The 72,089-nt window shown below is 30.1% G+C and overlaps 4 protein-coding genes across 4 annotated transcripts in view; 2 read left to right on the top strand and 2 right to left on the bottom strand.

The window, feature by feature from the left end:
- LOC125423842 (zinc finger CCCH domain-containing protein 48) overlaps positions 1 to 212 on the top strand; it is a 1,694-nt gene extending 1,482 nt beyond the window's left edge. Inside the window, exon 1 of the mRNA XM_048479425.2 lies at positions 1 to 212. This exon is cut by the window's left edge and continues 1,482 nt beyond it. Within this exon, the coding sequence (XP_048335382.2) occupies positions 1 to 9 (9 nt within the window). The 3' untranslated portion in view covers positions 10 to 212.
- Positions 213 to 39,927: 39,715 nt separating this feature from the next.
- On the top strand, positions 39,928 to 43,964 carry LOC107425526 (ankyrin repeat-containing protein At5g02620-like). Its single transcript, XM_016035533.4, has 4 exons — positions 39,928 to 40,095; positions 40,279 to 40,988; positions 42,554 to 43,098; positions 43,303 to 43,964. Exons 2-4 carry the CDS (start codon positions 40,319 to 40,321, stop codon positions 43,843 to 43,845), a joined length of 1,758 nt encoding a protein of 585 aa, XP_015891019.3. The 5' UTR covers positions 39,928 to 40,095; positions 40,279 to 40,318; the 3' UTR covers positions 43,846 to 43,964.
- A 13,999-nt stretch (positions 43,965 to 57,963) lies between these two features.
- LOC125423830 (protein BOLA2) lies at positions 57,964 to 62,387 on the bottom strand. Its single transcript, XM_060818921.1, has 3 exons — positions 62,247 to 62,387; positions 58,476 to 58,498; positions 57,964 to 58,359 (listed from the first exon to the last, which is right to left on the bottom strand). Exons 1-3 carry the CDS (start codon positions 62,307 to 62,309, stop codon positions 58,173 to 58,175), a joined length of 273 nt encoding a protein of 90 aa, XP_060674904.1. The 5' UTR covers positions 62,310 to 62,387; the 3' UTR covers positions 57,964 to 58,172.
- On the bottom strand, positions 59,041 to 62,386 carry LOC107425532 (pentatricopeptide repeat-containing protein At3g14730). The gene is made up of 2 exons (XM_048479097.2): positions 62,247 to 62,386; positions 59,041 to 61,102 (listed from the first exon to the last, which is right to left on the bottom strand). Exon 2 carries the CDS (start codon positions 61,065 to 61,067, stop codon positions 59,157 to 59,159), a length of 1,911 nt encoding a protein of 636 aa, XP_048335054.2. The 5' UTR covers positions 61,068 to 61,102; positions 62,247 to 62,386; the 3' UTR covers positions 59,041 to 59,156.
- Positions 62,388 to 72,089: the final 9,702 nt, after the last annotated feature.

Here is a 72,089-nt window from a genome sequence, read left to right as displayed (position 1 = left end):
CACAAGTGACTTAGAGTTTAGATTTTTATTTTTGGTCCTGTATATTTTTTTTGGAGATTTGATTATTTTTGTTTCAAATGACACATGGAAGCAATCTTAGCTTCAAAAGAACTGTAAATTGTTTTGATTCTGACTTGTATAAATCAACATTCATTTGGAAATATAAAACTCATGTCTATGTAAAATTATAGACAATCCCTTTCATAATATAATTCTCTGTTTTATTAATTTTTTAGATTTAGTTTATGGATGTCTAGTTTTAGATTATATTTATATGTCTCAATGATGAATCTGTTATTCACCTGTTCATACACTGCAGATTGAGGAAAGGGGGTTTAAGGAATATACTGTATAATTGTGGACTTTGTATTAGCTGATGAGAAAGAGTAGGGGTAAAAGTTTTCAAATTAAGAGGAAGCTGATTTATGCAGGGGCCACTTGGTGTGCTTGGATATATGGAGGTAATAACTTCTTACACTTCCATTTTGGGATTTTTTATTTTTGTTTACTCCCTCCATCATCGGCTTTTGGATAAATTTCTAATGGTGTTACAGTTTTGTTGCTATGCACTTATTTTCTTTTTTATTTTTTTATTTTATTTTTTATGGTCAATATTTCTGTTGCTATGCTATATTACTTGTTAGGGAATTCAAGAGGACATTGTGACTTCTGGTTGCTGTTTGTAAATCATAAGTTGCTGTACACTGTTTGTAAGCACTTCTGATATGTCTGTAAATCATAATTTGCTACACGCAGTCTGAACTTTATGTTGATTCCACTGTGAAGAAAAATTCTATAAACGTTTAATCTTAACAAGCGTTTTGCATCTCTTACAATGGTCAATCCAGTAATATATTTTTATTTGTTAACAGGAACTCTGACAAAAGGAGGTACAAGTGACCTAACCATTCCATCATAAATCTTATGTAATCTTCATGCCAACGGCAGGAAGCTAGTTTGGAAGATTTTTTTCTTTTTTTCCCCCAAGATAATTTATTTGATTCCTTTTTATCCAAGTTCCTAAGCGATTAACTGGCACCCTTTTCATCCTCTCCGCCAAATTTATTTATAAATTTTGAACACCAAATGAAGTATTATTGTCATATTGGGTTTACTTACATGATTTTTGGTCGTACTAATTTTCAATCCAATAACACAATCATATAAAATTTTCCGTCAACAAATTAGCCATTTAAAACCCGCGGCAACAATCTTTATCCCCGTGGCTGTAACAGTGCTCATGTTTGCCAGAAAACATGCACCTCTTGCAAATAGAACCACGCCAAATTTCCCTATCAGTTTCGTAAAATCACTAGTCCCAGCAATAACAAGTTTAAAAATAGTACGAAATTAGATCCTTCCAAGATTTACAATACTTTCTTCAAATAGCCATTCGACTCTGACTCCTCAATATACAAACTTTACCACCACTTACCACAATATATATTGAGACATGGGCACCAAAACCACCCAATATGTCAGTGTCAACATCAGATAAGTAACTTAATAAGAATTTGTTGTGAACTCACGACAGAATTTCATCCAATGACAAAATAAATGAAGGTGTTGGTCGGACAAGAACATTATTGCTACTCCGTGCCTTGCATAGCAACCATCAAATATTGGGCTTGTGACTGCGTTCATTACACAATTAAATACAGTCTCAGAACCAACAAATTAAATGCACCTTTCTTTTATTAAAAGAAAATGAAACTGAGGGAAGCAGATTTGAATCTGATGTTATATTGAAAAAAGATGGTCAAAAGATGAAGGACTGGTAAACAAAATGAAACTGCTCCTCACAGTACATCGTACAAATATATTCCAAGTCTAGAATCTTTTAAATATTATGTTGACATTAGAAGTTTTACCATATCTAGTTATCCATCAGTTGTGACTTGTGCGGATCTCAAATCATATACAAATCTATTTGCAGTTTGACAAGAAGATGCAATAGTTAAGATGCATCAACAAATTGGTTTCTCAAACTGACTACCATAATTATCCAACCTAAGAAGCTAGGCTCATAGGTCACACACAGGAAGAGTCAAATCCTGACACGCCATATTTTACTACCAACAACAATAACAGCATAACAAGTTTATTAAACTTTCACCATATTGGGAGGAAAATAAATCACAATCTACCAATTCCAAATGCTCCGGCAACAGCAAGAAACAATGCACAAAAGTTTTCTGCCAAAAATCCAAATAGACATGCACGTCATTACCAAAAAAAAAAAAAAAAAAAAAAAAAAAAAAAAAAAAAGACATGCACGTTTTAAGCTTTAAAAATTATAAAACTGGGTGCAGCCAAGTAGATAACATGCCAGAGTGTTTTTCAAACACAATATAATAATGTAAATCATGAATATCACCTAAATCATTTTCTAAAATAGAAAATTCACTTACAGATAATAGCTTAAATCCGAACTACTGCAATACTGCCCCCAACCTTGGTCTCGGTGCCTATAAATAAGTATATTATTTCTTAGACTCTAAAAATTAGACCATATTATTTCTTAGACTCTAAAAATTAGACCAAGGACATTGTACTAGATTATGATTATCAAAATTGGACAACAAGGGGTCCAATTACACTGCAACCTTTAGGATCCGATATCAAAAATTGGAATTTTTCAACCTATGGGCAAATTTATGAAATTCAACATTCTATTAGCTTCTAACACTTACTAGTTCTCTTTGTATTGCTTCAAGTAGCCCAGTTGTCCAAATCAAGCATAATTTTTCTAACCCACTTACACTAAATTGTCTATTTTCTATTTACTTAGTAATTCTCAAATTAATGCTTCAACAAGTTCTTATATACAATTAATGACTTAAATATACCAACATTAGATAAAGAAAACATCTTTACATGATCCAATTTGTTTAAACCCAAAATACCCATATACTTATAATTGGTTTTTCAAAATACTTAACCAAATTATACAATCTATAAATCAAAATGAAGCTTGAGAAATATAGAGCAAGAATCTACCTTTGAATGGAATTAATGGTGGTCTTAGGTTACTCAAAAATTAAGGACAAAGTATCGTTGAAATTTTATTTTGTTGTTAGAAAAAATAGGAACACTTATGACCTTGGAGGATGCCAAAAATGAACTTTGGTGGCCAAAAAACATGTATTCCATCGCCAAAAGTATTCAGATTGCGGAGATTGGAAAATAGAATCCAATGAATTTTCAGCGACATTCCGACAAGATTCTGGTAATTATCTGGTCAGATTTTTGTTTGAAATAGTACTTTGACACATAATCTTTCCAACGCCATAAACACAAAGCAAACAAAGGTCTATATAGTAAGTTATAAGACTTTGAAGTTGCAGGTTTAGAGAAAGATAATGATGGTGGCTGATATTTTGGAATGGAATTAATAGTGGTTGTAGGTTGATTGAAAATTAAGGACAAAGTGTTGTTGAAATTTTATTTTGTTGCCGGAAAAAATGAAATACGTTTGAGCTAATTGGATGATGTAAAAATTGAAATTAGGAGGTCGAAATATGAGGAACTAATCTTTTTTCCATCACCAAAAGTATCCAGATTGTGGAGATTGGAAAACAAAATCCATGAACCTTCTAAAGATATTTTGGCAACTATTCAATTAGATTTTTGTTGGAAAATGTTCCTTGTGACACAAGCTTTTCAATGCCTTACACAGCAAAGCAAACAAAGGTCAGTAGAGTAAGTTATAAGATTCTAAAGTTGTAGATTTAGAGAGAGAATGCTTTAGAGAAAAATAATAATGGTGGTTGATATTTTAGGGGGAGGGAGGGGAGGCGAGAGGAAGAAGATGACCAAATTTAACGTAATTTTTGTGATCCATAATTATAAAATTGCAATTAAATTATATTAATCATAACTTTCAAATCGTAACACTGATTTTGACATTCCATATGTCCACGAACTCATATTAATGAGCTCTATGCATTGTTAAAAGAGTCAACCCTAAATTTCATCCTTTTTATAAGTCAAACTTAGTCCACTTAAAAGTCAAAACTCAATCAAATTTGGTCAATCTTAGTTAAACCACTAAAAAATTCTAATTCTTGGCTTCTTTTTTTTCTAGATGGGATGTTATAGCCTCTCTCTTTCTCTCTCTGTCTCTCTCTCTCTCAGGAGCTAAAAACTCTCTTAGGAGCTAAGAAAAAGATTTCGCTAAATGAAACAAAAGTAGAACAACCATGAATAAGAGAGAGAATGATGAATTACCATTTTTCTGTAATTTTTCTAAAAGTTTAAACTATTAGGAGGTTTTTTAAAATTATGGTCATCTGTTGGACTCCTATCAATCCTTATACACACACACACACACACAAACTTATGTATTTTTTGTATAGATAATCTTATATACCATGTTAAACAATCATTCAACTCCTATTTTGAGTACAAGACATTTTTATCTCTAATTATGATATCATGTTGAAAAACTATTATTTCAAAAAGCTTTTTGTTCCTACTTAATTATGAATTATGTATGAGTCACTTAGACATCAATATTTCCTTTTTTAGGCATATTTAAATTGTATTTGCATCTTAATGTATAAACTTAATTTACACAATGGTTATAGACCAATGTAACTACTAAGTGATCTTAACCTCTTTCTTATCCTGGTTATGAAACAATTCCAGCATGGAGTACTTCTTAACTAGTTGTGTTATTGATACGAAACTAGATTGACTTGCTCTTAAACCCTTATTATATTAGTCCAGATCTTAATTAAGTTTAAGTTCTAATGATCACTTTGATCCCTACTCAACTTGTGAATAAAAACCTTGGTATAAGTTGAAGACGCCACAATAGGTTATGGATTGTCCTATTGATAAGTCAAACTAAAACAATAGTTTTTTAATAGAGTTCTATGTGTTATAAGAAAATAAAGAGAATTCTTTCTCACAAGTAATTTCCTATATGAATAATGATCTGAATATTATTGAGAAAATAAGCCTTTAAATAGGTTTGAGTGACAAAAATAAAACCCTAAAACACTATGTCAAGTTGGCCAACATAGCTTCATAATAGGTAATGGTCCAATTTTCCAAGTCCTTTCCTAAACTAATTTGGATTAATTAATTTCTTAATTTCGAAATAAGAATTAATTAATTTACAATCAAAAATATTAAAATATCAACCTACCTAAATTAATTTGTATAGAAATAATTAAATAAAAACAAAAAAATAAAAGATTATTTCCTAAAACAAAAATCAAATTTCAAATTATGAAAGTAGTTGACCAACTTCCCAAATAAGCTATCTTTGTCCAATCACTAGCTAGTTTAAGCTCCAAATCAGATCCAATATACAATGTAGGATGCTAAATAGGATTAGAATTGATCCCCACACGTTGCCATTGATTGGAATAATCAAAGCTTGCTTGGATGACAGGATAACTCCTTCCCAGTGCCAAAACAGTGCAATTAAGCCAAATTTGAAGTGTGTGGGCAAATGACATGTTTGGACATCCTTGCTTCTACCTTGACATGATTTCATGGCCTCTTGGTAAGATTAATCATGTTCATAAGTTATTAAACCCATCCCCTATTGCTCGGAGTCCTCAAATACCCCAAAATAGCTTTCCTGGTCCATTTCGGCTTTCACAACTTGGATGCTTAGTACGAGCTTTAAATATTTTGATACTAATATGCCTTCCTGAGATTGAATTACACTTTGAATAAAGCTAACCAGATTGTCTTTAAACCTCTTAGCTTGTGTCCGAGTAGTTGGTTCGATCTTCAGTTGCACAAGATCAGCACCCCAGCGAGTTGTTGTTTGCATGGGTACGGATGGATTCTCGTAAGTTATAGCCTTAACCATCAACTACTTATCAACCCCTCCCTCACTGTTCATCAAGTATACTTAGTTATTAGTGTTTCGTTTTTCTTTTTCCGTAGGTATATTGAAAATTGTATTTGGATTTTTATATTTGAACTAACTAAGAGTATGGTTATGGACCAATGCCAATGTGGGGTGGTCTGTTGTCTACTTCACATCCTAGTTCTTCACATCTTGTTTATGGACCAATGCCATCAGAGGGTGCTTCTCTAGTAGTTCTGTTGCCTCCTTGATGAGAATCCGCCCGTGCCTGCACAACCGACAACTCGTTAGGGTGCTGACCCAATATGGATGAAGACCAGGATGATCACTAGAGCTCAAGCCAAGATATTTAAGGATAAACTGGCTGCTTTTATATAGGGAGTAATTAATTCTCAAAAGGGTTTGTCAATACCCAAAGATACAAAGCCTGTTTTAAGCATCCAAATGGTGGAAGCTGTTACGAATCCAGGTAGCTGTTTTAGTACAAATATGAACTCCGGGCAGCACCGAATGGATCCAACACTTCTTGTATTCAAAGGATATCACCAATAGGCCATGGAATCATGTCAAGCTAGAATCAAAAGCATCTAAAATCAGTTTTTATGGATAACATCTCAATTTGGCCAAAAATGTGTTGTTTAGCCTTTGACTTTGACTTTTCTTATTGTTCAAGCAAGTATGACTTATTCCAATTAAGGGGCAACGTTGTGGAATCTTTATTAATAACATTTGGAATCCTAAATGGCATATGGAAGCTGATTTGGAGCTCAAACAAGCTAGACATTGGTAAAAGATACCTTAGTAGTCAAATTAGTCAACTAGTTTCCTAATTTGATTTTAACTTTTTGTTTTAGGAAATTAGTCTTATATTTTGTTTCTATTTATTTATTTGCTGGAAAAATCAACTTAGAAAATTTATTATTTTATTATTTTCACTGTAAATTAATTAATTTCTAATTCAAAATAAAGGAATTAGTTAATCCAAATTAGTTTAGGAAAGTAGGTGAATTTCGGCCAACATGTTTCCTTTTCTTTTTAGTGGCCAGTTTTAACCTAAATTTTTAGTGTTTTATTATTTTGTGACTCTATCCTATTTAAGGGTTTATTTTTGAGAAAGAACACACCTTTAATAATATTCAGAAATTAATTTGTGAGATTCTACTTCTCTTTGTTCTCTTTGAACACCTAAAACACCATTAGAAAGTGAGTGTTTTAGTTATGACTTATCAATAAGGCATCCATAACCTATTGTGGCATCTTCATTATACCAAGATTTTTTATCATAGGTTGGTTAGGGGTTGAGGTCAATCCATTAAAATCTCAACTAAACTGAGATCCGGGATAATATAATACTGGTTTAGGCACGTGTCGACCTAGGTTCATATCATTTAGTATTAGAGCCAAGATTTTGTTCAAGTTTGAGCTATCTTATTTGTTTTATTTATTTTTGTGTTGTTCTACAATTTTAGCATTAAGTTAAGGTTTCTTCTATTATCATACACGTTCTGCAGTTCCAAAAAAAAAAGAAATATTCCTAATTAAATTAGATTTCCTTGTCTTACCGTATTTTTGCTTCCTAGTTTGTTTGTTGTTTTTCATCATTGTTCTTGTTAATTTGGTTTATTGTTGATTTTTCTTTGCTATTTTTTATGTTAATTATTTGTATTCATATATTCAAAAAAAAATTAAAAAAAAGCAAAAAAAAAAAGTGAGTTTACGGCAACAACTACAAAATTCACAAATTTTGCAAACTTTGCATTGAGTGGTCTCGAGTTTGGTAGTTATTTGGTGTTGGAATTGCAATTTAGTTGCTAATTCTTGCTACTGCATTTGAGATTATATTTTGTGACTCAAAAAAAAGAAAAGCAGGAAGAAGAAAAGCCAAATAGAAGAAAAAAAAAATGGGTCGGTTTTGTTGAATTTGGTGTTGAAATTTGTTTGCAGGAAATTTTTTTGAACTTCTGAGTTGTTGACTATTTATTTAATATTTGGAGTTTCTGGAGATTTATTTTTGCTACTGGATATTTGAATTTGGATGGTAAATTAATTGGATTAAAAATTAGTTTAAAGGATTTGATACAAAAACTTGAATTAGAAAGAACAACAACCAAAAAACTATCTTCTATTTTTGTTCAAATTGATTCTTGTTGTGTTTGAATTCTTTCTCTATATTTTATCCCTGAATTATTGGTTCATTCATATTCTGGATAGATTTTATTTCATTCCAAAAATTTTCTTGTTGATTTACCTTATTTTTTCTTAGAAAAGCCGAGAACTAGGTTTTATTAATTCATTCGGTATTGCTTGCTTTTTGTTATTGTTTTGTTGATAAGTTTAATTAAAACATACTTGTGATCTAATTGCTATTTTGTGGGTGTTTTAATTAGAACTTTGAGATAATTCATTGAGTGGAAAAAGGTAAGAGTTTGTGAGCTTAAAAGATGGTCAAAAGCCAAAACTAGTGTGCAAACACGAGTGTTGAGACCATGTTTGAGTGAAACATGTAAGGGAGTGATTTTGGTGAGGTTCTATTTTATTTTTGTGTTATTCATACTAACATGGCAGATTCAAGGGTGAGAAAATGAGATGTACCATTAAAAATTAATGAAGAGGAATCCGTACACTTCAACGATGATTCCCGAGCTTCGAGAAGTGGAAATGAGCACACAAACATGAAGGCCGTCTTGGAGCAATTACAACAGATGAATGCTTGATTTGAACATATAGATTAAAGGATGGACTTCCAAGGTGGACCAAATTTGAGGCAAGAATTCCATGGAGGCTGAGGTTGGGGTCGACGAGGCCTAGAGAGGAATTCGGAGAAGATAATTTTGGATTTAGAGGAGGAATTTTGATGAAATTTTTTCTTACCAAGGAAGGCAAAATCGTGGGAGACCAGCAAGGGAAAAGGATGATGACCTTGGAAATATTAAGGTTAACATACAACCTTTTGTGGGAAAAAATGATCCGGAAGCATACTTAGAGTGGGAGGAGCGTATGGAGATGATCTTCAATTGTTACGACTATTCGAAGGCTAAGAAGGTTAAATTGACAGCAATGGAATTTGGACATTATGCACTCCACTGGTGGACTAATGAACAAAGTACCCGAAGAAGAGTAGAAGATGAATTGATTAATAATTGGTGACAAATGAAAGGAGCCATGAGGAAGCGATTTGTACCAACTCATTACCATAGGTTGCTGCATCAAAGGTTACAATCATTATCACAAAGTAGTAGGTCCGTGGAAGATTATAACAAAGAGATGGAGATGCTCATAATAAGATTGAGCATGAATGAAGATAGAGAAGCAACCATGGCAAGGTTTCTAGGTGGATTGAATCGTGAGATAGCCAATCAATTGAAATTACAACAATATGTCTATCAAACTTGACAATCAATTCAAGAGGAGGGGCACAAGTACACGGTTTGGATGAGTTTCAAATAGTAGGAGGTCAAATCCAAGTGCTTGAAGAAGCAATCCCACCTTTGAAGCAAGACAAAAGTTGAAACTTGGAGAAGAGAGCACCAATCGACCAAAAAGGGAGTCCAAAGCTAAATCTATCCAAGCATCAAAGGATGAAGGTAAATCTAATCCTAAACCTTCTAGAACTCATGATATTGTATGTTTTAAGTGCCAGGGACGGGGACACATCGCTAGCCAATGCCCGAATAGGAGAATTATGGTATTGAAGGGGAAATTGTGAGCTAGAATCCGAAAATGAGGAAAGTGGAGGTGAAACTAAGCAAGAAGAGGAAGAATTTAAAGATGAGACCGAGACTTTAAATTCTTCAAATGCGAAATTGAGTTTGGTGTCTAGGAGAGTCTTGACTGTATACAAAGATGAGGAGCAACTTTAAAGAAAGAATATCTTCCACACTCGATGTGAAATCCAAGGTAAGATTTGTAGAATGATAATTGATAGTAGAAGTCGTGCTAATGTGATTAGTAATGTTATGGTTGATAAATTAGGCTTAGCAATAATTAAACATCCAAAACCATATAGATTACAATGCCTAAATGATAGTGGTAAAATGAAAGTAAATAAACAAGCCAAAGTAAAATTCAGCATTAATAAATATGTGAATGTTCTATTATGTGATGTTGTTCCTTTGCATGCAGGTCATATTTTATCGGGTAGACCATGGCAATTTGATAAGGATGCCATACGTATGGGATAGAGAATTCCATTGTATTTAAATTCAAAGGGAAAAAGTTTAAGTTGGAACCATTAACTCTAAAAGAAGTATTTAGAGATTAACTTCAAATGCAAAAACTGAAGGAGGTCGAAAAGCTTAAAGAAAAGGCTAGTATGGCACCCACGGCTTCAATAACTATTCAAGGGAACAAGGCCACGCAAGAACAACTAGGTAAGTGTCCTAAACTCAATGGTGAGGGGAAAAACAATGATAAAGCCAAGAGTGAAAGAAAACAAATGGAACCCATGAGTGTGAAAGAGAAAGAGAGGAAAGAAAAGAAAAAGAAATTTTTTTTATCTTAGCTTAGGTGAGCTTAAAAAGGCATTTGTGAGTAATAAAACTATGCTGGTTATGATTTATAAAGATGCTTATTTTAAGATTTTTTTGTTATATAGAACTTTATCTGTATTGTTGATAGTTTTACTTAGTGGAAATTTGAAAATTTGGGAGAGATTATTTGATAACTTTAGAAAGTGTGATTTCTGTAAAGATAAATTGGTATTTCTAGGATTCGTTGTTAAAGCATTTGACCCATGATATTTTGTTTGATTGCACTTAAGGAAGGAGAGGTTTCTGAACAAAAGAAGTCCAAGCTTATATTGCGTGGAAGTGGATCCTTTCAAGTTTTGGAGTGGATTAAAGAAAATTCTTACAAACTTTATTTTGATTTGAGGGCAAATCCTTTTCAAAAGGAGGGGAATAATGAGAATCTGCCCGTGTACCACAACTGACAACCCGCTGGGGTGCTAACCCGATACGGATGAAGACTAGACCGATCATTAGAGCTCAAGCCAAGAGATTTAAGGACAACCTGGTTGCTTTTATACAAAGAGTAATTAATTCTCAAAAGGGCTTGTCAATACACAAAGATACAAAGTCTATTTTAAGCATCCAAGTGGTGAAAGCCATTACAGACCTGGATAGCTGTTTTGGTGCAAATATGGACTCCGAGCAGCAACGAATAAATCCAACATTTCTTGGATTCAATAGATTTCACCAAGAGGCCATGGAATCATGTCAAGCCAGAATTAAAAGCATCTAAAACCATCTTGTACGGACAACATCTCAATTTGGCCAAAAATGTGCTGTTTAGCCCCTGACTTTGATTTTTCTTCTTATTCAAGCAAGTTTGACTTATTCCAATTAAGGGGAAACATGTGCGAATCATTATTGATAATATTTGGCATCCTACATGGCATATGGAAGCTGATTTGGAGATCAAAAAAGTTGGACATTGGTCAAAGATATCTTAGTAGTCAAACTAGTTAACTAGCTTCCTAATTTGATTTTGACTTTTTGTTTTAGAAAATTAGTCTCATATTTGGTTTCTATTTATTTATTTGCTGGAAAAATCAACTTAGAAAAGCTATTATTTTATTATTTTCATTGTAAATTAATCAATTCCTAATTCAAAATAAAAGAATTAATTAATCTAAATTAGTTTAGGAAAAGTAGGTGAATTTCGGCCAACATGTTTCCTTTTCTCTTTGGTGACCGGTTTTAATCTAAATTTTTAGGGTTTTATTGTTTTGTGACTCTAGCCTACTTAAGGGCTTACTTTTAAGAAAGAACACACCTTTAATAATATTCAGAAATTAATTTGTGGGATTGAATTTTTCTTTATTCTCTTTGACCACCTAAAACACCATTAGAGAGTGAGTGTTTTAGTTATGACTTATCAATAGAGCATCCATAACTTATTGTAGCATCTTCACTATACCAAGATCTTTAATCACAGATTGGTTAGGGGTTGAGGTCAATCCATTAAAATCTAAACTTAATTAGGATCCGGACTAATATAATACGGGTTTAGGTGCGTGTGGACCTTGGTTCATATCACTCATTTTCTAGTATATTGATATATATGGTGATTTACAAGACTTCAACATGCCTAATGGAGGACACTAACTCAGTGCCTACCAATTGACACATGGTGCAACAGTAAACTAATTTTGCTTTATTTGTGCTTTATTACATATTGGTGGTCTTTATTTGATGAACTATTTCTTAAAAAGATAATTTATATATATATATATATATACAAGAATTCCTTAGTTAGGAAATCTTAACTTTGTTAAATCAGAGATTTTCACATGGTAAATGTTAAGTGTTGGATCATTTAATGTAGATTTTTAAGTTTAAATTTAAATAACTTTTGATAATGTAATCAAACAATAAGCATTTGCCTCATAAATATCCTGTTTTTAACTAAATCAAAGATTCTCTAATAAAAGACTTATTCTCTCTTTGGGTTTTTGGAGATCATGGAGCTTGCGTTCCTTGGTTCTCTTTTTTCGGTCATTTTTACTATCGGTAATCTATTCTTCCCCAACTTTTATGATGGATGGTTTTCATAGAGCTAATTTACAAAGTTTTTCCTTTTGAAATCAAGGTTTTACTCCTATTAACAAAACGCATGTGGCTTGGGCTGATTTGGTTGAGTCTGAGCCTCCTCAAAATGAAACTCATTAGTTGATTACAACATTTGGCATCTACTAATTCTTTCAAAGATTTTCTTCCCCCTTTTTGTGTTTTTGAGAAGGTTTCTAAGCCTCATGTTGAGGATGTCACTAAGAAAACTTATGCCTAATTGAGAAAGAGTGCTCCTGCACTTCCTATTTCTCAGGTTCTAATTTGCAAGGATAATAACATCACTATTCAGACTAATAATTTCTAAGTATTTTGTCATTGTACATGTGTTTTTTCAGCTTATGGTGATAAATCTTGGTCTCTATTGGATTTAGAAAACAAGCTTCAATCTTCTGGAAAGCTTGATGCTTGGTGATTGATTTCTTTTTGCAAGGGTTATTATCACATCCTTCTTCATTCTTTTAAGATAGGCAGCGTTTGTGGTCTGTGGTATCTTTGAATCCAAAGCTAAGGGTGGCTTAGTCAAAAGCATGGTCTCTTTGTTTTAATCCATCATTATAGACGCCAACCAATGCTAAAGGTTTGATACATTTTTATGGCTTAGGCTGGAATTTTTGGCATCCTAAAATAATTTCACATTTAGCTAGAAGGGTGGGTGCTCCAATAAAGATTTACAAGTCTACAATTGCACGTTGGTGTTCTAGTTTATGTTAATTTAGCTAGATTTCTTCCAAAATCTCTCATTTTGGAAGGTGATAATTTTTTTAGCATTATTACTATCCATTATGAAACTTTCTAGATTTATGTTCTGTTTGTCAGTCAGCTGGGAATCTTATTTCAAAGTGTCATTTTTTTAATTCTCTTAAAACAAAATCGATAGGACCAAGCAGAGGTAGAGGACAGAGGCCATAGTAAACGGGGACAAGATTGGGTGTTTGCCAAAACTCAGTAGGAGGCTGTAATCATAAACGACGTGGTAACAAATGCTGTTAACATTTTTGGCAGCAATGTACTTGTACTTATAGACCCAATAGCTACATATTCCTTTGTCTTGCATGAATTTTTTTGCCCAAGTTAGAATAACTCCAATCCTTTTAAGGTGTCAACTAGGGATTGTGACGCCTCCAAGAAAGTAACTATGGGCTAGCCAGATACTTAAGGGTTGCTTTTTTTCGCATTAAGGAACAAGTGATGGAAGTAAACTTAATTCCTTTGGATCTTTTTGGGTTAACACATGGATTGACTTACTGCAAATCATGCCTCTATGGATTGCTATGATAATGAATTGACATTTAGGTGACCAGGCTTACTAGAGGTGGTGTTCTGTGTACAGGTGACCCTTACTAGGATTGATTTCTATCCTCACTGCTCAGAGATTGCTTAAGAAAAGTTGCATAGGATATCTCGCTCATGTGATTGATTCCTAAGTAGATGTTATAAGGTAGGAAGACATGCTAATAATGATAGACTTTTTGAACATATTTCCAATTGAGTTACTGGGATTACCACTGGAGAAGGAGATCGACTTTCCCATCAATTTGGTCATAGGTACCATTCGTATTTCCTTGCTACCATACTAGATGGCACTTGCAGAATTAAGGGAGTTAAAGGTACAGCTACAAGGACCAAAGTGTTCTCCATGATTGATGTAAAGTCTAGGTATTATCAGTTGAGTATTAGGGAAACAAACATTTCTAAGACTGCTCTTAGGATGCAGTATAGGCATTATGAGTTCTTAGTGATGTTGTTTGGGCTTATTATTAATAGTCTAGCGGTCTTCATGGGCTTAATGAACCTTGTTTTTCACCTGTACTTAAACAGTTATTTCATTGTGTTCATAAATGATATTCTGATCTATTGAAAGAGTAAAGAAGAGCATGTGAAACATTTAAAAAGAGTGCTATAGACCTTAAGGCAACATCAACTATACACCAAATTTAACAAGTGCAGCTGAACAAAGTGGGTTCCTTTGGCCACATAGTATTAGTGGATGGCATATATGTGGACCCTGAGAAGGTGTAAGTCGTGTCAAGTTTGGAGTGCCCTACCATAGTGACGAAAATACAGAGTTTCCTTGGCTTAGCAGGACATTATCGTTGTTTCATATAATGGTTTTCTAAGACGGCAGGCCACTCCACTACTTAACCCAAAAGGGGTCAAGTTTGAATGAATAGGCAGATGTGAGTGGAGATTCCAAAAGCTAAAGGAAAAGTTGACATCCACTTATGTTTTAATTTTACCAAATGGGAACGAGGGTTTTGAAGTTTATTGTGATGCATCTCATCAAGGATTGGGTTATGTACTGATATAGAACCAAAGCGTAGTCGCTTACGCTTCTCGAAGATTAACAAACATGAATTGAACTACCTTATGAATGATTTGAAGCTTGTTGCAGTAGTTTTCACCCTAAAGACCTTAAGGCACTATCTATATGGAGCACGTGCCAAATCAATATTGACTATAAAAGCCTCAAGTACATTTTATCTCAGAAGAAATTAAGTATGGAATAGAGGAGGTGGATGGAATTGTTGAAGGATTATGATTACGTGATTGATTATGACTTGAGCAAGGCTAATGTGATAGTTGATGCATTTAGTAGGAAAGCTACTGCATCGTTTGCCTATATACAATCTATCCTACTTTCTCTAGTAATCGAGCTGAAGGATATGGGAATGGTGATGCATATGCATCCTTCTTAAATGCTCCTAGTAAGTTTTCAGATGCAGCCAGTGCTAGTCGATTGCATATTGGAAGTCCAAATAGAAGACCCTAAGTTGAGGATAATTAAAAGTAAGGTAGAAAAGTGACTTTACCCGGAGTTCTCTATCAGGAAGGATGGAGCCCTACTTTTCCAAGGTAATTCTTGTGTTCCAGATATACTTGAGCTTAAAAGGGAAATCTTGGAGGAAGTGCATAGTTCAACGTACACTATGTATCTGGGAAGTACCAAGATGTACCAGACATTGGTAAAATACCACTGATGGATTGGCATGAAAAGAGAAGTGGTGGAATTTGTATCAAAGTGTTTATCTGTTGACAAATGAAGGTAGAGAAAGGCAGAAGCCATCAGGACAATTTTAACCTTTGCCTATCCCTATATGGAAGTGGGTATACCTCACTATAGACTTCGTGTTTAAATTCCCTCTCACAACGAAGAAGTACAATGGTATTTGGGTGATCATCGACTAACTTACTAAATCAGTCTATTTCCTATCTATGCAAGAATGATTCTCTCTACAAAAGTTGGCTAACTTATTTGTGAACTATATAGTGAGTATGCATGGAGTACCTGTTAACATCACATCTGATTGAGATTCGCACTTTAGTTCGAGGTTATGGCTGAATCTAGCAAACGCATTTAGAGCAAAGCTTAATTTCAGTACTGCTTTCCACCTGTAGACTGATGGACAGTCAAAGCAGACCATATAGACCTTGGAGAATATGCTAAGATCATGCATTGCAATTCAAAAGAAGGTGGGATGAGCAACTACCGTTGGTGGACTTTGTTTATAATAATAGTTATCAAGTAAGCATTGATATGTCCCCATACAAAGTGTTGTATGGGAAATAGTGCCAGACATTACTTTGTTAGAGTGAGGCGGGTGAAAAAAAACTCCTTAGGTCAAAAAGTGTGGTTGGGTCTGATTAGTTATGGATGATCATGGAGAATGTGAAAATCATCCAAGACAGACTAACGGCTACACATGACTGATAGAAAAACTATGCAAATATGAGCAAGAAAGATCTTGAATTCAAAGTCAGTGATTGAGTATTCTCGAGGCTATCCCTGTGGAAATGAGTTATGCATTTTAGCCAAAGAGGGAAGCTAAGTCCTTACTATATAGGCCTGTATGAAATAATCGAAATAATTAGTCCAGTGGTGTATAGATTGGTACTGCTAGAGGAGCTTAAGCGAGTGCACAACCTATTTCATGTTTCATGCTGTGGAAGTACATTTCTAATTGTTTGCATGTGCTTGAGACACTTGACATCGAGCTAAGCCAAGATCTATCTTATGTAGAGCAACTAGTGTAGATTTTGAATTGCGAGGAGTGAGTGCTTTGTAGCAAGACTATTCTTCTAGTCAAAATCCTTTGAAGAAATCATTTGGTCAAGGAAACGACATGGGAACTCAAAAAGTAGATGTGGGACCAGTGCCCCTATCTATTCCAATAAAGCACAAAATTTCTTAGATGAAATTTTTATAAGGGGGTACATTGTAACCACGTACTGAAGTATGTCAGAATTTTAGCATGTTAACCAAGTTTGACCAATGTTGATTAGGGTTGACCGACTGGGTCTTATGATTGACTTTTTGTTGTTAGAAGAATTTTGCATTGACAAAGGCATCATGTTGAAATACATGTCAACCTAAGTTCATAGACTAATGGTACACTAAAATCGGAGTTGTGATTAAAAAGTTATGAACAAAACACGTAATGGTCCAAACTAATCAAACGAGCCAAGTTTGACTTTTTATTTTTATGAATTTTGGTTTTGACTTGTATGCTATTATAAAGTACTCGTCGTTATGAGTTCATAGACTAGTGTTACGCTTAATTTGGACTTATGATTGAAAAGTTAACCACATGTAAAATTTAATAAATTTTTTCCAAGACTGACATTACCGAATATAATTTGACATGTGTTAAAAATGTGTGAATGCCCCCATTGACACGTGCCATGTATTTCCATTTCAGCCAATCCCATGTGCGCATAGTGGTACCACAGGAGGCCTTTATTAGGCCATTTAGAGGAGAGGGAAGAGAGAGAAAGAGGAAAGAGAGAGAGAAACCAATCACCCCGCTTTTTCACTGTTCTTTGGCCTTTGACGGCTTACACACACCGACCATGGCAAAGCCCACCCCAACATTGGCCAATCTTCAAAATCTAATGGTGAGATTCCCAGCAATGCACTAAGATTGGGAGGTTTTCATCAGTGGCCACCATTTGATTCGCCAATCAATTTGTCTCTCTCCGACCATGCCCTTGTCTTACTACCATCACCAATGAGTTACCCACTTCATTGTCGACCTACTCCTAAAAGTTAACGACTAGTGGCCGCCAGATGCACCGATGCCGGAGGAATTTTCCAGCAACGGTTACGGCTCACTGGTTCTCTCGGTTTTGGCGAGTTTCCGACCTAACCACCAACCCTTCCCACTAAAGTTGACCTCATGAGTTCAGACCTGAGGTTTGTTTTGTCCAATTTGAATAACTTGCAAGATCCGGGAGCATCAAGTTACCAAGTCTTCCTAGTCAGATCCCAGCCACTGCCGACTAGATCTTCACTAGGTAAGACACGATCCACAATTTTTGCATTATAAGCTTCAATTTGGTATATATATCATCAATTTTAGCTAAATTATGTGTTAGCTCTCCAAGTAAATTGTGTATAAAATACCATATTAAAATATTATTTTAATGGATATTATGCTTTGTTGATATTATAGGCACCCATGTAAATTGAGGAATCGATCTTGTGGAAGATCTAGAGTGATCTATATTTTCAAATGAGTAGTCCATCTTCCAAATTTATTTTTTTGGTAATTTAATTTATGTCAATTGCATTGTTTAAATTCCTACAAAATTATGTGATGCATTTTAAATTAAAGAAAAATTTATTATTAATTGTGTTACATAGAATAGTGTTGATTATATTTAATTTTGTACAAATTGATTTTATGGGTTTGGAAAAATAATCATAATAATTTATTTGCACACAAAAATAATCATACGTGTATTTGTGTTTATTGTGGAAAGAAATGTTTCTATAAAATTGAGTGTATTTAAAAATTTAAAGAAATTTTATGGTTTGGAAAAATTTATTAAAACTCATTATTATTTTATAAAAATGTGGTGTTATATTAAATTGCCAAATTTTAATGTTTTAAATGCATCATATAGTACTAGTATTCTATACTGTATATTATTGTTTAGCACGTAGATATTGTTTAGTCATCCTTTGGGAGTTAAAGATGAGAGGGTCGATAGGTATTTTCCACAATGAGCATTAAATACCCCATGAACCATAAAATGATAGGTTATTAGCATTGGCACCTTGGGATGCCACGGCATTCGATTGCAGGTATCTCTTTTATCTCCCTTTCAGAGGGGTGCTTGAGATGCCTAGTACCATCTGATACCACTTGGTATATAATATGGTGCATTAGGTTAATACCTAGTATTGTTTTAAAAAGAAAAATATTTTTTTAAATGTATTTATTTACTTAAATTTTGTTTTTCAATTACCTAATTTCCATTTTACAAAGTAATAAAATTGTTGATTTTAACTTTATTATACCATATCATTTTATTTTATTTTGTTTTAGTTTATTTTATGGCTATTTTGTCTTATTTAAATTTTAATTATACTTTGTCTTAAATTTAATATTTGTTTTTAAAAATTATTATTTCTAATGTTATTTTAATTTTATTTGTTTTATTTTTATATACTGTTTTAATTTTTGAGAATATAAAAATTACGGGTTTGGAAAAATAATTTTAAAATGGGAAACTTTTCAAACTGAGTGAGTTACTAAGGTTTTAAGAGAAAATATTTTATTTCCAAATAATTCTTTACGATACTAAATTTTAATTTCTAATTTATTTATTTATTTTTCATTAATTGTCCTTATTCCAACAATAATAATATTTTAATACTTAGTTGGGGGCCACTTACTGGGCTGATTAGCATCTCATTATTTTTTTCTTATTTTTATATATGTTCCTCTAGGTCCAGGTGTTTAATGAACGCTGACCGTCCGAGGTGCAACCTCGTTGTTTTCTCTTGTTGTTATGTTTGGAGAAGAATATTCTTCATTTTTCATCCCATAATATGACTATGATTATTTCCTTTGTATTTGTGTTGCTTTTGTTTAACTAAAATCTTAACATGCTTTAGGATTAAATGTTGGGGTGTAGTAAATTTCTTGCTGTGAATTTGTAAATTATTAATTTTGTGCTTTTTCTCTTTTTATTTACCATTGAAGTGTTGTACCTTGTGGAGAAATTTTGTAGTAAAGTAGAAAGAATAAAGCGTTGTACTGTTGGAGTACGTTTCTTGTGCAAAGATTTTTAAGGTACATCCAATCCTTCAGGGACATGCTGTCGAATTTACCATAGGAAAGTCCAATGGGGTTTTACCTAATCAAGGCTAGCCTAGGATCCCGGTGGGGAATCTTAGGAGGATCCTAACAATGTGTCTGGAGATGAGTTATTTTCTTATTCCTCCATTCCCTATTCATAGATGAAGGCTCTTGAAACTTGATAAGGAAACAAATTTTGTTTTAAATGATGAATGCATAATAAAGGAAAACTATCTCCAATCCCTTAAATCAAAACAATTGTTCCAAAATGAAGCTTTTCCTTTTATCATCTTAATCAAATTTGAATAAAATGGCAACTAATCACCATTAATCTCCCAAACCAAATATATATATTATGAATTGGCCTTATTCAAGCCCCTAGTCAAAGAAATATTTATTATTTTCAAAATTAAATGCTAGCCTTATTCAGGCTCTCAAATACTCCATAGATAACCTTCCAAAAATATTAAGTTTTCCACTTGTAAAAAATGTTTTATTTGCCTTATTCAGGTAGTAAATTGCTTCAATTTCCAAAAAAATACAATTATTATTACTCGAAATAATAATAATAATAGTATAGGAAAAATAGATGGTTCAAACATTGTCATCCTTGCTTTATATTTTTGTTGGAAAACAAAAGTATAAACCATTATAATACTTTAATATTCCCTCGGACAACTTCTAAGGCAAGTAGTCTAACAATCGGCCTTTTAGCTTTCTTATAAGAAAAAAAAAAATTTGGCTAGTAATAATTTGAAGCCCCTGTGTGTTTCTGCCAAATACAGGCCATTGTTTGGCCTTTTGATCCCAATTATAAAATCAAAAATATAAAAAATCATATTTGTCATAGGATCAAACTCACCAGTTTTGATTGTAGGATCAGTCACAATGCACTCAACCAGATACAAGTTGGATTTAGGAACATCTTTTTTCTACTTTTACATTATAAACAACATCTTCCTTGATCATGATTATGATTTCAGTCTCATTGTTGTATCATTTGGCAATATTTAAGTTGGCTAAATTCTCAATCAAATATAATTCATGAATTACTTCTTGGAAATTTTCACACTACTACTGATATGCATGCTAGATGCTTTCCTTCATAATTAAGAGAAAATCATTAATAACTTGGTTATGAGTTACATATTTACCTTGATCTTCATTGCCTTGATAGTTATTATTGTTTGGCCAGCTTGGGTCATTTAATTGCCATTGATGATACCCTATAACCAGGATCGTCTCAACCATTTTTTAGGCTCTAGGCAAAAAAACACTTGGGGCCCTTTTTTTTAAAAAAAAAACATTAGTTTTTAAAAAATAGACTTTTATATAAAATTTAATTTTCTGGTATTTTGAGATGTAAAATTAGTAATTAAATTTTTATATTCAAGATTCGATAATAAATCTTTCTCAATTGATAAAACTACTAAATTATTTAATCTTTCTTGAGACATTGTTGAGCGCAAATAAGAATAGTATTTTACAAGCTATCCATGCATTAGGAAAAAAATTTAATTTTTTTATATGGTTTAGAATCTAAAGTGTCATTTTTAATTCAGGATTTATTATTTCTTTTAAAACTTTTCGTTCTGAAAATAAATCTAAACCATCAATATGACATAGCATGTCATGTTTAAAAAAATTTTCAAAATTTAAACATATTACTTTTAGAAAATCATCACCAAGCAATTTTGATTTTTCTACGTCATACAAAAAATCAAAATTATCTTCATATATCGTAAACTGTTCAAATCTATTTTGAAGTGAAGAAATGGCACAATCAATTATATAGTTGAAATAATTAATTTAAAAGATTCTTTAACTATAAGTCTCACCTAATTAGTTTCATTTTCAACAAATTGTTTTTTTTTTTCTAATTACATGTTTTTCATGAAATTTTGGCTCTACATTCATTTCATTTGCAATCTCTTAAGCAGAAATCATAGCAGATGTGAATCCATTTTTTTTATAGTCATTAAATAAAGAAATAAGACTTTTTAACTGATCTAATGCAATAGCAATGTTCATATCTTTATATTGTAAAAATTTACTAACAATATTAACTACAAACAATATATCATACCAAATAATCATACATAATAAAAATTCAAAATTTTCAATCTCACATGTTGCTGAAGAAATTGCTTCACTTTTTATTTTAGGATCATTACAAATTTTTGCTAGTTGATATAAAGCATCTTTTATTTATGGAGCTTGATATTTTATTATTTTAACACTTTTAAGATGACTTTCCTAATGTATTTGTAACAATGGTTTAAGAGTTAAATTAGAAACATGGTCTTGCAAAATTTTATGAAAGAACAAACAAATTACAAATATTAACTTTTATTTAGATTAATTAGAATCAGCATCTAGAAGAATAATTGACCCAAATTAAAAAAAAAAAAGAAAAAAGAAAAAAATGTAAGAATTAAAATCTAATGAATTTAGTTAAATAAAAGATATAAAGAAAAAAAATAAAAATGTAAACTAGAGAAACATGAGGTATGTATATATATATATATATATATATATATATATGAACGAATAAATATACCATGAATTCAAATAAAATAATATATATACATATATTAGGAGAATGATTGAAAATTCATTAAAATAAATAAAAACCAATGAGCTTACCTTATATTTTGGGGCCCCCTAGGTTAGAATTGCATATCATGTAGGTTGAGTATAAAAAATTAAACAAATATGAAATATGAGAGAATGAGAATAGAAGAAAGGAAGTGAGCAAGAGAAAAAACTACATAAACAAGAAGAGTATTTAATATATGTTAATTTTTATTTTATGGTTACAATCTAATTAATTATAAAAATAAAATACAAAAAGTTTCAACTAAACTTGAATAGTGATCTTCTTCAAAAATAAAAATAATCAAAGATAATTAACACTAAATGATCAATTAAAGATAATTTAAAATTTTAACAAAGTCAACTTCTTATGTTTTCAAAATAAATTAATAATTATGTTTTATTTAATAAATATATATGTGTATGTTAATTTATCTTTTATTTAATAAATATATATGTGTATATATATATATATATATATATATATATATATATATATATAATTTATAGGCAAAATATTTTTTGGGTATGCCTTAGTGGCCTATGCCTTCAACCGAGCGTGCCTAAAACCTAAACTTGGTTCCATATCCATGGTTACATGTAGGATTAATGATAAGCATCTTGACTAGCTAGGCCATCTCCATGTTTGTAATTAGATTGATGAATCTACTCAAATGATGTTTTCTAGATAAATTCCATTTTGGTCCACTAGGCATGCCAAAAAGATGTTGGGTATTTTTTCCAACATCGTGTCTCCAAATCATGCAGGCATGCCACCTTAAAAATTGAAGTACTTTTTAGGACATTAAACTAAGAAAATAAATAGAATTATTTGAACAAATATCTAATTAATATCAAAAGATTTAGAGGAATGTATTCAATTTAGAGTTTGATGGATTTAAAATGAATTATAGACTTTAAAGGATTTGATGGATTGTTATGGAATTCTACAGACTCCATAAAGATTTTGTAAGAATCCAATGAAATCTTTGGATTTAAAGGTGGATTTCATATTGATAATTTTCTTCACAATTTTCCTGTTAAAATCCTTTCAAATCCATTAAAATCCATCATTTTTTAAAGTCTTTTAAAATCAATGACTTTTTTAATACCACCAGATTTTAAAAGAATTCTATAAAGTCCTAATTAACTACATGTAGATTTTAATGGACTTTTATAAAATCCATCAACATCTGAATTGAATATCATTAGATTTGTATGGACTCCTTTAAAATCTAAATCGAATACCTCAAAACTTTAAAAGACTTTTAAAATCCTTCAAATTCTAAATTGAATACATCCCCCTTAATTAAAATTGCATTGAACAAAATAATTTAAAGGTTCTTTTATTTCCTAAACAAATAGATCTTAATAAAATGAAATTTACTCAAATAAAATAGTAGGAATTTAGATAAATGGTAAAATAGGGATGAAAATAAAATTTACTGGAAAAAAAAAATTACAAAAAAGGTAATGAGATTCTAAAAGTTTGTAGAGAGATTCTAAGATAAGATTTCTAGTTAGACTTTTGATATGTAAAGATGGGTTCTTTTCTTCTTTCTCCAATGCCTATTTATAGGTGAGGACCTTCCAAACTTGATAAGCAAAAAAAAATCCTATTCTGAATGAGGAATGCAAATTATCTCTAATCCTTTAAATAAAACAATTATTCCCAACTGGTACTTTTTCTTTTATTGTTTGAATCAAATTTGAATAAATTCCATGAATGGATACCAATCATCATTAATCTTCCAAATCAAATATAAATTATGAATTTGACATTTTTAAACCCTGATTCAAAGAAATATTTATTATTTTCAAAATTAAATGCTAGCCTTATTCAAGTTCTTAACTTACTCTATAAGTAACCTTCCAAAAATATCAAGTTCCCCACTTGTAAAAAATGTTTTATTTTCCTTATTTAGGTATTAAATTGCTTCAATTATTACCAAAATACAATTATTATAATAAGAAGTAATAATAATAATAATATAAGAAAGATAGGTGGTCCAAACACTATTTACACTAATTATATATTTTAGTATTGGAATGCACAAAATTTGTTAGTTTCATTGTTTTTCGTAAATATGTATATTGTAATGTTATTATTAGATTATAATTCAAAATAATTATTGAAACGAAGCAAAATTAATTATGGAGACCCAAAATATAATGAAAAAATCTAGAACTAATAATTACATTATGGTTTTCATGGAACAACTTAGTTGGCAATAACCATTAGTAATAACCCCAAGTTTAGGGCTTGAGGTGTATTGTTAAAACTTCTTCCCAATTTATCAAGAAAAAAAAAAAAAAGAACATATAACATTGTGATGGAAAATATATAAACCAATAATAAAGGACACATAAATGGGTAAAGAAGAATGCTTGCACACAAATTGTGGAGAAAAGTATTGTTTTCCCGTAAAAGAATTTCTTCGTAAGTTAAGGAAAAAAAAAATCAGCTTTCACGTATTGGAGAAGTAAAGAATCCGCTGCACATTTGGATTCCTTAATCCACCTTAAAACTTCCTTATCTTTTTTTTTTTTTTCTAGTGCTAATTAAGCAGAAGATTTTGCTAAAGAAAACAAAGGTAAAACAACCACAAATAAGGGAGAGAGTTTTGAATTATCATTTTCCTCCAAAAGCTTAAGATATTGTGAGGTGGACCATTTTTCATTTATATTATCTTAACCCTCCCCATTATGTGTCAACACCCACCCAATATTCCTTATTGGAATCCTAGATAAGTCTCAATCCCAAGGAAACCCTATTGGAATTTCCTACGAAAAATTCGGTAGCATCTCACCTAAGGGTTGGATATGTCACAAAATTAACTACATAAGAGAGCACACTCCTATACAGCATCACCATATTCCTCCCATTTTACTACAAAAGATTTCATAAATTTTCATGACTTCTATAACAATATCACAGAGATATAGATGCGAGGAATAATTTAATGAAACATAAATACCTTTACAATTTGTGTCTGTTCACACCATCCACTTAGTACAATTCTACATTTATATATCATTTTATAAACACACCAAAATAAATGTAGATAGAATTTGGGTAAACTCACTGAAGGCTACCATACTTGCCCATTCAAAAAGGTACGATGAGTATAGAATTGACACTAGTGATGATAATAATAGTTATAATAAATAATAATATTAATATTGGTAATAACAATAACCATAATGGTATTCACAAATAGTAGTAGCAAGGTTTAAAAAATCAGTATCGATGGAAATATTGAAAGTTCAAAATATGAAAATTTCCATAAAAATATCGAATATCGATAAAAAATTATAAAAAATGATAGAAATTTATTTTAAAAAAGAAAATTTTTATTGAAACTTTAGAATTAGCTTATTTAATCCATCTATTATCAAATTGATTATAAAACTTGTAAAATATTGAATGGATGTTATATTCTTCTTAATCAATTGATTTATAATAAGCACTAATAACCATAGACAAATTATTATTAAAAAAATATGTCAAAAATACATATTTGATAAAAACAATTATTAACTAAAATATATAAAAACATTATTACAATTACATTATATTTCATAAATGTCATCTTAATACCACATAGAACTTCTAGGTGGTTGAAAATCATCGGTCCCTTTCTCATTTTGATTTTGAAATGTGAAATATGAGAAGTAGTTATGAAAAAATATATTTCCCTGATAATTTTGCATATAATTATTAATATGCCAATCATATGGATCTTGCATTATTTGTTAACTATGTGCATAACTACTACTTTCTAATGGTTGAATTTGAGATGGTATCCATGAGTTGCTACTTGATGATATTTCTTAAATATCCATTGAATAAGGGTTATGAAAATGACTTCCAACCCTCATTGAATCCTCTTCTTATTGTGACAACTCCATTATAGATTTCTCTTTACGTATATAGTCTTTTCAAACAGTACCAATTCCTTAACCTGCATATCTACTCCAATATTCTTTATCTTGTGTTGTATGTGTGTAATATTGTTCACCAGTAAATAGGCTTGATCCAACTTCTCAACTTGGTGATTCCCTTCGACTACTATCTCTTCTAATTCGGATAACTTATTGAAGTTATCTTCATCACCACTTGAGCTAGAGTGACTACTAAGAGTCTCAAATTGTGAATGCGTACCACCTGAAGGAGCGGAAGCACTAGTAGTTCTAGTTGGCTCTCTCATAAGCCTCTGAAAGGAATCACCACGACTAGAATTTACTTTTTATTAATCACTTTTTAAACTTTTATTTTCTTTCTTTTTTTCAGTTTGTTGAGCAATCTTTGGATCAGGATTCCCTTCATGATCATCTAAATGAGCATTTCTAATCCATTAATACATTTGGTTGCCCTCTTCATCATCATATTCCATTATAGTTTCAAATATTATTGTTGGATCCATGTCTTGATGATTTTCTTCTTCAAGTTAGAACAATAGAATCCACAATATTTGTATTTTTGCTTTATCAATATTCAATAAATAGAACTTATTAATGTTATTCCATTCAATTCATTCTATTTTACTTATATCATTAAATGTTTAAAAGGCAATTAAAGGGTTAAAAAAAACTATTAATGAAGTTAATTTGATAAAAAATTTTACTAAAACTTAATAATATTTATGAATTTTTTAAAAAAAATTCAAAAAATTTTTAAAAATTCCACAGATATTTTTGATATTTCGGTCGAAATTTCATGGAAAGTTCATAAATTACAAAGTTTTTAACCAAATTGTTAAGAATTTGATGTGAATATTTTGACGGAAAATTTCATTGAAATTATAAGAAAATTTCAAAAATTTCGATGAATATTATGGAAATTTTACTCGTTTCCATTTGAAACCTAAATTTTGTTTCCAACCCATGGAAAAAATGGATATATCGAAGAAATTTCGAGAATATTTTTGATTTTTTAAACGCTTGAATATTAGTAGTAATAACAACAACAACAACGATATTAATAACAATAATAATCATAATCATAATCACAATCAAGAATTGACAACTAGGATAATAATTAACAATAGTAAAAATGGAAAATAATAATAATAATAATAATAACAACAAAAATAGTAACAAATAATAATAACAACAACAACAACAAGAAATAATAATTAATAATAAATAGTAATAATTAAAATAACAAATAATGATAATAATCGAAAATCATAATCAAGAATAGATAAAATAAAATAAAATAAAATTTTAAAATTTTAAAATTTATAAATATATTATGAAATTTGCACAGTCATAGAGGAGATATGTTCGATATATCATAGAACATGCTAATGCAATGTCCTATGATATCAGTTGTCACAAGTACATTGCTATCCATACAGTCTGGGATTGTTGCTTATAGTGGCCATTCGACACACTGGTCTTATAGGTAGCAGAGTTACGAGGCTAAGTTATTCATGGTCTAACTTGGATCGTTACCCCCATATGGTGTGGTACATATGGATATAACATAATACATATATATATATATATATATATATATATATATATATATATATATATATATATATATATATATATATATATGTATAAATGAAAAAGATACTTGATGCACCATACGATATATCAGTGGTGTCAGATAGTACTTCACATCCCAACCACTACCTGATGGGGAGGTTAAAGAGAGAAACGTGCAATTAGTCACTTTGGTGTCCTACAACATCGATTGCTAATAACTTACCATGGCTAAAACAATCATCCTTCGATTGAGGGTAGCGTGGCTGATACTCACTGAACAAATATACTTGCCAATTCTTAGGCCCATAGCTCCCACAGGATGGCCATATATATATATGCACGCTAATCCGTAATAGCTAGTCACCCTACAACCAAAGGGAGGATAGTTGATGCTCGCTATGCAAATATACTTACCAACTCTCTCTCATCACAGCTCACAAAGGATGACCATGTATATAACTTGTGCACTAATCCATATAATAACCAGTCATTTTGCGACCAAGAAAGGGGGCAGTTGATACCCACTGTGTGAAATACTTGCTAATCCTCAGGTTCATGGCTCTAACAGGATGACCATAACATAATAACCAATCATCCTACAGCCAAAGAGGGGAGTGACTGATGCCCGTTTTACAAATATACTTGCCAACCCTTAAGTACATGGCTCTCGCAGAGCAATCATATATACTTATGTGCTAAACCACAGATACAGTATAGAACATATTACTGTATGGTGTGTTTATAAACTATAAAATTTTACAATATCATAAATACTGAAATTTGATAAAAACAATCGGGTTTATACACTTTTAATAAATCTATAAAATTCCATATTTTCTTTTAAGCAACTCCATAAATCCAATGATTTTATAAAATTAATTACTTCTACAGTAATTTCAATTCCACAATTATCTAATTGCATAAATATATTTTATACACTAAAAATTATTCTTCTTCTTAAATCCTTAAAATTTATTTATGTAAAAATTATACTAAGTCACATAAAATTTATATATAACTTAATTTGAGACATATATGTTTTATTATGCAAAATAAATATAACAATAAAATTTAACAATACTTTCAATGATAAATAATCACAAATAATTTCTCCAAAACCATATAATAAATATATTTAAATCATATAAAATAGCACAATAAAATCAAATAACAATTTTCTTAAATTTTAAAAATAACACATCTCTGTGTACACAAATATATATTCATCTCTATACATAACAAAATCCTTTCAACAAGTATATAAATGCCAATATACATATATAAACAAATATATATATATACTCAAATTCCAAGGCAAAAATAGAAAGAGTCGTGTCGTTCCAAATGGAATTATTCTAAGATCCATTGCTCGGTTTTGAGTGCTCCACTCCCAAAATGCAGAGAGACTTGGGGGGGTTGGTTGGTCCAGAAAGTCATGGGAGAGGCATGCTAAGTGAAAAAAAAAAATATATATATATATATATATATATATATATATATATACTGGTGCTGCAATATATATATATATATATAATCACATATGTTCACACACATAAGCATATTCATATGCATACAATTCTTTTAACAAGCACATACACACACACATATAAATATATATTCATGTACTCAATGTATATATATATATATATATGTACATTCACACACATGGCAAAGGAGTATATAAATATACTTTTATATATATATACATATACAAGAATATGCCTTTGCAATCATACATGTGCATATATATGTATAAGCATATACATATGTGCACAATTAAACACAATTATCACATTAAATACAGAGTTTACTCAAAAATGGTAACTTTTCAAATAAACCACCATAATTCACAAACACGATAACAACAGAAAGCTAGAGGTATGAGGAACACGATACTAACCTCCATCAAGCTCAACATCGCTAGTGGTGGCCGAAATTCTCATCGAAAACAATTGCCAACTCACCCCCTTTGTATGCCATAAAGGAGCTCGAATTGGAGCAAACAAAGGCTACCACTAGCTTCAAGAGACTTAAATTGGGGGGGGCGGAGACTGAAAGCATGGCACGAGATGGCCTGAATATAATGGTTGGATGGTGTGTCCACCATCGGCTTCCATGGCCGTTTTTTTGATGCATTGACGACTTCCCCAGCAATTAGACTCAGTGAAGCTGGCATGATAAGCTATTGAACAGTGGGGGTGGTGCAGACCAAAGTAAGAGAAACGATCATCATGGGCTTCCAACGCTAGATCTGGGCGTAATTGGGCAATGTCAGCGGCCGACATGGGTCCACTGATGGGTAACCAGAGGTTCATCAATTCTAGCCAACCCAAGGAGAGAGGAAGAGAGAGAGAGAGAGAGAGAGAGAGAGAGAGAGAGGATGTTTTTCATGTGAGGGAGGAGAGAGAGGAAAGGGAGAAAGAAAAAGAAAGAGAAAATAATTTTTTATTAAGGATGACATGTGTCCCTCTCTGGTCGTGACATTTGGCATATTTATAAACATGATATATGGCACACTTCTACTACCTAGTAAAGTAAGTCTAAAAAAAGATAGGCACGACTTTACAGACCCATAACTTTTCAACTGTAGATCCAAATTAAGCGTGTCACCAATCTATGAACTCTTATCGATGAGCACCATCACATAATACATTAGTCAACATCAGAATCCATATAGATAAAAAGTCAACTCGGACTCACCAATTAGTTTGGATCTCATCTTGTTTGGACCATAACTTTCTAACTTTAGTTCTAATTTTGACATGCTACTAGTCTATGAACTCGTATCGACTAGTACTCCACTATAGTAACTTGGTCAATACAAAATCACTCTCACAATAAAAAGTCAATCGTGAGATCCATTTGGTCAATCCCAATCAATTTTAATCAAATTTGGTCAAAAATTCAAATTCAGGATAATTTTTCGGGTCGGTATGTTACATTACGTGTAGGTATAGCCATCTTTTAGGGATAAATTGGTCCTTAATTACATGTATTTTTGGTTGGAATACCAATGTTACCAATCTCCATTGGCACATTCAAAACTTGTTTGGAAATAGCCAACTTGAACAAGATGATGTATGGCTGCACCTTTAGATCTTTAGTACTGCAAATCTTCAATAATGCTTAAATTTGCTAAAATCAGATAATATTATTCTAAAATCCTTAATCATAATGGTTAAATTTGCTTGATCTTTTTTAATTGGGCTTGGCCTTTTTTAAAGTTAAATCTAAAAGGATGATATCATAAATTTTTAATATAACATTATCAAGTTGATTTGATAAGAAAGATTGTCTATAAATATATATATTCATGCTAACTATATAATTTCATAATATGTAGTATGAAAAATTCGTTAATTCCATTATTTTTCCTAAATATGTTTGTCGTGATATTATTATTAGACAGTACTTCAAAATAATTATTGAAACAAAGAAAAATTAATTATGGACGCCACAGTATTAATGAAATAATATGATCTAATGATAATATTGTTATCTTCATACGACAACCTAGTTGGCAATTACCATTAATGATAACTTCAAAGTTCTAGGTTCAAGATCTAGTGTTAAAGCCCCTTCTCCAATTTAACAGAAAATATAAAAATTATAACACTTTTGTGGCAAATATATAAACCAATAAGAAAGGACACATAAGATCGTAAAGAAGAAAGCTTCCACACTAATGTGGAGGCAAGTATTGTCCTTCCGTAAAAGAATTTCATGGTAAGCTAAGAAAAAAAAAATGTGAACTTTAACATATTGGAGAAGTGAAGAATCAACAATACCTCTGCAGCTTTTTATTTTATTTTATCTTTTGTTGCTACTCAAGAAGAAGATTTTGTTTTTTTTTTTTAAAAAAAAAGGTAATATGACCACAAATAGGGCAAGAGTTTTGAATTATGAGCTTAAGATATTGGGATATAGGCCAATTTTAATTTGTATTATCTTAATGCTCTCCATTGCATGTAGGTAAGCCTTCTTCTAGGCACAAATTGGTCCTTAATTACATATTTTTGGTTGGAGTACCAATGTTGCAAATCTCTCTTGGCACATTGAAAATGATTTGAAGTACCGAACTCAAACAAGATGGCGTATGGCTGCACCTTCAAATCGTCTTAAATTTGCTAAAATCTGATAATATTATGCCAAAATCTTTTATTACAACCATTGAATTTGCTTGAGCTTGTAAAGTTAAATCTAAAAGGTTGACATCTTAAATTTTTAATATAATATTATCATATTGACTTAATAAAAGAGATTGACTATATATAAATGTTCACATTAACATATATTTTCATATAGGAGCACTCAAAAAATGTTAGTTGCATTTTTTCCCCTATATATGTGTATGTAATATTACTAGTGTTGAACCTATGCGATGCATGACATGTATAACCGTAATAGATGATCTCGAGAATTAATTATATTCAAATCAAATCAAATTAATTAGTTATATTATTTTTTATGAGTAAGGACTAAATAGTATTGATAGTTTGTTATCAATTTTACAATATTTATTCATATTGTTTGGTAGTTTTGCAAAAATCACAATTTGAATGTCTCTTTTAATAGGTGTAGGAGTATCACTCGACATTTAATTAGATAAATAAAGAAAATATAATAATAAAATAATAAAAATTATGTAAAATAAATCGGACAAAAAATTAGGCAATTGTACTAGCTTACATGGAACAAATTAAATGCCTACAAAAGGACTTTAAATATATAATTTAGTTAACTAAGTGAGACAACAAAAGATAATAATAATTTTTTTAGAGTATAAAAAAATATTTTAACAATATCGAAATTAAGAAGGAAATATTGTTCAATAGTTGTATGCCTGATTGATAGGTGAAGATATTCAAAACTTGATAAAGACACAAATATTGTTTTGAACGATGAATATAAATTTTTCCAATTCCTAAAATCAATCTACTGTTCCAAATTAAAATTTTTTTCTTCATTATTTGAATTAGTTTTAAAAATAACTATGTATAGTCATTACCCTTCTCAATCTAAATATTATGAATCTTGCCTTATTTATATCCTCATTCATTTAAGGAAAAAGTTATATTTATTTTCAAAATAAATAATTAGCTTTATTTAAGTTTTATTTGCTCCAAAAAATTATTATTATTTCAAAAATGTATTATTTGCCTTATTCAGATTCATTTATTAACTTTTAAAATATAAAAGTAGCTCTATTCAGGCTTCTTTAATTCCACAATTAATTTTCAAATTTATTATTACTATTTAAAAATCGTAATTTGAGTGTTCAGTTGGGAAAAAAAAAAAAAAAAAGGTAACTTGGTGTTTTGGATCAACATGCATTAAATAATTGGCTACTTTTTTTTCCATATTTAAAAATGGAAATGAAATTAAATACAGTTTAATTATCAATTGTAATATTAACCGTACATAAATGGTATTTAATTAATATTTATGAATAATTAGCAATTTTGTTAATTTATTAATTGGAGAGTGTTTATCCATAATTTATTATCCTAATTTTTACTTGGTTCAGAAAATCATTTTTAAAGCTTTGAGATTAATAACATCCATTTTATGGCCGGAAATTTTATAATAGTACAAATGAAATATTTGTAATAGTTAACTATATATATAGATATTATCATAATATTAAAATTATCTTTTAAAAGCAACTTTAAATATATATATATATATATATATAAGTCCATTTTAAACTGTTTTCTTAACAAGTGGTTTTCTTTTGTTAGTATCAGTGAAGAAAATATCGATGTCGATGGAAATGTCGAGGGTATGATTTTACGGAAATATCGATAGAAATATCGATATCGATGGAAATATCGGTAAAGTTACGGAAACTATAAATTTTTAATTTAGAATACAATTTTTTATATATGAGATAATTAATATAATAAAATTATATAAAAATACAATAATTAGAATGCAAAGATATTATTAACATAGTTCATAAATATTAAAAATTATTGTAAGTAAAGAAAATACAATATTTGTTATCACCAAAATATAAAAAATTTAACAAATAATATTAAGATATATAAAATTATCAAATATAATTTATAATACATCCTCAATACCAAAAAGAACTCTTTGGTGTTTTAAATTGATTTGTTAATTCTATATAATCTGCAATTTCATATTATAGTAGCAAAAAATTATTTATTAATATCTTTACCATAATTAACTGATTTTAAACTATTTTGAAAAACTAAATTTAAAAAAGATAAAAAAAAAAAAGAAGAATCCAATTTTTTTTCAAAATCAGTTTATTTTTGATAAAAAAAAAATAGAATATAATATTATGATGGTTATTTTGTTAACCAAAGACATTAACAAATGGGAAAATAGAAGAAATATGTAAGCAAAGCACTTACCATTTACATTTACCATTTACCAGTTTTACGTATTGTACAATTTATTATTAAAATATTATTTATCTGGATAATTAAAATCTGTCAATCCATTAACTATTTTTTTGTATATATATATTTTCTAAATTATTAATATTTTATTATTTTTAATTATTTTAATTTTTAATTTTTTTATTCCTTTTACTGGGGATATTTTTCATTCTTCCACAGTTCCACTCTCCTCTTCAATCTTCTTCCCGATCACTCAAAAGAAAATAGAAAGAAACCAGCAACCTTACGACAGCAACTCCCATAAACAATTTCTAGAAATTTTTTCATCTTTTTCTCAATTGAATCGGTGAGATTTTGGCTGAGATCGGTTTTTGGATCTTTTTGGTTTTGGGAAAGATCGAAAGAGATGAGAAACAAAGGTAGCCGAGATTTCGTCGATTTCCATTAGTTTTCCATTGGATTTCCACAAATTGTTCGAAATTTCAACCGATTTCTTCCGACAACGACGATATTACACGGAATCGGCGATGTTTCCACGACATCACTGACAGAAATTTCTTCCCCCCCTCTATCGGTGTCGATGCTTGGCGATACCTGAAACTTTCGACGACATTTCGATGATTTCGGCGATATTTTCTTCCTTGGTTAGTATATATATATATATATAAATATGTATATATATATATATATAAATATGTATATATATATATATATAAATATGTATATATATATATATATATATATCTATTAAGCGCTTTTAGGAAAATATTGAAAAAAATGCATTAGCCATCTTAAATTTTTTGATAACGAGATTAATCTCATTATTAATTGCCATATATTAATTTTATTATTTTATAATGAAATTTTATTTATTACATATGTATATATGAATATGTATTATTATATAGAATTTTTGTGTGAAATATCTTCAATAATAAGAATATCTTTTACTATATACACTTTTTTTTTTTACCTTACATTTTAAAAATTTCTAAAGAAACTAAATAAAAATATAAGTCTCACTATTAATTACTATAAATAAAATATTATTATTTTATATAAAATAAATATAAAAAAGTAATAAAGATATAAATATATAGATTATATAAATAAAAAGATCAATCGGATTATTAATTAGTATACAAAATCATGTTATCTTACAATAAAATAAATATGATAAACCAATAAAAATATTAATATATAGATTATAAAATATTTTTTAATTTTTGTCTAACTATTTTTTTATTCCTAACTAATTTTCCTATATTAAATCCTCATAATATTATTTAATTACTTTTGTTGTTATTATTGTTATTATTTACCCTATAACTATAAGCATGTTTTTATCTTGTAAGATAATTTATTTATAGTTACATATGTTTTATAAAAAATCAAATAAAGAGATCAATCTTATTATTAAAATCTATATATTAATGATATTAAAATTTCATTTATTATATATCCATATAAGAATATGTATTAGTGTATGGAATTTTTTTGTGAAATATTTTTAATAATAAGAAAGAAAAAACATGATTGTTTTATGAATGAGTTTTTGGGAGATGAATTTCTTTTTTTTTTATTTTTAATGATTTGGAGGGAATTCAAAAGAACCTTATAACGATACTTGATAATTTTATTTATTAACTATTCAATTTTTATATTATACTAGTGTTCATCTCGTGAGATACTCTGCATGTGTAATCATAATAGATATATTTTTAAAAAATTTATAATAATTAATTATATTTGAAAACCTATTTAAAAATTTTATTCTTAATAAGTATCTTTTGAATCGTTCTTTTTTTTTTTTTTCAATCTATACTATAAAAATTAGTAAATAACTATAAATTTGATCTCTATATATAATATTATTCAATTGTAGAATTCAAATTTAAAAATATTTACCTATCTATTTTTTTCCATCTACGGAAATTTCCTATCCAATTTTTTCCATCTAAAAACTTTTAATTCAAATTCAAATGCATTTATATAATTAAATTTAACACCATTTATAGAATTCAAATTCAAATATATTTTTTGATTCCTTGCAAATAATTAATTTCCATACATTAAATGCTCATAATATAATTTAATTATTTAATTATTTAATTATTTGTTTATTTAATTATTATTATTATTATTATTATTATTATTTATCACATAGATATATTTTTACCTTATAAGATAAATTATTTATGAAATTCAAATTATAAAATGTTTACCTATTTAATTTTTTTCATCTATAAAATTCAAATTCAAATTCAAATGAATTAATAATTTATTTTAGATATAAATCTGATTATATTTAACAACTATTATTTATTTTTATATCAAAATAAAAAGATATCTTTATTAATTTTCATATATTTTTATTATCTAAAAATGAAGGAACGGTGAACAATATATAAATAAAGTCATGGATCACACTCACTGTCATATGCTTGTAATCTTGGAAACTTGCAAAGTATCAAATACTATGTTATATATATACATATACATATATTTACTTGATTAACTAATAAATTATTCCCCATTTCTATGAACTTAAAAAAAATAAAAAAATATATAGAATATTTTTTTACTTGTTGACCGAACACAAAGTTCGTAAAAAACTAACATGGCGAATTTAGAGATTACTCCTATTTTGGTAAGGGATTATCCAATTAGTTAATTCCGGGAGCTTTAGTTTAAGAGAGTCCTTTCCAAAAAAATGGAAAAAAAAATTTAGAAAATTGAAACATATATAGTATGATCAAATCACAAATGGTATTGGATAATCCCCTGTTTCAGCATTTAATTAAGATAAATATAATTGGTGATATCATAATATCCACACAATACATCTTACCAACCAGATGCAATTAAGAGTTGTGTCTATAGACGAATAAAAAAATTATTTGTTCTTATTCCCACTACTTTCTTCTTAAAAAATTAAGTTACCTAATAGAGAAAAATTAAGCTAAAACAACAAAAACAAATCACAAAATATTGAATACCAAAATAATTATATTAACCAACTACAAAAGCAAAAATATTGTCTACCTCAAAAAAACTATATTATAATTTATACTAACTAAAATAAAAAATAAAAAAAATTTTAATTTCAATCTCAATAAAAAAGCGTAATAAGAAAAAAAATAACTATAATATCTAGGACAACCGCTTAATCTCCTTAAGTTGCTTATTATTCAATGAAGTTATCTCAAAGTCAGGAAATTTTGGCAGCACTTGATTGCTTGAACAATCGTATTACTCTATCTTGCATACCCTAAGTCTGAATAATCTCTTGCGTCGTCTCATTTTTATCTTTTTCTTCTCCATCATCTTGAAAAAGTTGATAGAAAAAGGTGAATCAATAATCAAGAATTCTTCATCAGAAGCATCTTTTTCTTTGGTCATCATGTCTTGATTCAGCATCTTCAATTTCATTTAAAATCCATAGCCTGACTCACATCCGTGCTTATAATTAACATGATCATGTTTAGGATCCATAAAAAATATATATATCGAAATTAAAGAATAAAAAAAAAAACTTTAACAACTAAAACATAATATGAGAGACTAAAAACTAACAAAATATTAAATACTGAAATTTTAAATAATCCGAATGTGTCATTTACATATTTATAGCCAAATATGTTTAACTTATTTGGTAAATAAAATAAAATAAAATATTAAATGTGAAAATGCATCGTAGTATACATTATTATAATATATATTAGGCCATAATTAGACTACAATTCTGTTATCATATATATTATATAATATATAATTAGCAAAAGAAGCCACAATACCTTCTTGTGAATCAACCACAGTAAAATAATATAATATAATATTATATAATATTATATAATATTATAATAATAATTATAATAATTGAAATATAAATAATTTTAAAAGGATAAAAAAATATATTTGGTAAATAAGATAAAATGAAATATTTTAATTATTTTAAATTTATTTTAAAATTATTACCATATGTAATAATATCAATTATTTGATAGTTATAGAAAGTTATATCAAAAATTAATTTTATATATATTTGATTTTATACATAAAAGATAAGATAATAAATAATAAATAATAAATAAAATAAAACTAAATAATATGTTTTTGAAAGGAATTTGAAAAAAGCATATGCTAACATCTGTCATATACGGTTCTTCTTTTATATATATATATATATTTTGCTCCCAAATTATTGAAATTTCAATTAATTAGTTGATATACAAAATTTGAAAAATAAATTTATTGTACTGCATATTATTATTTAATTTTGGAACAATTTTTAAGGAGTATAACGATTTATTTGTTTCTTAAATAAAACATAAGATTCCAAAGCTGGCATGAAAAACTTTTAAGGATTTTTGTATAATTAGAAAAATAATTCAATTTGCAAAAAACGAAAAAACAAAAAAATGATAAAACTCCAATTTTGATAATGAGATATCATATGCACAAAATGGTAAATATCCATATTATATGCACGAAATGATGCAAATATACCACATGCACGCAAGGGTGGAAATTTAAAAGAGAAAAAGCACAGTATCAACATGTTGCAAATATGAATGAACATATACACGGAAGGAATATCGTGTAAATATAAAGAATAAAGATGTTAAAGTGATATAAATGTAATGACAATTTACCTTCTAAATGGTTTTAAATGGTTTACATTTTTGTGAGATATGGTAAGGTATCATAGCCAAAGATTTTTGAAATCCTAGATTAAACTTGACAGTATTAAATACTGCAATCCATAAAGAAATAATAATAATAAATAAATAAATATTTAAGGATTTAAAAATAAGTTTAAAAAGTCTTGTCTAAATGTGAAGAAGAATGTTAAAACAATATAAATATAACGATGATGTATTTCTTGATAATATTTTTGGAGAAATATTAATTCTAACAAAGTTCACGGCCGGAAAAAATGCCGTGCAAATATGAATATGAAGAATAAAGTGTAAGGGGGAGTGAACATTGTACAACTATGAAGAATAAAGTGCACGAGAGGAAATTTATTAAAAAAAAAAAGGTGCACGAGTGGAATGAACATTGTGCAAATATAAAGTAAAAGCAATAATCAAATAAGGTCCAATTAATATGCTCAGAAATCTTTTTCTTTTTCTTTTTCTTTTTCTTTTTTTTAATTTTTATTTATGAGAAATATGATCTGAACTCAAACGGTTACATTTTCATTATATTTTTGCTTACAATATCTGAGCAAAACACTTATATTTATAGTCGTTGATAATATATAATAAATATATTTAATTTGGCTGATCAAGAAAATAATAGAGTTGGTTATTAATTGTGTTCACCACTTTTCTTATTCAAAACTTCTTGTAACACACCAGGAACTTCCCACATTTTCCTTACTTTCACCGACCTTCTAGGAGGAGCTGCCGTCAATTCCCTTGTTCAATATTTTATTGTGCGAGAACCGAAGTTGTTAACTTTATAAAATGACACGGTCATGAGAGAAAATTATCACTCCAGAAAAATGTACATTGTTTCAAGTTTGAGAACTGGGACAAGTTTAATTGTTAACTTTATAAGACTGGTGGAATAATAAGAGGGGGAAGTTCTGTTGGAGACAGATTTCTCTGCTGTCTGCTATTTTTTTCGATGTGAGTTATTTTATCTATCTACAGTACTTGATTGTACAACTTTGTTAGTTATTTTGAATTTCGAATATGATTGGACAAATGCTACTTTTCTATTCTATCCAAGCAAAGAACAACAAGAAGTGTATGGATGTGTTAAATTCTACAATGCCACTGTTAAAGGCAAAATAAATGTGGACCCACTTTTATTTGTTATTCTAAACTTCTTGCATCACGGTATGAACTTCCATATTTTCCTTTCTTTTCATCAACCTTCTTAATGGGGTTTCTGTTAATTAGGACCCATAGCCAAAGTCTGTAGCTTGTCAAAAAGAGATTAGAACACCTATAAAATGACACAGACATGACAGAAAAATCTCACACTCCAGAAAATGAACATTTCTGTTTCATATAGTCTGGAACAAGTTTAATTGTACAAGTAATTAATAAGACGTGTGGATAATAAGAGAGGAAGAAGTTATCCTGAAGATCCATTTCTCTGCTGTATTTTGGTATTTCCTGGATGTGAGTTATATTTTTTATCTTCCACGTACACTTGTTTGTACAACTTTGTTTTTATTATTTTCTTTATTTTATTAATTTTTTTATTTTGATGTGATTGAAAAATTATACTTTTATGTGCTATATATAGCTCACTTGGGATATGAGCACTTGTTTGGTTTACTTTGTATTTATGTTTCTGTTCAGACAAAAAGGATCATACATACAGAACTTTGGGACAGTAGCGATGGAGATTTCCTTGGCCATTTCCGATGCAAATGAAGTTGTCTCTATTCCTATCCAAGCAGAGAACAAGAACAAGTATATGGATGTTGTATTCTACAATGCCGCAGTCAAAGGGGAAATTGATGTGGTGGAAGAACAAGCTGATAATCTTGCTCGTTTATTGACTCCGAGAAACAACACCATCCTCCATATCAACATCTTAGCACGACCAAAAGAAATGGAGTCAATTGAGTTCGTGAGAAGTGTATTGGACAAGTGCCCACCACTATTATTCCATGCTAATGACAAAGGCGAAACACCATTGCACATTGCAGCCAGATTTGGGCACCATCAAGTCGTTAAGGTGCTGTTGGAACATGCAAAATCACCGCGGAACATAGAGCTCGAGAGCGGAACAAGACAGATACTGCAGATGACAAGTAAACAGAAAGATACTGCTTTGCATGAGGCAGTAAGAATGAACCACACTCAGGTGGTGCGATTGTTAATTAAGGAAGATCCTGATTTTTCATATTCTGCTAATAAGACTGGTGAGACACCACTTTATTTGGCAGTGGAAAGATCATATAATCATCTAGCTTTTGAAATATTAGACTTCTGCACATCCCTAGTTCACAGAGGTCCAAACGGGAGAACCACTCTACATGCTGCAGTTATTAAGCAGGATCAAGGTACATATATATATATATATAGTTTTATTTTTATTTTATATATTTGTGTGTGTGTGTGTGTTTGTGTGCATAGGATTTTGATATGGTATAATACGTGATATTGATGTACCACAATTTTAGGAGCAAAAATGAAAATGCAAAAAAAAAAAAATATATATATATATATATATATATATATATATATTTTAAATTCAATGAAATATATTAATCATATACATAGCAATTTAATTGGTCACCATTAAAATATTCAATTATCCTATTAAATTTTTAACAATAAAATAATAATAAATAAATACTGTAATTATATATATAAATTTATGCAGGTGCACTTTCAGAGTTTAAGAAAAATTATGGTTAATTTTGTATATTTATTGTGATCGAAGACTATTCCTTTGCTAATTTTATGGCGATATAAATTTTATTTAAAAAATTAAATCTTAAAATGTTATTTTATTTATTTATTAGAAAATATATTCTACATGCATATATCATATTACAAAATTATTTTCAACTTATATGAATAAATATAAAAATATATAAATCTATATATAATTTTTAATTTTATTTTAATAATTAACGGGTTTGGGGAAGGGAGAGCATGTAATTCTCATTCATCAGTCTAAAACCTTTACACTAACTTTTATTGTAGTTTATAACCCCCTTTTGTAGGAAATGATATCTTTGAATTTCCCTTTTTTTCCAAATTATCTTCTCTCTCTGCCATAATCTCTGCTATTTCTCCAACACAGTTTCTTGCTCAATTTCCAAACACTCATCTCTGTTTTTACAGAACAATTTGATAAAGAAGGTGAGAGAGATGGGAAGAAAAAAAAAAAAAAAAAAAAGTGAACTATTTTCAAATCTGTGAAAGGATCTTGAATAGAAATTATACCCAAAACCCATCTCCCCGAATGCCTCTAAATCCTCAGAGTCTCATTTTTTTCAAACTTCTAAAGCTCTTTGCAACTCTCTGTACGGCTTTCATTTCCTGTCCATTCTTTTTCTTGGCACTTTATTTTCATTTTCTTGTCTCTGTTTCTGGTTTTGCCATTTGTTTTTTCAATAATCTGGGCAGTTTTTCTTTGGAAAATCTTATTCGTATACCCCATTAGATTTGTAGAGATGAAGCCTATGAAGCTTCTGGTTAGAAGAAAACCCAATAAACATGAAGTAGTACTTTTCAACGAATCAGGAAGATGAGTATGAGGTGGTTGAGGTACTCAGAGAAGCAAGAGAACGTGAATTAGGATCCTAACGAAATTCCAAGTTTATAAAATCAGTGATGATGAACGGAAAGGAAAAAGGAAACGAAAATAATAATAATAATCACAATAATAAAGGAAGTTTGAGTAATTCAAATAATTTTGCAGTGTGAAAGGATATTTTTTGTCGTGTAAATTAGCAGCACTGATGAAATTTTCATATATGAACTAAAGAATAAAGTCATGGAAATAGAAGATATATTGTACACTGAATTTAACAAAATGTATATTGGAAGATGAAAGAATTTTTTTCATTTATCTATCTAGCTAGTAGACATAACATACAAAATATTTTCTGTTTAGAAATGACAAGAAGAATACTGGAAAGAACAAAGTCTACACTGACAAGCGAAGTAGACGATGAGGGATGGACACCCCTTCACCATTGTGCAAGCTTTAGAGGATGCCTTGTGATCTTGAAAATGTTACTAGAAGCAGATAAATCAGCTGCTTATATTTCCAGCAAAAATGATCAATTGACACCTCTTCACCTTGCAATCCAGCAAAGAAATATTGACATAATTAAGGAGCTCATTTTGCAATGTCCCGACAGTACTGAATTGGTAGATCATCATGAACGGAATGTTCTTCATCTAGCAGCAGACACATATTTCCGTGACATCTGGTCTTTTCTGTTGAAAAATCCTGCTATTGAAAAACTTATAAAAGACAAAGATGATCAAGGGAATACACCACTCCATGTGCTTGCAGCTGCTAATCCTATCTCCTTTTTCGATGTAATCACTCGTCATCCTCTTCCAGGTCTTGACAAGAATGAGGTTAATAACGAAAACAAAACCGTGTTGGACGTTTCCCTGGAGACTCAATCTGGTCAGCTGTATTTGGAGGTATGATCATTCCATTCAATCTCCCTTGTAGTGCAATTTCCTAAATCACAAGAGACCAGACAAGTTTAGGTGTATAGATTTCGAAACATTAGTGAAGATACTAAATTAATATGTATAACACATTAGAACGACTGGTTTCTTCTAGTGTATATTTTATGTTTAATCTTCTAAAATAATGTAAATTAACTTTAGCAATATATATAGATATATATACTTATATTGCAGGTATTGTTGCCCAAGTTTGGTAATTGGAAACGAAGTAGCCGGAAAAGTATCAACAGAAAGATAGTTTCGGAACTTTACGCAGCTAGAGAATCCCATCTACTAGTGGCAACACTTATAGCAACTGTAACTTTTGCGGCTGGATTTACCATGCCCGGTGGCTACAATAGTGAAAAGGGTGATCCTGGTCGGGGTTTGGCAATATTATCAAAAAAATCTGCTTTTCAAGCTTTTATTATTACAGATACAATTGCCATGGTCCTCTCGACTTCAGCTGTGTTTCTCCACTTTTTGTTGGCAATGACAACATCATCAAATTTAAGTCCAACAAAGTCTAAGCTTGTTGTTGTGGCCTTTATTCTCACAATATACGCCATGGAAGCAATGATCATAGCCTTTGCTGTAGGCACCTATTCAGTGCTTGGAAATTCTTCTGCCCTTTCCATCATTATTATTATCATTTCACTTCTCTTCTTTCTCTTCTCTGTCCCTGCATTTATGATTAAGTTGTACCTAAATAAATAAAGGGCAGTATCTACTTTTTTATTAAAATAATAAATCTGGTAAAAGGATTCCTTCGGTAGACACCATAACTTTATTGTACCCTTTTGTACCGTATTACAAATGGATACATTTTATCAGAATGGATGGAACAGTATTGTACCATATTTAGTGCTGGATCTATATGCATATATATATATATATATATATATATATATATATATGTATGTATGTTTGATATAACTTGAGTATCTGAACATCCCTAACATGTTGCAGAACTCACCGCTCCATAATATGTTGTTAGACAGTCAAGCGGTTATTTTGGATTCCTTTCTAGAAGAGTAAATTCTCCAATATATAAATATATATATATATGATAATATGGTGCTGGATATATTGGATGAACTATATTGTTTACATTTTTTTCTTTTTATTTTTTAATTAATAGATAACTAAATTGACAATATCAATAATATATTGTTACTTAGAAAAAAAAAAAAACAATTTATTCCTATAAATATAAGAAAGCACACACTACATAAAAGTTAACTACTAATATTTGTAAATCCAAAGTTTATTATATACACTATTTTAAAAATATAATCAATTCTTTTAAAAATAAAAATATTTCATTCACCGTAAAAAGAAGACTTTTTTGCTTTGGTAATAGTAAAGATAAATTACTTTGTGCTTTATTCCTATTCCCATATAAATTTTCAAAAACCATAAGATATATTTAAAGAGATAACACTTTTTTTTTTTATAATATTTTAAAAGATTTGACTTACTGTCACACCGTCTTAAGCATAAACAAGTATGATAGGATTGGAAAATAGGGCAGCCTTCTCGGCTTCCTTCCCCGCTCTATCTCAATTTATTTGTTTGTCTATCCCATTTTTTCTGAAGCGGGATGGGGAAGGAATTTTCGACAGAAATAGAGAAACTGTTTCCTCCCTTCAACCCAAAAAAAAAAAAAAAAAAAAAAGGTAAATTTATTTTAAAAAATATTTTTACTTTTCTTTACATAAAAAAATAAATATACTATATGAATATGAATATACTATATAAATATAAGTTCCGTGGGTCTCTTTTAATATTGGTCTCTTTGCCTTTTCCATGTCTAATATAGAGATTGTTGTTTCTCATATATTTTTAGTAGGGGAACGAGCTGATAAGTTGGCTTCTTTTGGTCTTCGTGCTTCTCAAGATTTTTAGGCTCTGTTTGGTAGAATTTTTATTTTGCTTAAAAATTCTACTGGAAGGTTAAAAATTTTTTTATAAAAAAATAAAGATGTTTGGCAAAAATCAATAATTACTTATTGACCAAAAAATATGTTTTTTTTAAATTGTTTTAGAAAAACTGCTTCTCTAAAAAAAACTCTTTTTTTTTACCTTATACGAAAATTTAATAAGCATTTAATACAGTTTAATGAGCATTTAATGTAATTTTTTTTTTTTTTTACAACCAAATACTTATTAGCTTTTTAATAAAAAAAATTTTTCAAAAAGATCTATTATATAAAGTTCAACAGACTAAAGTTCTACTTTCATCAACTATACCAAACGGACCCTTATTGGTTTTCCTGCCCAGATATATTTTTGTTTCTTTGTGTAATATAGGGATCTAGTCCTTTGCCTTTTTACAGGTTTTGTAATTAACTCTCTTTGTAAGTACTCTCTTTCCTAACTTGGTTTTTTCCATTAGGTTTTACCATAGTCAGGTTTCAATAAGGCTTTAAGGGAGTTGATTTTTTGTTTCTTCTTTGTTGGTTATGCCTGTTTGGGCTGTTTTTATTTTTGGTGCACTTTATTTTATTTTCTAAAAAAATTTGCTTTTCTTGGAGCTTCTTGAGCATGCAATTGCGTTTATTTTGGGACTCCAATCTTGTAGGGATTTCATTTAATTAGTATGATGGTTCATCTCTTGTGACAATTTACTCGAAAAAATATATGTATATACACACACACACACACAATATAAATATAAATGTACATTTAAATAATATATATATATATATATATATATATATATATATATATTAAATAAAAGTTTACTCTACTAGGCAATGGAGCCTAAGATATCTTGGGTTCTAGTAGTTTATTGGGAACAATAGACTGCTAATTCATGTGGAAAAAAGCAATCTATTGTTGCCAATAGACTAATGAAGTGCACAAAATATCTTGAGTTCCACCGCCTAGTAGAATATTATTAAATATATATGTATATATAGATATATATATATATATATATATATATATATATAAATATTTTACCAGTTAAGCATGATATGTTGTCTTATAACCCGTTGACTCAAGGTATTCCCATTATGAATCAAAAGACTATCAGGCAACATATCATGTCCAACGTTGCTATGTAGAATATTCCTATATATGTATAGGGAGCCAAGAGCACACGATCCTCTCCTTGTCCTCCTTGTCCTTTAAAGGTGGATCCTTGTGGGAATAAGCTCGACATGATATTTGACACTTCCTAAACAAGACTTGAAATCCAACTTGAATTGAACCCTTAAGAGCATAAACAACATTCTCTGTAAAATGACAATTGCTCCAGATGGTTTGCATATTGATACGAACCTAGGACAACCTGCTCCTAAACCCGTATTATATTAGTCCGAATCTCAATTAAGTTCAAGTTCTAATAGAATGGACCTCAACCCCTAACCAACCTGTGGTTAAAAACCTTAGTATAATGTAGACGCCACAATAAGGGATGAAAAATCTATTGATAAGTCAAGCTAAAACAACCAATTCTCTAATGGTGTTTTAGGTGTTCTCAAAAAACAAAGAGATAATTAATCTCACAAGTATTTTCTTAATAAAATTCAAGCTTTATTCTTATTGAAAAATAAGCCTTTAAATAGGCTACAAAGCCACAAAATAAAACCCTAAAAACAAAAGGAAAACCGGCCATACAAAGTAGTTTCCTATGGTGGCCGAAATTCTCACTCTTTTCCTAATCTAATTTGGATTAATTAATTCCTTTATTTTGAATTAGGAATTAATTAATTTACAATGAAAATAATAAAGTAATAACTTTTCTAAACTTATTTTTCCAGAAAATAAATAAATAAAAACTAAAAAGTAATAGTAATTTCCTAAAACAAAAAATAGAATCAAATTAGGAAACTAAAATACTAGCTATTTGACTAAGTTGACTTTAACCAATCTTTGACCAATTTGAACTCCAAATCAGCTTCAATATGCTTTGTAGGATGCCAAATAATCTGAATATGAAGTCTCACACGTTGCCCATGCTTGGAAGAGGAAGAAAAAGCCAACTCAGTAAAATACAGTAAAGCCAGCACAAAATATAGTAAAGACACAAGCAAATTTGAAGTTGTCCGTACAACCCCTTTTTGAATGCCTTTGAAGCTGCCTTAACTTGATTCCATATCCTCTTAGACATATGTATTGAATCCATAAAGAGTTAGAAACATTTCATGCTGCCCGTTGTCCATATTTGCACCAAAACTGCTACCCGGGTCCGTATCGGCTTCCACCACTTGGATGCTTAGAATAGGCTTTGTATCTTCAAGTATGGACAAGATTTGTTGAGATTAATTACCCCCTGTATAAATACTTCCAGGTTGTCCTTAAATCTATTAATTTGAGCTCTTGTGATTGGTCTAGTCTTCATCCGTATCGGGTTAGCACTCCAGCGAGTTATCGGTTGAGCGGGCTCGGGCGGAATCACATCACATATGATTTAATTGATAGTGAAATTTTACTTGTCTAACCAGAATTTAAGAAAAAAAAAAATCTTGTTTCTTACCAACCAAAATACATATAGTTTTTGCATTATATAACCACAACATAAGAGTAACAAATTAGGTAAATGACTTAAAACAACATGAACGATATACACAAATTAGCAAATACCCGTTAAAGCAAACATGAGCCATAAGTGATAGGACTCAAAAACACACGTGTCATACCTATGTAAAATTGGCTATTCACTAAGTCACTAGGCTAGCCACAAGACACCAACTTCTACACAAACCCAAACTATACTCATAGAATGCCAATTACCACAGAAAATGAGGCGAAGTCTCGTCTGTTTTCTAAACATTCCTAAAAATCATCACATTAAAACCTGTAAATGTAAAACACTTCTAAATCCACAATTATTCAAAACTTTTCAAAACTACCACAACTACTACATAAAGATAGCATTTCCAACACTCCTACAACAAAAATAATAGTTCCAAAACACAATAACATACTTTAGGATATAAATCACCATCCAAATTAAATCAAATACTACAAGTGCCCATATAAAAGAAATAAGATGCAAATACTTCACCTTCTTCACAATTACAAGTCCAAAATGAAAACATAGAGATCTAAACATAGCTACAAAACTAAAACCTCTACCAAATAAACCGCTACATAAGGCCAACTCCTTCCTGAGTGTTTGCTGGCAGCAATAGTAATAGGAATACCAAAATTGTCTTAAGCGAAAATAAGAAAAAGGGGTGAGCACATAATACTTAGTGAGTAGGGTTTTAATATTCAACCAATGTAAAATAATTAATATACAGAATAAATACAAAAATTGTAAACCCCAACCTAATAAAACACTAAGAATTTGAACTTTTGACTAAGCTTGATCGAGATTGACCATGAGTGGATCCAAAGTTGACTTTTTATTAATTCGAGTTATGAACTTGACTCTTGTATGGTTATAAAGGATTCATTAACATGGGTTCATAGGCTAATAACATGTTCAATTTGGAGCTAGAATCGAGAAATTAAAATCAAGACAATGTTTGATCCAATTTGACCAAACATGGCCAAAAATTGACTTTTCCTGGTTAAAATTTGGTGTGACCAGTTTACTATTGTGTAATGCTCATTAATATGAGTTTATAATCAGACGATACATCTCATTCTAAACTATAATTTAAAAATTATGATCAAAAACATTAAAAAATATTTTGATAATTTTAACGAGTGGATCGCTTAATGAATGTATGGTTTTAATTATATATATATATATATATATATATATTATTTATATATAAATATACACATACATATGCATATGCGGTAGAAATTTTTAAGCATCTATAGATATTATTATTTATTTATTAAATTTGCCATTATTTTATCTTTATTATAATATTATATTATTATTAGAATAAGTTTACACGATCTTATTGCGAATAAAAATTCTTGAGCGGTGAGGAAGGGGGACACATCACACCCATGACCAAGCACCTTTTTTCTTTTCATTTCTTTTTCTTCTTCTTTTTCTTTCTTCTTCCTTCTTTTTCTTTTGGAATCCCACAGCAGTAGCTCTCTCTCTCTCTCTCTCTCCCCCCTTGCATGGCAGCAGCTTCCATGGAGAAATTGCCATGATTTCGGCAAACTCAACTCTCACTGCCATTACCACTCAATGACCCATCACCCCAGCGACATCGTGGTGTTTTCCATTCATTCGTACGGTTAGCACGTGCTGGAAAATGGCCATGGAAGCCAACGGCAACCTCATCGTCCGATCGTCGAATTCCACCCTGGCTAACAGTTGCAAAGAATCAAAGACTCAAAAGTTTCTATGCGGTTTTTGAAGGATTCCAAACAGGGATCTATACTTCATGCGAAGTTTGTCATCCTCAAGTAAACATATAAAAGAGCTTTATACAAAAGCTTTAATGATTTAGAAGAAGCTTAAATAAAAAAGCTTATCATGATTATATGACAAATAAAGTTAATAATCAAGTTATTTGAAAAATCAAAACAAACTTTGCCTTAGCATTTATTTATGTCAATTCAAAAAAAAAAAAACTCATGCTCATTGAAAAATTATAAAAATTATATTAGTTGAATATGTAATTAATATAAATATTACTGATAATCTCCAATGAAAACTCCATTTTTTCTTAAACCATTTATTTATGTTAATCCAAGAAAAAACTCTCGATCATTGAAACATTATCAAAATTTTATTAATTGAATATGTAACTAATATAAATATTATTGATAATCTTCAATGAAAACTCTATTTTTTCATAAATCATGAACTTTGGAATTTAACATCTATTGAATAGGAAATTACTAATTTAATAATTTTTCAAAATTTAGCTTTTCACCAATTTAAAATTTTTTCCCAAATAATCAAATCAATGATCTATCATGCGGTAAACAACCACTGAAGAATAAAATATTTAACATTTTTAATCGATAGCACCATTAGATGGAGACATAGAGAAAAATTATTTCAGTCTTATCGGATATGATTGCTAATTGACATAACAGAAAAAAAAAAAAAAAAAAAAAAAAAAAAAAAAAAAGGTAAAGGAACACCTTCCAGATAATCTAATATTGGCAAAAGGTGTTCTAATTCATGCGTTTTCATTCAATCCTTGGTCATTCATGTTTACAAATGTGTAAGGATGAATTTAGAACATCTTCAATAAGGATATGGATTGTGAAAAATAACATGGTCACATAGTCAATATGGACATTGTTATAAAAAATTATAAAATTATTCTTTAATACTAATATGTAAAATAAATATCAAACTGATATGGTTTAAATATTTTTAAGATGAATGTTTACTTTTAAAGATTTTTTTATACCTTGTGAATTTTTTTTTTTAAATAAATTTTGAAAAAAAATAGGGGCCAAATTTTTTGAAGAAAGAAAAAACTTTAATAATTCATGTAATTAATTAATAACTTTTTTTGCAAAATAGCATTAGAGAATGATTTTAAAATTGACTATCAATATTTTACATTCATGCAACCTAAATATCAATATTATTAATTTTAATGCCATAGATACAACAATTTGTTAGGAAATTGAGGTATAAAACTCGCAGTTGAAGTAGAAATGATAAAAATGAAAATTTGTGTGCAAAATATTCAAATAAAATACACACAAATAATTGACAATTGTAGAAGGATTTTATTAAAGCAAAAAAAATAAAGTAATTTCTCTCTAAAATAAGGAGAGCACAAATAATAATACCCTCTCTCTTATAATAGGAGAAAACCTACACACTCTCTTACAAATAAAAGACACGAATATTTAGAAAAAATATTTTCTTAATTTTCTCTCTAATACTCTCCTCTATCTTTGTTTCTATGTGTATTTTCTCACACCAAAATGGAATCACACTTTGAAAGAAAGGGAAATACATATATATAGATGAATATGGTGGTAGAAAGAGGCGGTAAAGCTTGCAAAATTCAAATGGAATTCCTTTACTAGTTGTAGAGAGCTTGCTGTCGTGCCACCTATATTCCTTGCATTAATTGTTCCTTTATGGTCAAACAAAATGGCTTAAGGATAAAAAGAGCTGCTGCAACCTTAGTAGAAGTATGAAGAAGTTTGAAGAAGCAAGAAGAAGATTGCAATAATTACAGCACCTCCTTTAATTGGTCAAGTTTCTTAATTGATAAGCAAATGTGGCTTTACTTGCCACCACATATTGGTGAACCCGACGTGATATCAAAGCCCGCTTCATAGGTATCTGCAACAATGGCGGTGAAGTACGAAATAAAAAAATTCAATGGAAATAATTTCTCATTGTGAAAAATGAGAATAAAAGCAATTTTAAGAAAAGATAACTGTTTGGCGGCAATTGGCGAAAGGCCCACAAATTTCCTTGATAATGATAAGTGGAACGAGATGGATGGCAATGCTATTGCTAATCTGCATCTAGTACTAGCCGATGAAGTATTGTAAAGCGTGGCGGAGAAAAAGACGGCAAAAAAAATTTGGGACACTCTCACAAAATTATACGAGGCCAAATCACTGCACAACAAAATTTTCTTAAAGAGAAGGCTTTACACTCTTCGGATGATGGAGTCAACGACTGTGACAGACCACATCAACACCCTCAATACTTTACTTTCACAGCTCACAGCAATGGGGCATAACATCGATACGGGTGAACATGCTGAAATTCTGCTTCAAAGTCTACCTGATTCATATGATCAACTTATTGTCAACATAACCAACAATGTAGAAATTTTAGTCTTCGATGATATTGCAGCCACGGCTCTTGAAGAAGAAAGTCGGCGCAAAAGCAAAGAAGTCAGATCGGAAAGCTCGCAACAAGTTGAAGCTTTGGCGATGATAAGAGGAAGATCAATGGAACATGGCCCCAATGGGAGTCAAAATCAGAATAGATTAAAATCCAGAAGCAAGAAGAATGTTAAATGTCATTATTGTGGCAAGAAAGGGCACTACAAAAAGGAGTGTTGGCATCTCAAGAAGAATGAAGAAGCCAAAAGAAAATGTGTCGAGTCATCAAAAGTTCAAGGTTGTGTCGCGAGCACCTCGGATGATGGTGAAATTTTATACAGCAAAGCAATAATAGTTACTGAAGGCAGAAGAAGATTTGCTGATGTCTGGCTTATGGACTCAGGAGCAACATGGCATATGACCCCCTCTAGAGAATGGTTCCACCAATATGAATCTATCTCAGGAGGATCTGTGTTCATGGGAGACGATCATGCCTTGGAGATCGGTGGTATTAGTATCGTCTAATTGAAGGTGTATGATGGTACGGTTCGCACCATTTAGAAGTTACGGCATGTGAAAGGCCTAAATAAAAATCTATTATCTTTAGGACAATTGGACAATAGTGGGTGCAAAACCCATATTCAAGATGAAATCATGAAAATAGTTAAAGGCGCGCTTATGATGATAAAAGCGAAAAAGATAGCTGCAAATCTGTACATGCTTAAAGGAGAAACACTATAAGAAGGCGAAGCATTTACAATGTCGGCAAGCTCTCTAGAAGAATCAACGATGATGTGGCACCATAAGCTTGGCCACATGTCGGAACGAGGTTTGAAGATTCTTGCTTAACAAAAGCTTCTTCCAGAGCTCAAAAAGATTTCATTACCATTTTGTGAGCATTGTGTTATTAGTAAGCAGCATAGATTAAAGTTTAGCAGTTCTAATGCTAAAAGCAAAACTATCTTAAAGTTAACCCACTCCAATGTTTGGCAAGCACCAGTTCTGTCCCTAGGAGGTGTAAGATACTTTGTATCTTTTATTGATGATTACTCTAGGAGATGTTGGGTGTATCCAATCAAAAGGAAAGCGGATGTATTTTCAGTTTTCAAAATATTTAAAGTGCGGGTGGAACTTGAATCTGAGAAAAAAATCAAGTGTTTGAGGACACACAATGGAGGAGAATATATTGGTACAGAATTTGATAGCTTCTGTCAACAAGAATGTATCAAGAAGCGGTTCACGGTGGCATACACTCCACAACAAAATGGAGTAGCAGAGTAGATGAACAGAACCTTGTTGGAACGGACAAAAGCAATGTTGAGAATTGCAGGGATGGCCAATTCATTTTGGGCAGAAGCAGTCAAGATCGCCTGCTATGTGATCAATCAGTTACCATCAACGCAATTGATCTAAAAACGCCAATGGAGATGTGGACTAATAAGCTAGCTAATTATTCTCACTTACGTATATTTGGAAGTCCTGTTTATGTTATGTACAATGCCAAGAAATATCAAAGCTAGATCCAAAATCCAGAAAATGTATTTTCTTAGGGTATGCTGATGGAGTTAAGGGGTAACGCCTGTGGGATCTCACTGCCCACAAGGTAATAACCAGCAGAGATGTGATATTTAAAGAAAATAAAATACACAAAAATGAAAATGATAACACGAAGAAAGAGAAACCAGAGACTACTATAGTTCAAGTCAAAGAGAGGGAAGAACAAAATGTTCTGGATTCTTCTGAAGCAGCACCGGAGCACGAAGAACAAAAGCAAGCTGAGTTTGCAACTCCACAAGTTCGACAGTCAACTAGGGAGAGAAGAGAACCAGCTTGGCACTCAGAATACATTATGGAGGGTAATGTTGCATACTGCCTTCTAACAGAGGATGGAGAGCCATCAACTTTCCAAGAGGCTATAAAAGGTTCAAAAGCTTATCTGTGCATGGCAGCAATGCAAGAAGAAATTGAAGCTCTCCATAACAACGAGACATGGGATCTTGTTCCACTACCACAGGGAAGGAAGGCTATCGGCAACAAATGTATCTATAAGATTAAACGAGATAGCAATGATCAAGTAGAGCATTATCGTGCTAGATTGGTGATGAAAGAATTTGCTCAGAAAGAAGGTATTGATTTCAATGAGATATTTTCTCCTGTTGTTCGACTTACAGCAATTCATGTGGTCCTGGCGATGTGTGCTACATTTGACTTGTATTTAGAGCAGTTGGATGTTAAAACTGCATTTCTTCATGTAAAACTTGAAGAAGAGATTTACATGCTCCAACCAGACGGTTTTGAAGAAAAAGAAAAAGAAAACTTAGTTTGCAGGTTAAACAAATCTCTATATGGTCTCAAATAGGGGCCGAGATGTTGGTATAAAAAATTTAATTCCTTCATCATGAGCCTTGGATACAACAAACTTAATTCAGATCCTTGTGCTTACCACAAGAGATTTGGTGATGGTGATTTTATTATTTTACTGTTGTATGTTGACGATATGTTGGTAGCAGGCCCCAACAAAGATCGTATTAAAGATTTGAAGGCACAGTTAGCTAGGGAGTTTGAAATGAAATACTTGGAATCCGCAAACAAGATTATAGGGATGCAAATTTACCGAGACAGAAATAATACGAAGATATGGCTTTCTCAGAAGAATTATGTTAAGAAAATTTTGCAGTGTTTCAACATGCAAAATTGTAAGCCAATTCTTGTCCCTCTTCCTATTAATTTCAAGTTATCCTCAAGTATGAGTCCTAGCACCGAGAAAAAGAGGATGGAAATGTCTCGAGTACCGTATGCATCAGCAGTGGGTAGTTTAATGTTTGCCATGATATGCACAAGACCAAACATTGCACAAGTAGTGGGAGCGATTAGTCGGTACATGGCGAATCCTAGTAGAGAGTATTGGAATACTGTGAAAAGGATCCTTAAATATGTGAAAGGTACCTCAAATGCTGCATTATGTTATAGAGGATAAGACTTTACTGTTAGAGGCTATGTTGATTCAGATTATGCAGATGATCTTGACAAAAATAAGTCTACCACGGGATATGTGTTTACTCTTGCTGGAGGAGCTATAAGCTGGGTTTCAAAACTACAATCTGTCATGGCTACCACTAAAACGGAGGTAGAATATATTGCAACTTCACAAGCCAGCAAAGAGGCAATTTGGTTGCAAATGATACTGGAGGAGCTTAGACACAAATAAGAGAATATAACTCTGTTTTGTAATAATCAGAGCGCTTTGCATTTAGTAAAGAATACAGCATACCACTCGAAGACAAAACACATACGAGTTCCATTTCACTTTGTTTGTGAGAAGGTGGAAGAAGGACGTGTGAATCTACAGAAAATCCATACTAGAGACAACCTGGTAGATTTTCTGACAAAGCCAATTAATACTGACAAGTTTGTGTGGTGTAGATCCTCTATTGGCCTAGCAGAGATATAAGCAAGCATAGAATTGAAATGGCAAAGTAGAAAGGATAGAAGAATTATAGCAAAAGTGGCTTTAAGTGGAAGATATGTGATGACAAGTAAAGCCACATTTGCTTATCAATTAAGAAACTTGACCAATCAAAGGAGGTGTTGTAATTATTACAAGCTTTTTATTGCTTCTTCATACTTTTACTAAGGTGGCAGCAACTATTTTTATCCTTAAGCCATTTTGTTTAACCAAAAAGGAACAATTAATGCAAGGAATATAGGTGGCATGGCAGTAAGCTCTCTACAACTAGCAAAGGAATTCAATTTGAATTTTGCAAGTTCTACCACCTCTTTCTACTACCATATTCATCTATATATATGTATTTCCCTTCCTTTCAAAGTGTGATTCCATTTTGGTGTGAGAAATACACATAGAAACAAAGAGAGAAAAAATTAAGAAAAGATTTTTCCTAAATATTCGTGTTTTTCCTTTATAAGAGAGTGTGTAGGTTTTCTCCTATTATAAAAGAAAGGGTATTGTTATTTGTGCTCTCCTTATTTTAGAGAGAAATTATTTTTTTTTTTTTACTTTAATAAAATCCTTCTACAATTGTCAATTATTTGTATGTATTTTATTTGAATATTTTGCATACAAATTTTCATTTTTATCATTTCTACTTCAGCTTCAATTGTGAGTTTTATACCTCAATTTCATAACATAATTTACATTCTCAACGAAGATGCTCTTACTCTCATGTTGCTCCTATGGGATGATTTAGGGTTTCACCATAAAATTCACAACATTTGCATCCCTGGTCTGTCTTCCATCCTCTCTACTCTATTCCTTGAACCAAACATAAGCTTAAAGAGGTTTGCGATGGACTTACCGTCACACTGTTCTTAAGAATTAACAACTTGAATGGGATTTCAGGACAGGGCAGCCTTCCCAGCTCCCTACCCCTGCACCCACTCTTTTTATTTGTCCATCTCGTCCCATTTTCCATCTTCTTTGAAGCAGGACAGGTTGAGAATTCTCAGTGGAAATAGGGAGCCTGTTTCCCCCGTTTCCTCCCACTAGAAAAACAAATTAATTTTAAAATATATTTTTATTTTTCTTTACCTGATAAATATATATATATTATATAAATATAAATATATATGCATTTAAATAAAATGGTTTATTGCACATTACTGCCCTAGTTTTAGAGCTGTGCAATTTAAGCCTGGTTTAAAACCCACGATGTTGAGCTTTCAATTGTTTATTTTCTGCATATTTGTTCAATTGGACTTCAAAGTTAAAGGAATATTAACTTTCCGTTTGTCCTCCTTTGGAGGAAGAACCGATGGTTGAAGCATAGATGATTCTGGCCTCAACGGTTACACTATTTCTAAAATCCTAAACGTTCAGTTAATTTTGCTAAAACAGTAACTAATTATGCTCCTATGAGCTAGATCATGACCCTATTTTCCGCACACAAAAACAACTATTCTAATTTCTTTGTTGAGAGTGAGCAATCAATCCTGTGTGCAAATTAAAATTAAAAATCTGGATTTTTTTTTTTTTTTTTTTTAAGTCTATAGGATTCAATATACTAAAATATTTTAACTATATAAACCATTAAATGGGCAATTATAAATGCAGGCATTAGATCAATCGAGTCGTAAATTAATTCCAACCCAATTATCCCAAAATGATAAGCAAATAACTTGACGCAGAGATCAAGAAAATGACCTTAAACCCAAGTGGGTAGTCTCCTCTCAAACTCCACAAATCAGGAGCGTAGAAACCGATCTCAGCCGCCCATACTCATTGCAGAACCTCGATCACAAGCACAACTGCATAGTCGGTGGCATCCTCAGAAAAGGCGTCACCGGCTCTGGTACTTGTGATTCGCCGGCTGCGGCACTTGGAAATGTCAATGTGGTCAATCCCGGTGGAGGTACCAACCATATGCTCCAAGCAAGGCAGGACTCAGGAGGCAGATGGTGTCGGTGATGAGTGTGGACATGGCGTAGAAAATGATGACAGGTATGGATTGAGATAGCGGCGGTGAACATTTAGAGTCACTTTAGGGATAGTTTCTTGTATCACATAATATTAGGACTTCGTATTTATCCTCTACCGATACCCTGCTCTTGTAACACTCGCTACCAGTTTTACATCAATCACATTTTAAGCATTCTTTCCATATATTCCATCTTTTATACTGAGTGTGGTTATAGCCAAAGTCACATATTTCTAATCCCACAGACGGAAAGTTAATTATAACTCTGTTAACCATGGGGTCCAATCACATCAACGTGCAGAAAATAAAAAAATTGAAAGCCCAATATGGTAAGTTTTAAAACAGGAGTTTAAGTTGCACAATTTTAAAATTAGAGCATAATAATAATGCAGAATTAACACTAAATAAAAATATAAACAAAAATAAGGAGCAGGGAACCAATTCTCGTTCCTGTTTCCGTAGGTCTCCGTGGGGATCAAGTTCAATGGAGTATTTTATCATCCAAAACTTGAACTGAAATCCACCAAGATCAGTTCAAATTAGAGTGGACTACATATCAGTTCAAATTCCTGCTGAGATAGCTTAGTTGCATTAAGTGCCGTCACACTCGTTCTTTTAGGTCCCTGGTTCAAATATGAGAATACCCAACAAAAAATAAAAAATGCAAATTCCTCAACCATTTTGAAGGAGCTCAAACCAAGCCTCATCCACGATGTATATAATGACCGAATAAATATTAATGTAAGTAGAATAATTCCTTTGTGTTACAGTACGACGACTTAAATGCACATTTTGGAAAACCAGTAAAAACCATAGTATATTAGTGCGCATCAGCTGATTGAACACATTTAGCAACATATACTATCATAATGCTACAGAATATACCATTTTAAAGTGTTTGAATTATTTGAAAAGTAAGCATGTTCAAACAGCAGATGTAGATGACTGTTGTTGTTTCCATTGCTCTGGGGTTACAGCTTTCTTTATTGAGAGTGCATGGATTTCTTTCATCACTCCTTCCAAAGCAGTATTCACCAGCCTATGCCTCTCCAACAACCTCTTTCCTTCAAATTGTTCAGATACAATCTCAATAGTAAAGCTCGCACCACATCTGCCAGCCACAGATTTTAAAATTAGTTAAAATATAAATATATTTATATATATATATATATATTGTTAGCATTTATTTTCACACATCTGTTAAGCAAAAAGACAAAAGAATCTTACCCTCCAGATGTATCAATTACTTCCTGAAACCAAAAAAGAAAAAAAAATGGTAAGTTTTTAAAAAAGAGGTGGTATGTTTATATAGATATATTAATCAAATTAGATAGGACAATCTCTTTGGAAATGAATTATCCAGAATTAGAAAAACTGTGGCCACAAAGTGTTCAAAGGATCTATTTAGACAATTGAAATATCCATCAACAGTGACATTTTCAATCTTGAGTGTGACACAAATAATTCAAGGTTTACCAGAACATAGAAGATGAAACCAGCACATACATCAAGAGAAGGAAGGGTCCACGGTAGGTGGTGCAGGGAAGAGACAGTGCTGCCAAGGTGAATGGCAGGACGAAAAGTGGAAAGCATGTGATGGTAGTTAGTAGAGTAGCTTACAAAATTGGCCTTCAAGTCCATGTCATTACAATTGGCACCTAGATCATAAAGATTAAAGGACCCCAAATCTTACAAAGCTATAGCTTATTTGCAAAAATCATGCACTAACTGCAAAGCTATAGCCTCTGCTTTTCTCCTAGCACTTAAAAGCAAAAATAAAACACATGCCAAATGGAGCATAAATATGCTAACCCTTTCTATTTGATCTCTTTTGCATCTATTACAAGGAAAATAGGATAAAACTGAAAATTCTATCGCACACTGCTAGCAATTATTATGAATGCAAAATTAGATATGAGGTACATATCCATATTCACAAAGACGAGCTGTCAATAAAATCAAATAAGTATAAATTAAGTTGGCATCAGGATGAGCCCTATCTCCAGTAATAAAAGTATGCACACCATCCTTGAGCTCAATCCAACTACAGCCCGGTATCTTCTTGACATTTTGCTGCCTCATTGTATGTCTAACTTCAGATACCCCTTCATATTGACCAGCCACTCCATAAATATTAGACATGAGAACATAACTACCACAATGCCCTGGATCTAGTTCAATCACCCGTTGTGCAGCTACCTTTGCAAGATCTGCATTACCATGGAGTCTACATGCTGATAATAAAGCCCTCCACACAACAGGGTTGGCCTCAATAGGCATGTTTTTGACCAATTCATAGGCCTCATCAAGCTTCCCAGCCCGACCAAGCATATCAGTTACACATGTATAGTGCTCAATAGTTGGAACCACACCATATCTTGAGGTCATTTGAGTAAAATATTCAAGCCCCTGTCTCAATAAACCTCCATGGCTGCAAGCGGATAAGACCCCAACAAATGTGATCTCATCAGGCATAAGCTGCGCCTCACACATAAGAGAAAACAAATCTAATGCCTCATTACCATAGCCATGTGCACCATAACCCATGATCATGATGTTCCATGATGCAACATCCTTAATTCTCAACTTATCAAAAACCATATAAGCATTTCTCATGCTCCCACATTTCGCATACATGTCCATGATGGCATTGTTCACTAACACATCATCAGAGTATACATTATTATTGTCATCCTTCCCTAATCCATTAGTAATCATATATCCATGAATTTCTCTACCATGCTTTAAGGCAGCCAAAAAAGAGCAAGCTGGAAGAACTGTCGTGATGGTGACCAGATCAGGCAAAATTCTAGCAGCTAACATCCTTCCAAAGAGTCTCAGAGTACCATCATGATCGGTGCATTGGTCATGAACAGAAAGAATTGAGTTCCATGAAAATATATCCTTTTCCAGCATTGCCTCAAAAATTAGTAATGCTTCATCAACACATTTGCATTTTCCATACATGTCAATCAATGCATTTGAAACAGCAATACCTATATCATACCGCATTTTTATGACAAATGCATGAACAGCTCTCCCATTGTCAAAATCTCCCTTTACCGCAAAAATAGACAAGACCCCAGTAACTGTAAATCTACTTGACACAACCCCTTCTTTACCCATAGTCCTAAAAACCTTCAAAGCCTCATCAAACCGCCCAATCTCTTTATACCCATTAACCATTGCATTCCATAGCACAATATCCTTCATTGGCAATTCCTCAAACACTTCTTGTGCCTCGTCCACTGAACTAAGTTTCAAATAACTATTAACCAAAGCACTACCAACAAACACATCCAACTCCAATCCAAGTTTAAACAGCATCCCATGGATCTTACAAACCTCCACTACGTCACAACAAGCTCTAATCACACATGGGAACGTAAACTTATCCGGCATGATGCCGGCCATTCGCATTTGTTCATAAAACTCAAACCCATTATGGACAAACCCATTTGCAATAAAACCAGCAATTATTGCATTATAAGCAAATACATTGCAGTCATGGAAAGGATTATTGAAGATGGAAACAGCAAAATCCATTCGGTTGCACTTGGTGTACATGTTAATAAGGCTCGTGATGGAACGCGGAGAGTTGAGGAAACCATTGGTGAGCATGTAGGAGTGGATTTGTTGGCCTCTGATGAGGTTCTCATGGTTGGCACATGCTTGAAGTGAGGCAATGCATGTTGGGAGGTCGTAGAGGGGCTGAAGCGATGGGTTTGTAGATTGTGAGTAAGAGAAGCTGAAAAATAAAGGTTTATGGAAGAGGACTTTGGAGAAAACAGTTCTTCGGTTAAAGAATCCAAGAGGCATTGATTCTGGAATCAAATTGGGACCAACCAATTATCCTACATGCATCACCAATGAACTACTGTTAGGATGCGTTTGATTGTTGGAATGAATTTGGTAACGGAATGGGATCAACTATATATATATATATATATATTAAAAAAAATAAAAAACAAAAAATAAAAAAAAATAAAAAGGAATCAACTAAAGAATAGAATTGAATAGGGAATTAACTGATTCCATTATGGTTGAAAGAACAAAGATGAGAGTATACTAAGAAACTAGAAAGAAAATATAAAGAAACACGAGAGAAAAAGTTCAGAAAATATGTAAGTGATAAAGTATAAAAAGAGAATAGCGATTGACAGATTATTTGGTTGCCTCTCATGCATGGAGACACCAATGTGGTCCAAGCGACCAGGGATGCTGCTCAAACTTCACATATTACCCTCACTCTTAACTCATAACCAGATTTTGTCAATTGAACATTGTACAAACAATCTCAATGAGTGCTTTCAGTTGAAGGACAACTGAAGATCCCCATGGGCCACTCTCCAACAGAAAGGAAAATCATGGGGAGCATAACAGCCACTTAACTAAGCAGACCACTATATATTATCCTAACCTGCAGCATATAATCAATCCACTAACAATGCCCAAAACTTAAAAGCAGGCAAAGATGTTTAATTCAATAACAGAGGTCAAGAAGGCTTTAATCGACTTTGTTAACTTAATTTCTACAGCTTTACTAGGTTCTAGAGCATCATTAACCATGCGCACTTCAACATGCCAAATGATGGACATTAAATGAGTGCCTGTCAATTGGACACAAGTACAATGTTAAACTGATTTTGCTTTATCACATATTGAGGGTCTTTGTTTGATAAACTATCTTCTATTAATATATATATATATATATATATATATAGAAAGCATACTTTTGAGTTTTCACCATAAAATTTGAAGTAGAAAGTATTCGCAAGAAAAAAAGAAAAATAATAATATAAATCAACAGTCATTCAAGCGGTTGAAAACCAACTGAATTTGTGAAAATGTCCAATTAAAACTAACCTAATTTCAAGTAATAACCAACAAGATAAAAAAATAAATAAGTAAAAATAAAAATCAAGCAACGAAAAGTACACACAAGTCATAAGCAGAAAGAGAGGAATGTTAAGGAAAAAATAAATAAATAGAACTTACGAGATGAGAAGGATTCAATTTGGAGGTCAGTGAAGATTCAACTTGTTCCTTCGTCACTCCCATCTCCCTCTTTCTTTCTCTCTCTCTATCTGAGTCCACTGCTTCTCACTCTTAGTTTCTCAGGCACAATTTTGGTGGCTTTTTTACCTGTTTCAAATACATAATTAGAATGAACAACAAAATAAAATAAGATTAAGATTTGTGTTGCTATTTTGACAGAAAAATGGAAAGAGAGAAAAAATAAAAAGAACCAACCCTCCTTGACAATAATACCATAAGGGGCTTGGAGTATTTCCCAACTGTCTTACTGTTCTCCAATATTTTTCATGCACTTGTTAGCTTAACACCTTTTACCATCCTTGAACCATTCTCCTCCTTTTGGTCAAACTTAAAAGTTTCATGCTTAATTTAGCTTTGGAGCAACAAATAAAAACATAACAATCATGTTTATAAACAAATCCAAAAAAAAGGTAAGTTTTTCTATGGCAATTTAAAAGATCATGGCTAACTGAGGCCTAAGGTTTTGTCCATTTGGTGCTGCTGATTGTTTAATAAATGGTCTTAGATCATGCTTTAAGCGACCTCATTGTCTCGCGTACTAACTCCAAGTTGGAGTTGGAGAAAGAAACTAAGTTAAATATGCTTGTCACCCAAAAGTCCATTATCTTCAATAAAATCTAATAACTTAAAAGAAACTAAGTTAAATATACTTGTCACCCAAAAGTCCATTATCTTCAATAAAATCTAATAACTGCCAAGTAATGAATATCTGTATAAGGGAATGAACTTTCCCATTAGCCCATGAGACCTAAGCAAGTTAATGCTGCATTGAAACTAGTACTGACGGTTGTAAGCTTAAAAGGCTTCCCCTCCCAAAACTACTTTTTTTTTAAAACAACCCTGATGAATGCAGCTAACCCATCACGCAGACCCCTTTATTTTTTTCTGCTAAAAAAGAAAAGCTGATATATGATATATATATATATATATATATATATATATATATATATATAACAGAAATTATATATTACGGCTTCGAACCTTGAAAACCCTGAAGGACCCAACGATAAAATAGAATTAGCATCGCAAAATAATAAATAAATAAATAAAAGAAAAGAAAATATAAACACTCCTCAAAATGGTGCACAGCCTAATGGAATTCTAGCCAAGCAAATATCGATAATCTGAACGCCAATAGTTGTCAGAAATTGTCGAAGAAATTTGGGTTTCGGTGAAAATTCAGTAAAAAACAAAAAATACTGATTAATTAACTGGTATGAAAAATATACAAATAAATAAAAATAAGAAAAATGTAAGAGAGCGATGGTTGCTGAGTTTCTGTGGCTTACTTATGAAGTCCGTATGCCGACCGATAGCCCTTTCTGAGACACGCCACGAAGTGAAAGACGATGAAAAAAAAATCTAGTTTTCCGTGTTGGAGTGAAAGGGTTTCGCAGTTTCACGCCTTAACAGAACGATGTCGTTTTTTCTTTATGTCAAAGCTGTAGCCTGTGGCTTTCATTTATTTTTGGGGAAATTACAAAGTATCTATGCCTTACTTGAATTCAACCAATTTGCCACTGAACCCGATTAAAAAAACAAAAAAAACAAAAAAAAAAATTGGAAAAAGTAATTTCCCACCAAAACTCAAACACATTTTGTTTATTGTTATTCAGAAATATATATGCTTTTTAATCTCTTTTGCAAAAACACTGATATGAAAATATATTATTATCAATTTTTTAAATATATATATATATTTGCTATATAAAGCACGATTTTGTATGTGCCCGTTTGCAAATAATGTTTCATAACATTGAAATTTAATTAATACATCATACAGTATATTACATGATATTGAATTTTTACAATCTACATAATATTTTTTATAACAAAATTGTATATATATTTATATATGTATAAATTAACTTTAAAATATAACTTTTATTATGTGGAAATCTAGCACCTATGCCTTTCAATTATTAAACTTTTGCATTTTGATACCTGATAATTTTTTTTAGTACATTGGTTCTTAAAGTTCAAATTCTTTTTACATTTTAATCCTTTGGCCATTTTATATCAATTTTTTTGCCCAATTTTGATGTGTATAGCATTTTTGTTGTGACATATAAAAATCATTTTATGTTGTTCAATTTTATAGTTTTATTGTTTTATTATTTCAGTAACAACATTATATACTTCAAAAACTAGTAAAAAATGGTTCAATAATCAAAGTATAAAAAAATTTAAAATTTAAGAATTAAATTGTCAAAAAACAAAAATTTAGTAACTAAATTTCAAAAAGCTTATTAAGTATGGGTGTTGAAAACCCTTATTAAATATTTAGATATTTTAGACTTTTCTATTTATGTTTTGCCATTCCAAAGCTAAAAGCAATTGTTTATTTCCAATCCTGGTATCTTAAAATGTTAAAATAACAATAATAATAATATTTATATATACTAATTTATTATTTATACTTGAAATTAATATTATTACGTGAAAACTAATACTAACACACCAATATATTCTTATAAGTATATATATATATATATATATATATATATATATATATATATATATATATATATCTAGACTTAAATCGTATTTTAAATATCAAAATTAATGTCGATACTTCTTTCTTCAATTCTTAGATTGCATCAAAAATTAATATTTAAAATTATATTTATTAATCACTATGTATGGGTAAAATAACGAACGGATGACACATCATGAAAATCAATTCGCTTCATGTAATAATCGAAGTTATTCAAATATATACATCATCAGTATGTTACACATCATCAAAAAGTGTTATAACGGCAATAAAACCTTAGTAAAAGAGGTTAGCTCAGTAAGTATAGACAAAATAAAAGTCATCCGAGATAACTCCTCAAGATCCAAGATAACTCAGATCTGATGTCCGACATAAATATTGGACCACTGAAGATAAAGACACAAGTCAAACGATCTTTGAGTAAATATTGGGATTCTGTTAATAAAACCCTGAAGACAAGGAGTCAAATGGATAAAGTAACAACCAAGATTCTCTTTGGAAGGAAATCAACTCAAAATTGAATCGAGTCACCAGAACCGCCAAAATCCTCCTAGGATTATGTTATCCAACATATTCAAACTCAAATTGCCATAAAAGATACAAAGGTATCCTGTTCCAAGGTATGAGAAATCAACCAACACTAAAAACTTCAACTTCTATAGTTCATCATCTAACTTGAACGTCGGAGTGCCTTTGGCCAATACCACACCGGTGCCTAAGTGACCTATCATTCATTCTCCTGTCTCGCTGGTGTATGTGTTTTGCTCCAGTTGCCATACCCTCAGCTCCCTTGTCAGTATTTTGCTGAGTTGGAGGCCACCCGAATTTCGACATCAACACACTGGTCTTGATAGGATTCATTTTTTTTTAAATAGGATTTTAATATATCACTAAATTTATATTTTATCAATTTTAAATTTTTGTATTTAATGTGATCTAAGGATTAATAAAAGAAAATATAATATTAAAAACATCAAGTCATTCTAATGTGAACTTGACTGTATATATATATATATATATATATGTTCACGTTTTTTATTTTTATTTTTCTTCTTACAAAAAAAAAAATTTAATTATTCTTCTCTAAAGAAACCAAAATATTTTTGTAACTATGATTAAATAAAATAGGGTTTAGTTAGTTATGCTCTATTTGGAAAGTGTTAAAGTTGAGAATTAATTTTTCAGTTGGAAATTAATTTTCTTTGTATTATGTTTAGTAAGAAATATGAAAGTTAAGACTTGTAAATAATTAAATTTAATATTGTATAATAAATTAAGAATAAATTTGTCCATAAATAGGAACAAATAAATATTCAAACAGAAAAAGTATCACTTTTTCAAAAAAATTAGATTGCCACTAATTTTATCATTATCCAAACGGGTCTTATAGAAAAAATGAAAAATTAATACAAAAAAAATATGATATGTATATATTAAAGATTCAACCATGAATTAAAAAATCAAAAAATATAGCTAAATGCATTGATAAACTATATATGGGATGTCATCAAGTAGTAATTCATTGCTACTATTCCAAAACTAATCATCAAAAACAATATTATATAATAATTATCAACAAAAATAGTCGCATTTAATATAAAATTCATATAGTTGACATATTAATAATTATATATAAAATAATTGAGGAAATACAATTTTTAATAATTATTTTTCATTATTTTATATTTCAAAATTAAGATGAGGGATAGACTAATAAATTCTATACATAATTGTAATAATTATATATATATATATATATATTGCATTTTTATTTATAATAATATATCTATAACTATTAATGTTTACTGTAGATCATTACTAAAAGAAATATCAAATTTATTCAATAATTTTATAATTTTTTATTGTCAAGTTGATAATTAATTGATTAAATAAGTAAAACCTAAAACTTTAATAATTTTTTTTTATCTTTTAAATAAATTTTACTTTTTTATGAGTTTTCATCGATAATCGATAATTTTTTATATTTCAATAAATATTTTTATATTTTAAAATTTTGATATTTTTATCTACATTTATTTTTTGAATTTTGTAATCAACTTAACTATTTAGGCGTATTACTTACAATTTATATGAATGTCCCTTCAAACAAAAAAACAAAAGAAAAAAAGTATATGTATCTTGAGCACTGAGATGAATTTAAAAAGTAAAAAAAAAAAAAAAAAAAGGTTGAAATCTCCTATATGAAAACAAGACTGATTTAATCAATTCAATAAATACAAATTGAACACTCTATTCGTTACACGAAATTAAAATGCTTGTAATAACCTCATAAGTGTAATCTAGATTAGCGATTGGATTCCGAATTTTGCATACCAAATTCATCTTCTCAATATTTCTTTTAGAGTAAAATAACTATTTTTTATCAGTTTACAAAACAAAATTAGAATTACGTATATGTATAATATAATAGGCTAATTAATTTTGTAGTATGGCTAGAAGCGAACATTTATTATATGACCAAGGCTTATACGTACGATACATTTTGACTATATTTATTCTTTTATTTATCATTTAATACTTAAAATGTTCTATTATTTTACTTTTAAGTTTAACTAGATATAGGTCCGTGCGATGCACGGCATATATAATTGTGATACATTATTTTGATAATAAGATATAAAAAGTATTATAATCAATCAAATATAAGCCATCATAAAAACAATATTAAACCAAAACTTTCAATTCAACATAACTAAACCAAATTTTAGAAAACTTCTTTGAAGACCACATTAGTGGTTGAATTGGTAGGTTCTCTATCTTTATCACAAATTAATATCTTCAATTATTTCCTATTTGTAACTCTGGAGATTCCAACATATAACTATCCATGATTGAAAATTGATTTTTTAAGATAAAGTTCGACATACGGAAGAGATTGACTTTAGCTTTTATTATAGTCATATCATATGATACAACCAAAGGATATTGTCTTATTCGAAACTTAAAAGGTATCCCTGGTTCCGATGGAGTTAAAGTCATTCTTGGAATAAAACTTTTAAACCCAGCATTGCTTCCTAAAATAACTTTGCCTTCGAGAACATGATTGCCAAGCCTTGTAATGACCAGTCTAGTCCCATTGCATAACCCTGAAGAATGATCAACATTTATTAATAGCATAACGGGAACATCGACCTTCAATTTCAGTTGAAAATTCAGGTGTGTAAAGATCTCTTGTAAGATTAACGTTCGAATCCGATCTGCAAGTTGCGTCAGAACTTAAATATGTATTTTCCTCAGTTCCATTAAGGGAATTCATGTATTCATTTATCGATTCAACAATGTCAAGAGTTGGAGCAAGTATGGTTTTTTTTTTCGCAAATATGATAGGTCATTAATATTCTCTGAAAAAGAAGGATACATGCTATTTACAATAGATGCAACTAAATCTTTTGTATCCTTTATCAAAAGATTACTAGGTATATCACTCATTGCATGACCATCGTTTGACTCGCCAATTGTTTCATCTCCAATACTTTATATCCATTCTGAAAGAGCCTTCAATATTTCCTAATCAATGTCCAAGTCAACACTTTAAAGTATCATTTTTTTGTCAATTTCAAAACTTTACAATATTTTCACAAATATGATGAGTTTAAAGTTGTAAGGACAATGTCTTGCCTACTTCTTTTTGGAATAACCAGCAAAATTTATCTGAAATCTCCTCTAAATATGACAATTTTACATCCAAAAGGTTACTCCAAACTTAATGGATTGCTAAATCTTATATATATATAAAATATTACATTGTATAATATAATAACAATAATAATATATATTATATAGTATATTATATACACATGTACGATATTATACATGTTATATATAATATTATATGTAATGAAAATTTTTATAAAAAAAAAAATGCATATCCATTAGCACTATTTCAATACAAATTTTTTATTTGTCATAAAAGCTTTGGACCTCCTAAAGTCTTAGAATTCGAATTTTGAAAGCTCACTGCGTCTTATTAGCATGGATCTAGTTAATAAAATCGACATGCCCGATCATATTTGGTTATTATTTTTTTCAATGTATATTATAAAGATTTTTAAGACTAAAAGTTTGACATCTATATTAATACTATTCAACCATAAAGTTCAAATTCATAAATGTTTATGTATGTAATTTTTTCCATCTATAGAATTTAAATTCAAATTAAAATATATTTATATAATTTAGTTCAAAATTCAAATGTATTAATCTATAGAATTTAAACTCAAATTCAAATATATTTTTTGATTATTTAAAAATAATCATTTATGTAACATAAATGATTAGTCAAAAAATGAGAATCCATATATGCAGTTTCCTCCAAGCAATTATAGTTGTTCGTTTAGTATTCTAAAGATATATATATATATATATATATACATATACATATATATATATATATATATATATATATATATATATATATATATATAGATATAAATATTCTCTAAACTTTAATATAATTTTTTTTCTCAATAATATATAATGTTTGAACCACATATAATCAATATGGTAAACCAAATAATCTTCCAATGGTATGTTATCAAAACATTCCTAAAAAAATCGAAAATAGAAAATTAGTTTAACATACCATGGACGATAGCATTTGATTGACCATAGGCAAATAATTAATTTCCCTCTTCTAAATACTCATAATATAATTTAATTATTTATTAATTATTATTATTATTATTATTTACCCTATAAACACATTTTTACTTTTTAAGATAAATTATTTATTAAATTCAAATTAAACAATATTGATCTATTAAATTAATTATTTGCAAATAATTAGTTTCCTTATTTTATTTTGTATTTTTTATATATTAAAATTTTCTATCCTAATAGGAAGGAAAATTAAAAAAATAAACAAAAGAAACATATAAAAATTACACTGGCTGTAGAGTGTAAATAGCTGGGTCGGTAATATATTATATTACCGCAAGATGAAAAGCCAATTATATATTTTTTTTATTATATGAATTTTTTTTTTGATAACTGTGTACAAAACTGTAACCCCTTACCCTTAAACCATGTAAGAAAAAGCAGAAAAATTGAATGAAGTAAAATATAATTATGTGTATAGAAGATACCTATAGCTGAACTCATATAGCATAATTTGGACAAATATAATTTTTTAGTTAAAAGGCTTGTGCTTGTTGTTATCATTGTTAACTTAAAAGAATAATAGAAACATGAAAAAGGTAAATATCCATAGAAGAAAAAAACAGCCTTAAAATCCACGTGTCTAAACCTAAAAATGACCATCTTGAAAAAAGCCATTGACATAATCACACGCACACATTCTGTCCTCGAAAAGTTCAATGTATGAAGCACTTATATTTCTTTCTAAAACCCAATCAACCTCTTTTTCTTTTCTTTTTTTGTCAAATTCATATCTCTCTCTTTTGCTTTCTCCATATAAACCAACAAAAAACCCTACCATTCTTTTACACAAAGAGAGCCCAATAAGAGAGAAACACAAGACAACAGAGAAGGAACTAGTTTCTCTTTTTCCTTCTCTTTGCTCACCAAGCTGCTATGGAAGTTTTCTTTCTTCCCGAGAAAATCCATTTCCAAGAACAATAGCTAAGCTTCTGCATCAGCAACCCGTCATTTGTATCTCTCTCTCTCTCTTTAGCTGTTTGATCTATTAATCATATATTTGGATATATATATATATATATATTTAGATACAACTATAAAAAGTAATATTATAAATATAATTAAAATAAAAAAAATATCTTTATTAATTTTCATATAAATATATTTGTATATGTAAAAATATTTAAAATATGTTTAATTAAGGAAACAATATATATATATATATATATATATATATATATATATATATATATATATGAAAATGCATTATATATATATATTTTGGTCCAACCATAAAACATAAAATCATAAATAAAAATAATAAATAATAAATAATTTAATAATTTAAATAAAAAATATGTTTTGGGAGGGAATTTATATATGTATATTTGGATAAAACTATAAAAGGTAAGATTATAAATATAATTCAAATAAAAAATATATTTATTAATTTCCATATAAACATATCTATATATGTAAAAATATTTAAAATATGTTTAATTAAGGAAACAATATATATGAAAATACATTTTATGTATATTTGGGGACAACCATGAAACATAAATTCATAAATAAAAATAACAAATAATAAATAATTTTAGAATTTAAATAAAAAATAAGCTTTTGAAGGGAATTTATATATGTATATTTGAATACAACTATAAAAGGTAAGATTATAAATATAATTAAAATAAAAAATATTTTTATTAATTTCCATATAAACATATTTGTATAGGTAGAAATATTTAAAAATATTTTTAATTAAGAAAACAATATATATGAAAATACAAATATATATATATATATATATATATATATATATATATATATATATATATATATATATATTGGGTATAACCATAAAATATAAAATCATAAATAAAAATATAAATTATAGATAATAAATAATTTAAATAAAAATAAAAAAATTTTAAAAAAATTTGAAATAACAATATACTGACACATGTCATATACATTTCTAGTTTTATATATTATATAAATTGCTTGAAAAGGAAAAATATAATATCTGTAACCATAAAGAACATGTACAAGATTACACCGTTGGCAGCCTAATTGGAAGGATATTTTGGACCAACTGCACGATAGAAGGACAAAATATATGGCAACCATTCGGCGTGGTCACAATCAATTAGGGCCAATATCCCGGCGTGGGATGCTGGAAGACCGCACAAAATTTTCACTTCTTTGGTTGAAAATCTTGGACACATTAATTATTCTCTAAGATATTCTCCATCACTAGTGTGAAACTGTAGAAAATTTAAAAAAAGATGCACATAAATTTCGGCTTACGCAAACCAAATTCTTCACTCCATTCCCATTAAATTATTGCGTTTACCATTTCATGATTAAAAATCTAAAGCATCCAAAATCCTGTCCTTTTTGCTTCTCTTTTTTTTTTTCTGCAAAAGTAAATGTTATTACCATATGGCCTTTCCTGTAGTTTTCAAATACCATTTCTTTCTAGATATTTATTATTCTTCAATACCAACCATTTTTTTTTTTGGCTGAAAATACCAACCATTTTCTTATTCCAACAAAAGTGGAAGTTTTTATAAATTCTTCTTCACCAATGAAAGTCAAAGAAATTAGTTAAAAAACATTATAATTGGATTAATTTGTCTAGCTAATCATAAAATAAGTTTAAAAGT

This window comes from Ziziphus jujuba, chromosome 7 (assembly GCF_031755915.1).
Source record: "Ziziphus jujuba cultivar Dongzao chromosome 7, ASM3175591v1".
NCBI classification, from domain to species: Eukaryota; Viridiplantae; Streptophyta; class Magnoliopsida; order Rosales; family Rhamnaceae; genus Ziziphus; species Ziziphus jujuba.
The sequence above is the reverse complement of the archived record's forward strand: the minus strand, read 5'-3'. Positions and strand labels throughout refer to the sequence as shown.

Excerpts from the sequence above, each read along its gene's own strand:
- LOC107425526 (XM_016035533.4), top strand. The coding sequence starts at position 40,319 with ATGGAGATTTCCTTGGCCATTTCCGATGCAAATGAAGTTGTCTCTATT. Across the intron at positions 40,989-42,553 it reads AGTTATTAAGCAGGATCAAG|AAATGACAAGAAGAATACTG; the intron begins GTACATATATAT and ends TTTTCTGTTTAG. Across the intron at positions 43,099-43,302 it reads CTGGTCAGCTGTATTTGGAG|ATATATATACTTATATTGCA; the intron begins GTATGATCATTC and ends CAATATATATAG.
- LOC107425532 (XM_048479097.2), bottom strand. The coding sequence starts at position 61,067 with ATGCCTCTTGGATTCTTTAACCGAAGAACTGTTTTCTCCAAAGTCCTC.
- LOC125423830 (XM_060818921.1), bottom strand. The coding sequence starts at position 62,309 with ATGGGAGTGACGAAGGAACAAGTTGAATCTTCACTGACCTCCAAATTG. Across the intron at positions 58,499-62,246 it reads AATTGAATCCTTCTCATCTC|GAAGTAATTGATACATCTGG; the intron begins GTAAGTTCTATT and ends TTTTGGTTTCAG. Across the intron at positions 58,360-58,475 it reads GTAATTGATACATCTGGAGG|ATGTGGTGCGAGCTTTACTA; the intron begins GTAAGATTCTTT and ends TGTGGCTGGCAG.